Genomic DNA, 63,671 nt, shown 5'->3' with positions numbered 1-63,671 from the left:
CGCTCTTCCTCCCCCTTACACACGGCGCGTGATTTTCAGTTTTCCACTCCGCGCGTGGCTGCTCGAAGACTGTATAGTGAATTTCTATAATCATGTTGCGACCCATAAAAACGGAATCGGTGATAATCGAAACTTTGTTAAAGTTCTTAAATTCTGTGACACGCGGTGGGGGTTCGACTCAATTTTAAATCGAGAAAATCGATACTGTAAAAAAATTTCTTTCGGGCGGTAAAAAAAGGTTAACCGAGAACAACAATCTTGTTTATGAAGTATAGTATATATATAGGTGGTCGTTGTTTCTTTTGTCATCTTTGTTGTCCTGTTGAAACCTCGATTTGTGTGTGCCCTGGCCGCGTTTTCTGTCGATCATACACCTTCCGATACCTGTAAAAAGACGTTCGTCGAATCTCGGTTATAAATTAATGAAGCTGTATTTCAACATGTGCGCGTTTCAACGAATCTCAAGCCGTGTGTTCGCGACTGAGAAAATAAACGTGTGAACTCCCAGAAAAGACAAGGTCTAATAAATTACACTATTAATACGAGAATCCTTATCGTTAAACCGACCAGTCACAAACAGAAAAGTGTTATAAAACAAAACGGATAAATCTATAATACAAAATACTTCAGATATATGAAACAGTTAAGTAATAAATGTAAAACCTGATAACTGGACACCGTATTTAGAAGGAACTAGACGAAAAACAATTACCTGCACTTATACATATTAATGGCTTTAAAACCCTTTTGTGGCCATTTGAAGAAAGGGGGATTTGTGGCAGGGGGCGGTGGGCACTTTTTGGCCATTTGGGGCACCATATTTTTGTCCATTTTGGAACTATTCGGGGTCACTCTGAGACCATTTGTTGGTCTCAAGCTGTTATTGTATCCATAGACCAGTAGGACCAATGTCACAAGTTCGCCAACACTTGTCCATCGATTATACACAAACACAATATGTGGGGGGGGGGTTGGGGGTGAATAGTACAGCGAAGGAAGGCAGTACGAGAGAGAGAGAAAGGACAGTGGGAACGAAAAAAAGAGAGAACAAACGAGAGAAATAGAGAGAGAGAAAGAGCACGAACGAGAGTAAACGGAAGCGAGCCAATATGAGATTACAGGGCAGTTGGGGCTCGTGCCAGATGCGCGTTTACACGAGCCGTGAATACTGTAAATGCACTATCTGGTACGACATCTCTCCTGTCGCCGCCACCACAGTAAAAAAAACCGGTCAACCGAGCCTGCTGCTCTTCGGCGGTGTGCGTGTGTAAAACAAAAGAAAGAAAAAAGAAAGGGAGAGTATATCGATTGCACGCGTGAAAATAAAAACCAGCGAGAACACGCTCCAATTCACCGGTATCATTTTGTCCCTTTCAGCCTAGTTACACTGGAAGGTAGTGTAACCGTCACTTTTCTTAACCCTTCGAGTGAGAAAAGAAGTGCATATACATTGTCTCCAGGCTCCAAATGCCCGGAGTTTAGAGACCATTTTATATTGCATGTGTTGTATATTTATACTTTCAGGAACTACAAAAACGGGCATTTACTCGTTTAATTGGTAAATTCACGAAAAGAACCACACGTATTTGTAAGGAACCGATGGAATTCTGATAGTGTCAAGAATTTGAATATTATTTCTGTTCGATGAAAATTGACATGTTTCGAACGTGGCCGTTTGTGGTTCTTTCGGAGGAGGGAGTACGGTGGGCGTAATGGTTCTTCTGTTCGCGCGTTATTCGAATTTACAAAATACGACATATCAATGTCTGGTAAACTCGAAGGGTTAAAGCAGTTACCGTTTACACAGACTATATGTATAGAAATAATTGTATTGTTAGAAGCATTTTGGGGAATGTTGGGCGGGGGGGGGGAGGTTCGTCGGACAACACAGTACCCGCGATGAACAACGAGGGTGGAGATTGCGTGTGATATGTAAGATTCGCGTCTTTATCCCTCGTCTATGTATCATCCCAGAAGAAAAAATCTTCGCAACACGTCGACGACACGAGAGACGTCTGACTGACACCTCACACGGTGTCATTGAAAAGAGCATCACGGGGGATACATACAATGTCACGTTACGTCACGCTTAAGCCCACGACATCGACGGAATCGGGGGAAAAGAGAATATCGGGATCGTGAGTCTAAGGAGGGCCCCCTCTCCTCATGGATCGCGTTACCTGTTCAGAAGCCCTAGTATTATCGTGTTCTGTTCCGGTATTGCGTAACGCTGTGCGTGACGTTACATACTCTCGAACGCGTTCTGTTGAAACCAGTTGTATTGGATTCTGTTTGTTGACAGTATTTCGCGAAACCAAGTGTAAAACTTCGTGAAACTTTTATAAGTGTACACAGGGTGTTTCGTTACTTGATCAATATAAAAATATGCGTAAAATTTTCATTTTTACATCTTCCGCCCAGTTACAATATGTCTGGTTGTCAAATATACATTGAAAAATATACATCCAAAAATACCTTAAAAAGTATTCGATTCTTTAGGCATCTACTAAAAGTAATATATATCTTTTAAAAATGAAGATATTTTCACTTTTTTTTTTTAAATTATGTTATTCCTATCCAGTCGGTATGTTCCACTATATAAACTTACTTTATAAAGTGTTATTACATATACAGACTGCTCACGATTATCGTCTGGCTTGTTCTACACGATTATTGTCCAGGCATTGTCCCCACCACTGGGGTGGGGCTGTCAAGCGCATACTTTCTACCCAAAGGACGAATTTACGAGACTTTGAAGCATTTCTACCTATAAGATTATTGTCCTGGCGCAGACCCAAGTTCAAGACGATAATCGAGAGGAGTCTGTATGTTTAAATTATATTAGAAATGGAAAGCTGATATCGGTTCAAGGTCTTTTCGGAAAATCCACAAACCGATGTAATCGGCTTTAAGGTACCAAAAGTGTTAATGTCCAGTCGTATGATTTTCGTAGTGGTCAAGATAACTGACATTTTCTATGTACATAAACTGTCTTTTGTCCCCATGTTTTTGACGCGATAGTTATATAATGCTATGAATGCATAAAATCCGAAGTCTACCGCGTTAATATTAATGTTTTCTTGTCGGATACATGATACGAAATGAGTTCCATTGTTGGACACGATATATACATACGCATATATCAGTCGATATGGTATCTTTAATACATTGTTTTGGCCGAACAGGAGAATATAAATAAATAGCGGAACCTTGAGCTTGGTACGTATATGTATGATACTTCAAAAAATTAGGAGTTGCAAGTATATTTACGAGCATCGAAAACATATAAAGGGAAATGTGTACGTGTATTTTGCAACCAGGTACTATTCTACGATTAAAAATGGCCGCCATAACGTGTGTGTATCTGTGGAATACTCATCTTGTGCCAAGATGCATGCGGTCTCGGGGCTGCTTCCCTAACGTTTATGTATAGCCAAGTTAAAATTGGATCGTAGAATCAGATTGCGAAATTACGATCTAAAACTAGAGCGCGTTTGTAAGAACCGCGTGTGTCAGCCGAAGAAATCACGAAACACGGGTTTGAAGCATTTGTGGTGTGTTGGAACCAGAAAACCGCCTCTTAGCCAATTAGATGGTCCAAAAAGCATCTTGGCCGTCTGCGAGCGTGTCTACACATACATTACGCATTTATAAATTTTCCGATTAAATTCGAACATTAAATATTTCATAAAGTAATTGCCATACTTCGGCTGACACAAATATCATTGGCTTCAGTATTCTAAACCTCATTAAAAAATCACCCTTACACCTGGGGACCTCTCCTTGCAATGCCGAGGTGCCTTCGAACACTCATCGAGGATTTACCGTAATAATGCAATATAATCTTTACTAAATGTAGTTTTGTAAATGTGAGAATACCAATTGTGTTTTATAGTTTTGGTCAAATTTCACACAACAGAATGTGATCGCAAATGTTGGAAACAATAAAAAAAAAATGTCTGTGCCTCCATTTATGTATCGAATGAGCTTTTTTTTTCGGACGAAGTATACAACAACCAACGGTTCAAAATGGCCACGCACATTTGTCAACCGCGAGAGGGCGCCCCAATGGTGAACGTGCACGCGTGAAATTTTAACTGGCCCCCCCTCCCCAACTACGGGCCGTTCCGAAAAGAAAATTCGTTAGTTTGACACTGTTCAACGGTGAAATTTTATTTTCGAAATGTGTGTATCTATCGTGTGCGTAATTAATAGACTGCGGAAGTTTATGAAAATTCAGAATTTTGGATACGAATATTTTCAGAAGTTGAAATTGTACAAAATTTCAAATTCTGTATTAGAGACTTCACTACCATTAATAATAACACATGAATAATATTAAACTTTATTAAAATCCTTTTGTTATATTTTCGGAATGTTGCAAATGCAGAAACATGCGCAGTCTGGTAATTAATTTTATTCCTTTAATCAAAAATAAAAGAAATTTTTCAATTTTTATAGCAAAAGAAAGGTATTTTTTTTCACATGACGAGTATACTCGTCAAACACGTGTGTGTGTTCCGTAGCCCCTGGAGTTGCGGGCCCTTCCCTGCCTAGGCACGCTTCAGTCGTCACGGTTATGTAAGAAACCACGCGCTCCGTGTCCCACTTCGATGGAGAAGTAGTATGATTATAACGATCGCGTTTACACCGCGATTTATCCCGTCACATATGCTGCGTCTAGATATGAGATATCCCCGTCGTTGGGATCTATGTACACTACCAGCCAAAAGTTATGGGACCAGGTTTTCTAATTAACACTAGAACTACCAACGATAAACGCATATCTTTTTCGATCGATCGATAAATATGGCAAACTTTTGAAAATTTATAAATTAACTAACTTCTTTAATGTCGTATCGTAAAAAAAGTTACAAAAGATGTGAGAAAATGTATTGTTACAACATTTTAATCAGCGTTGTAAGAGTGTATTGGCAAGTCATTTTGACCTGCTTGGCAGTTCTAGTGTTAAAGAAACATTATAAACTATAACAGTATAACAGCAATAATATTTTCCAACAGAGGAAAATATTATTCTACTAAAGATTTGATGAAAGTATTGTGCCAAAACCGATTGGAAATGATTTGTATATGTACTGATTCCATGCCTTTTATTATATCGTAACAGAATAATGGAATTTTACTTGTTGCATCGATATTATAGCGTTTCTTGTGCGACCCATTTCTATCGTGTACTACACTTCTAGCGACGAATGGTCTTGCATATACAGTAAATCTTCGATGAGTGTTCGATGGCTCCGCATCACTGGCAACGAGAGGTCCCCAATTGTAACGCTAACTTTTTAATGAGGTGCAGCTCAGTGATAGAGCTTGGAATTTTGAAGTAATGACATTTGTTTCAGCCCCATATGGCCATTAGTTTATAAAATATTTAATATTCAGAGCCACGAGAAGCTTTCGAGCACTTATCCACGATTTACTGTAGTCGGTATTTTTTTTTATTATCTTACACTGTATACAAAGAAAATAATCGAAATCTTTTGAGATATATACTTGCTTTTTGTTTCGAAACCCAGCGGAAGCACTTCGTCGCTGGATAAGTAACCTGCGGATGTTGAGGAAGTTCCCGAAGAGAAATTGTTTTTCTCTATTCAGAGGTGGATTACATATTATTAGACTGCGGATGTTTATGCAAATTCAAAATTGGACAGAACTCTGTTTTCTGTACTAGGGGGTTTAATACGTTAACTATATTAAGCATGTATTATTAAATTTTCTGAGAATTTTTACTTTTCAACATTTTACAAGTCGGGGATGGTATAAAAGCATAAAAATCCGCTGTCTATACATTATAAATAATATGAAGATTTTATACTAGTTCTTGCGAAACGATCCATTTCGCTGTACACTTTAAATCACCGTCAAATTTTGCTATAAATGCATAAATATCCGCCGTTCACCAAGGATAAGTTAGCACGTAAGGCCGCGCCTTCTTCCCTAGTCGAGACTCACTCGCGATCACACACACATATACACATTCGTCGCCTTCGTTTGTCCGTCGTCTTTTTTATCGCTGCTCGTGTTGTGTAATTGTAATGACAGAATAAAAATCATGCTTTGCATCCCTCCTCCCATATCACATTTTTCATTTCATTGCCATATCACCGGTTTTTTTTTTTAGGCGTAGAGCATGTCTTCGTAACACCCTGACCTCTCTTGGGGGAGGGGGGATTGTGTTCCCTGAGATCGCGAAAAATATTTAAGACTGTTCCAAAACTTTCATTCGTAAACTTTCGATATTTCATAACACACGGCGATTACAATTTTCATATTGAGTAGCCATGGGAACGGGTAGAGATTTAGTGGACATAGAAACTAAATTCGATGCTACTGAGAAGCACATACAGACTCCTATCGATTATCGTCCCGAACTAGGATCCGAGAAATGCTTCAGATCCTCGTAAATTCGTTTTCTGTCCGAAGTCCGAGCCTCGATAACAAAAGTGGAGGAGCAACAAAATATCCCCCAATGATGGGGATAATGCATGGACAATAATCGAGAGAAGTCTGTATTTCATTCGTAAGACTGCAAAGAAAATGGAGGCTGGTCCACGATAGGTGTCCGCCATATTGTCAAGGGATATATTAACACTTTGTGGCCGCCAGGAGGATTTCCATGTGTTGCAAATATACAAACGTTCAGGTGTTCTAAAAATATTTCGAAACCGGTACTTAATTTTTATTTGCCAAGCTTTACGTATAGGAAAAGCGATTTTTCCCTATCTTTCGCTATTCTAATTCTTATTCAAACCTTTCAGGCCCTGGTGGTCACATTTGAAGTTTCTCACAATCATTATACACAAGATCCATATTTTTCTTATAAAATTGGAATTTTTTATGTTCCGAATGTTTTTAGTAGGTCTCGTGAATTCAAAATTGAATATCAAACTTTTTTTTAAATTAAAAATATTCTTTTAAACAAAATATGAGTTAAACTGTGTAATAATTTTTTAATCATTAAAGTCTAAAAAAATGAAGTTACTAGTTTAAAGCCTCTATTCTAGAGGAAGCAATAGACGAATCATCGTTTATACGAAGGATTTCCGTGTTACAACATATGGTACAGGATAAACCAACTAGCGAATGACCGAATTGTTGAATTTATTGACGTTCGAGATTAATACTCAAATGTATATGTTTATAACAACGAAACAGCTGTTGAAATTGCAGTTACATTTGTTTTTCGTGAAATTTTTATAAAAATAATTACTTATCGTCATTTTGAAAAAAAAATTATTTATACAGTGCAAACCGTGTTAAAGCTGAGTAAACGACAGCTACATCTCTAAAATATTTTTAATAAGAATCGTACTTATATTGTTTGCTTAATGCGCTAAACTCCACTTCCAAAAATTTAATAATTTTTAAATTTATAGTTTATATTTCTTTGCCTAATGGCCTGGTATGCAGTCAATTATTACTTGGTTTACCCTGTATCAGTTGGCCACATTGAAAGCTCTTCAGTGATCCATGTCCAAGAAGATTAATATAGGGGAAGAGGGGGGGAGGGTGTTGGACTTGATTGAAACCTCGAGGGCTAAGAGAGGAGGATACACCAGGGGCCAATAGAGAGAGGGAGCGCAGAGAGGCCCCAGAAATACGCACACAGATCGGTTAAATATAAAATCAGCTCTCACTGGGGAATATGGTCGGAAATTTCGGGAACAAGGTCGAATCCGATAGCGCGGCGTCGCAGCAGAACTTCCTAAACATCGGCGTATAAATATTCGACGAACGTGTTTAAATATTCATCTCGTATCGTTACCGGGCCTAGTATTACTCGCGGCTCGAAGGCTGAATCGAGAGAGTAAACGTTCGAGTTTCCTCGACCCAAGGGTCATCCGCCATATTTAATTCACGGAAATTGTCGATCGTCGTGTCAGACGTGTGTAAGAGAAATTAGATCGAAAAGAATGTCATCTCCCACACTCTGGGGCTACTTTCAATCATCGGATCACACACAAAATTTTCTTTCCATGTATCCAAAATACATATACAGGGTGTTAATTTGAACTCTAGCACCTAAATTATTTCCGCTACTATTTAAAATATGAAAAAATTACCAAATAGAATGTACATGGTTTTAAGGATTTTTTTTTATCACCATCAGATGCATGCCTTAAAACCATGTAATCATATTTAGTCATCGGTTCTGATTTTCAATAGTAGCGGAAATAATTCAGATGCTCGAGTTAAAATTAACACCCTGTATATTGTGCATTATCCTAAAAACCACACGCGATTCCTGGCTGGTGTACGCGCAGTCCTCAGTTTATTTATAACTAAGAAGGCCGACAAGATGCTTGTTATACAAGTTTAAGAAATTACCGAAACGTTTATTTTAACGGTCATAGCAGAGCGAAACGCGACAGTTTCACGACGAAATATGACACCGGAAACGCTCTATACCATGTTCCTCCAACGAAACCTGGAGCAGAATTGTTCTGTGTGTATGTAAAACTGTTCCGTCGAATGAGATAGTACTTCTCTTGAGATTTATGTTGTGTACGTATATAATCGTTTTTCTGGAGTAAAGTGGAAGAGGGAACAATATGTCGATTTTCACGGCGACTTTTCTGTCTTCAAAGGGTAGATATCTAATGATTCGAAGTTACCATTTTCACGTATCATGGTTCTCTGAGAATCAACCAGTATGGCCGACGATTGTGTAAGAAAAAAGATCAGCGTCTGATTTATCGAATTTTGTAGAAATTTTGTTTTCTTTATTTATTTGTCGAATATGTCTTGCGTCATCGCGAAGTTCGAGAGGACCAAATGGATTGAACACCATCCAAACGACCAAGAACCCTCCTCCCCCTATCCTATTTACCACCAGAGGCACAACATGGCGGAAGAAAAAAAAGAAACCTGGAATCCTTGAAAGGAAGACTTTTTGCGATTGGCATGTTGGCAGTGTGGTTAGCTGGTTGTGTGGCTGATTTTAAACACGACCGCTATCGGCACTGCAATTATATGACGATCGCTGATCTACGATCAAGAACACGGACATCGGCAAAAACTCTGAGAAACCTCCAGCAGAGCGCAAACATGGAAGATCCGTCGAAAAAGTTATTGTCCTCCGATCCTTGATTAGTAAATTCTGCGAATTATGTAAACTTAGTGACATACGAACGTTTTGTTACCAGCTCGTCCCACAAAGATTAGCGAATCGTTTGTATCACCTAAATAGGATCCTCTGAGATATTTATATTCGACATTTTGGGGAACCTTTGGCAGGCTGAAATGACCCGATCTGTTACGAAAAGAAAATAACTACGTACAGTTGAAGTAAAAAGATCTTTTTTAGATAATTAAGTTTTTTAGGTTAACACTAAACCTACCGAAACATTCGAAGAGGCAGGAATTTGGAACAGCAAAACTTGTCATTTGACCGGTCGTGGTAGGTTTAGTGTTAAGTTCTTTAGGGGGGCAAAAAGGGTAAGACGATAATGGGGAAAACAATAGCTACTTATAGTTGAACTAAGAATATTGTTTAGATAATTCAGCTTTGTAGGTTAAGTTCTTTGGGGGGCTAAAAGGGGGTCATGATATGTACACCCTAGTTCCATGAAACGGAAGTCGATTTTGCAGCGAAAAAAATAGACAACGTCCTTGTCCCGAGTGTTGTTCAATACGAACTTACACGTTCACCTTCTTTTCCTTTTCTGTTGCAGATCTGCCTACGTATCGTTCGGAGGACTGTTGATGAGGTTACAGGGTGATGCAAACAACCTACACGGTTTCGAGATCGATCAACATATGTATCTGCTTATGAAGAAACTGGCGTTCTAAATGGCGTCACGCCGCACGTTCGCAACATGACTTAGGAAATTCCTATTTTAAACAGCATTTTTTTCGTTGTTATTTTAAGCACAAGTCGTAGATGTTAAAAATTATCGTGGAATATATGATTATGACTGAACGTTCGAGAGAAGCTATTGTAATAATTGACATAAGAAGAGATAATCTACACGTGTGTGCATCCTCTATAAAAAAAAAAACGAGTTTTTAAGTTTGTCTCATTGTTCGCACTATTCATCATGGATTTCCATTCACAGCATTTTATCACTGCCAGTTTCTAAGACACGGTAATTAATAAAGATATTTTTCCACTGAACGCCCTTATGCCTTTGATCCTTCGATTATTTAAGGTTCAGCCGACAATTAAAGACTTTCTTAAAAACGTTGCAGGAATTTCGCGCTTTATGTTCAAGATTAGAACAGTACTGCCATAGTCTGGCACAGAAGAGAAAACAGGAGATATCCTAATCGGAAAACGAAGACATGTAACATATGATACACCCTAATCCTAGACCTGATCAAGACAATATCCAGAAGATCCGTACCTAATTCACACCATATTTCACAAAGGAATACCACAAACAAAGAATTGATAAATAGTAAGATACTCTAACTCCGACCTAAACCAAGATTTTCTTCGATAGTAGTACAGAAGCAAATAGTGAGAGACATATAATCAAATTCAAACCTCATATCTAGAAAATTTCAATGTACGAAGGATTTCTAAGAAAAAAAGAATCATATGATAACAAGTGACCTGATCTAGGTGACCCAGGCCTCCATAATCTCCAGAAATTCAAGAACTCTGCGATGGGAAGAAATGACTGGAAAGATTAGGTATATATACACACTGTGTGGTATAATTAATAAAACCACCCCAAATTTCTTCAATTCTTATGGTATTGCAGTATAAATAAAAACGAACCATTTTTTTTCTAAGGAATATAATTTAATCCTTTTCTAGAGGAACCTTATTTCTCAACACGATTTCAGACATAATTTTTTTTCTGTTCGTTTTTATTTGACCCACAATACATAAGAATTGAACATTTTAAGGTGGATTCATTGTTATGCCGCGCAATGTATAACACAAAAAAAAATTTATAGCACCAACGATAGCACATACACAAAAGAAGAAAAAATATTTCTTACGAGGCTTGTCGAATTCGTCTCGGTATCGGCTAGAAAGGCGTAAAAGTATTATAGATTTATCTAAAAAAAAAAACTGAAGGTGACCTGAAAAACTCTAGGGAAAAAAGGGTTGACAAAAAATTTGGTACAGTCATCTTAACCCCTTATAACATCGAGTCAGACTCGTGGTGACGATATCAAGATGGATTCAACAAACAGAAATATTACTCGTTTTCTTTGAGTCAAAGTGAAATATTAGTTTGCTGATATTAATATTTAACTTCTAGAGTAAATGTACAATTGCTATAAGTGCATGAATTCCTTTTGCTTCTGGGAAATTATTGATAAAGTAATTCTGGAGACGGCATACATCAAGAAAATCATACGGTAACGGGTTAAAGTTCTCCACGAATCATCATTATACTAGGCTAAAAATTTCCGATCGAACAGCTAGGCAGTAAGAATAATCTAAGCTGATCACGTTTTGTGGTCCACCCTGTATATGAGTAGGTCTAAAAATTCGTACTTCTGTATTTATTTATCGACCAGTTAATTCTAGTAATCCTGCTATTATTAGGGTGGGGGGAGTTGGTACAATATGCGAGTACCAATTAGTTTCTAGATATACATCGTGCTGTAGCAATCAGCCAACAGAATTGGACCAAATCCAGACACAAAGAAACAGTTCTTTCTTGTATACCTCATTATGAGGCCGGTGATTAGTACCACATATCGGAATTGGCTGCCGTTTTGTAATTGGATTACATACACGAAGTACCAACAGTTTTGATTCGTGTTGTGTCATTCGAAGTTTCTATCTCCCGCGTGAAATCGGAAAATCCCGGAATAATCACAGTCGACTGCATCGAGGATCGTCAACTAATTTCTAGTAATGAATTAAAATCATTAAATTCTGTGCGGCGGGTATAGTTTTCCGTCAATATAAAGAAATATATTTCTTTTGTTAATAAGTATAATCTTATATTTTTTACATGGTAAAAAACTGTGTTCGAGCTGAAAAATCTGTTATAAACAAAAAGTGCACAAACCGCGTTGTTAAATGTTATTGATAAACTGCAAACGTTTATAGAGATATACTAATTTAGAAGAACAAGAATCGGACTGACATTTTTGGCAAAGAATTTTAAGAGGTTATAAATAATATAAAACTTTTTATTTGTATCTTGCATGTTTGAATACGCTATAAATGTATAAACATTAACAGTTTGATTATTAGACAGCAAAATTAGGAAAAACATTAGTAGTTTATGGTTTATTATATAAAGCGCCGCGAGGGGACGCCATTTTGGAGAACAGTATAACCAAAGACGAGAAATATGGTTCAATTGGGGGGGGGGGATTGCTGTGTTTTGTTAAGTTTGCGAGAGCGAGATACGGAAAAATGCGTGATAGACAACCAGACGGGGAAGAGCCAAGAGCTAATTAATGTAATTAAACGCGGTACTCCTGACCTTGTACGGCTGAACGGTAGCTCGAACAATGTGGCATAAGTGCACTTGGCGTGGGCTTGCGTAGAGCCCCAAACATGGCGGCCCCATTGCATAACAACGTCGCTTTACACAACATGGCTGCCACTTAATAAGGGTCTGATCCTAAATAGATTGGCCCAATGACATATAATTCGCTTTTATCTAGCCGCCCGTGCGAGATTGCGCAACGCATCCAACCGCAAGGAACGTAGAAACGAAGAAAAATCGATAGACGTTGATGATACATCTGTGCTGCCACCTCTTAGAAGGATCGTATAACCAATACTACGAGCCTACAAACACTTCTGATAAATAAAATTCCGATTACAGTACAAAATCAAACTTTGGAAGTAAAAAAAATTAATAGATTTTAATTCGTTACTAGAAAATAGGTTCAAGTAAAGAAATTAAACCGAAATCTATCCAATTTAATTAAACGACGCATAAATCATTAGAAATTATTTTTTAAGAATATGGGAATGAACATTTAAAGAAAGGATGGTTTTTTAGAGCAATTTATTATCTTGTTTCTTGAGTAGTAAAATATAAATTAAGGTAAATACTAGTATGTACAGATATAGGTGACTATCAATGGCAGAGTGCCTTTTTAGCATGTGATATTAACAACGTACTGGTGATGATATATGGCCGAGACGTAAATTCTTACTGTATACGAAGTTTACGACTGTTTCGGTCTGTTTGCTTAAAAGGTATTAAGTTTTGTAGTGATTATGACTCTTAAACACTGATCAAATGCAGTACAAACCGCCAGCCCTTGTTTGTCGGGACTCCAATCCAAAGAGCTGACGGGTTGTGATGAAAGAGTAATATTTTGTAAAAGACTCAAATTACCAACGACTCCTTGATGTATGCCGTCCGTATCTACTAATTTCCTTCTCTCTGGATAATTGCTAAAATGATAAATAATATTCAACAAAGATTCACAATATTATTGACGAAAAAAAAATACATAAATTTATACTCACTATTTCCAGAGACAAAGGCTTCCACCACCGCCACAGGTGGCGAATATTTCCCTATTTTGTGGTAAATGTCTGACCAACCATACTGTTGAATTGTGAGCCTAGAACATTACTCAAATTAGACTGAGTGGAGGATGAATGTACACCGCATTAGAATTTTAGTCTTGTGATTTAAATTGTACCTTCTCAGTAAGATAGGCAAATCCTTTTTTAGGGTGTTGCACTTTTAAATCAAATAAGTAGAACTTGGATTCCAAGGTAGTTACCACCAATTTATTCATTGGGATATCTTTCCTGTCAAATTCAATGCTACAGACTCCATTATTGAGATTACTCTCCCATTGAAGGGACATTGTTCTCAAATTAAACATTTTGACATCTCCGTTATCATAACCAGCAGCCACAACTCTTTCTTCCGAATTGTAAGAGTTTCCAAATGTAACTGTCCAACAATCCCTACGGGTTTCTCCTTCTTTGGGTTCCATAGTAGCTACTGGACGCCCTTTTTGCCTGGGATCCCAAACTTTAACACTTCCATCCTTGGAGCCAGTTACTAGTTCAGGTGCACCACATCCAATACTTTGTCCAGCCACTCCATCAATGCTATTTATGATCTCATTGTGAGCATTAGCTGTGTAAATTGGTATTGAAGGATCTTCCAAGTTGTAGATATTCAGTTTACCCTAATAAAGGGAACTTTAAGTCTTCTGGATGTAGGAACAATAACTCGTTAAATTCTTGTCTGTTTCTTATTTATACCAAAAGAATACCTATGCAAGCATTCTTACAATCAGAATTACCACAGTTTTACCTTTCCATTTTAATTGTATAATACTTCGACCAATACCTGAAAATCCCCTGTTGCCAAGTATCTGTCTTTCCAACTGGAAGCTTTGAAAGTACCACATTTTATCGGCTGTGATCTTTCAATATCTTTAACAAGCTTTAATTCACCACTAGAAACTTCGTAAATTTGTATAATACCGCTACCACGCGGTCGGGAGCCCATAACCACGAATTTTGCACTGCACGGTATCCATTTCGTATCGAATAAGGAATAATTTACTGATTTTTCAATGTGACAAATTATTTGAGGCTTTTCCAATTTCTCCATAATTGTTCTAGTCAATTCTGTGTGTAAAGGACTACGGTACCGTGACTAAGGAACAGGTATCGTGACAGCAAATTGTTTGAAGTATCCATAAACAAACTCACATGCCATCTACTGCGAAATATTTGAAACAACATCGGATGTAATAAGTACGTATGACAGACGTGAATGTTTAAACATTTGTAAAAAATTTATTTTAATGAGCATTAAGTATATAATTTTTATAAATTGCTATTAATTATAACACTGTTCTCAAGGGTCAGCTTCGGTGTCTTCATCCTCTTCTGGTACATCAACGGAATTTGGAGATTCTAACTTCTGTTTAAAGAGCTCTATATGCTTCATTAAACGTTTATCCTCACCTTTCACCTACAGAAAGTATTAACCAATTTATACATATACCTTCTAAAACATTGTCATTTGTCATAGTATATTTACCATTTCTGTAATTTTGTTTACAGCCAATCGTATATTTTCTCTTGACGTATTATCCACTATCTCTACATGCAAATGTTTCAGCGATTTAATCAGAGTCTCCATATTAATGGTGCTGGCCGGATTTAACATTTCCCCTAATATGCGAAAGACGAGACTATTGTGAACGCAATAGCTCTGCGCGCCGGATTTGCAAATTCTGTCACTGGTCAAATTCAGCATGAATTTCGAAACCTCGTAAGGATCAATTTCCTGCAACGGGCTAATTGTCGGTGCGTTGCTTAAAGTGTGCAACGTTGGAAAATAGGCTTCCTCCAGCATCTCTAGCGCATCCGGCACCCGTATTGCGAAATGGTCAAAGAACCCGCTCACACATTGCCGTAGGTAAAAGTCTTGATCGTTTACTGGGTTGTAGCATAAAATTATTAATCTTGATAATAAATTCGAGCTACTGATTCGTCGGTTGATCAACAACTTGCAAAGACCTTCAGCGGCAATCGTTCTTAGTCCTTGATTCTGTTGTTTAGAAAATGTGTGTTATTTAATTACAGCAGGCCTGGCCGAACATTCGCCCGTGGGACCATATAAAACAATAATACCAGGCCCCACCACTTGCTTATATTGTGTCATTTTCGGGCAGGAGGTGCGTGCGCATGCTACGACTGTCCCACTTCCAATATATAGTCACTATGTCAACGTGTGTCGCTAAGATCAGACGAGTACGGACCTCGGGAGCATTCGGGAGTGCCGAAAATGGGAACGGTTACAGCATGCGCGTGTACCTCGTGCCTAAGGATGGCAACACAATGCAAGCTAGTGGTGTGGGGACTGGTGTTATTGTTTATGTGGCCTTTGCCATTATGTATAATGCGATATTAGGGGCAAACAGAAGTTGGTAGACAATTTTTACACGTGCATTCTACTCATTTTAAAGATGATGAAAGTCGTATACTTGATTCACACATATTGCACGTCAATATCCTCTGTACCGTTAATAATATTCAAAAGTGATAGAGACAAAAGTTGCATGGTTTCGTAATCTCTATTTACGCGAAACCTCGTTTTTGACACTGCACTGATGCACAGAGACAAAAAAAGCGTTTAATACAGAACGCTTTTAACATTTGTCAACCATATTCTGGTTACATCCTATACACTTACCGCGTTATCTAATAATCCTGCTATAATTTTGATGAAATTGCAATAGTTGTTCTCCGTCGTTGATCTCAGCGTCGACGTCAGAGAACTTTCTTCATTGACATTGGTGTACAACTTCACAGTGTGTGATCTTTCAGTCGTACCAGCAGACTCGTTTGCATTTTCTAAGATGTCAAAATGTTCGAAACCGTACAATAACAGGAGATCGAAAATTCCTTTCAGTGTTATAAGCCATATCTCTTGATTTTCTTGTTCCAGGGAAAATTGCAGGAACAACATCATTATATGTTTTTTAGCTAGTTCTTTATCCAATATACAGCAAATGCTGACTGCCTTTATTGCCAAAATGTGTACTTTATCGTCTGGATGCTGAAAATAAGAATCATGTTTGACCATTTGCAAAGTAACGATTGCAAATACTTACATCTAAACTATCAAGAGCTATTTGCATCATACTCCTAAGACTCTGTGTCAATGAAGTCACTGATTGCATCATGGTGCACATTATGCTCAGACATTTAATCATTGTTTCCGAATCATTCTTTTCCTTAATCTCTTCTACAGCTGTTGTAAGCGGAAGTTCATCTGACAATTTAGCAATCTCAACACTTAATTCATTTATTTCATTTTTTAAACTGTCAGCCTTCAAATATTGTTTCTCTTGGATGGCTTGGTACTCTTCTTCTTTCAATTCCAACAACTTCACTTTAAGTTTTGCTCTCTGTAAAGCACATCGCTTAAGTACACTTTAAATATTTAGTATTCATTATTTAGATACAAGGAACGTACTCTCAAATTAATGTCATGCTGTTGCTCTTTAGAAATTTGGGTACACTGTGTAGCTTCTTTCAGTGGTAATCTAATGTCACTTATTATATTAACTAAGATGTCCAATCTAGTATTTACATCTAATACAACTTTCTGGAAATGTGTTACTATGCATTCGATGATTTTTTCAGACCAATAGTTACTCATTAATGTGTTGCATATTAATTCGTGTAGTTTCTTTCTTCCAACTTCATCAGATAAATCATATGTAGTTACTATTTCAAATAATTGCAAGAGAATGAATTTTTGCATGTAATTCTCCCATGTTTCTTTCTCTTCTGTGGAAATTGCTACTAAGTAGTCTGAGATGTATGTACAAAATGTGGATAATTCGGGTAGAATTTTTTCCAATTCTTCTACACAAGATTCACGGTACAGATGTTTTATTAAACACTTCCAGTATAATACACTTTCACTCGCCAATTCATCTATTGGAATTAATTTCGTATCTTTATTTACTGGCAACTGTTCTATTAATATGTTCACTGGATTATTTCTAAAGCGATACAAACGAAATATTTAATATATCAGATAAATAATGTTTTTTAGACATTTTTCTGTATCATTAAAACCAACAGAGATAGCCTCTGTGTAGTTAGGTTAAGCACCATGTATAACAAGGTATAGATTAAATACTTACTTGAATAAAGTTTCCAAAGCCATACTACATACGTCTGTACCAATTTCAGCATCAAGAGCTCTCACTAAGCTGATAAAATTCCCATTAAAATGTCTTAACCACGATGGTAACAAGACATTCTGTACAAACTTTCTAACTAATTCAGACCTTTCTTTCAGTCCATCGATCAATAATTGATCTCTCTGTGTGATAGTCAAAGATCTAACTGTAACCTTGCTAATGAATTCATAAGCTGCCTTGCGTACTCTTTCATTCACATCTCTAATACGTCTTAATGCTACTTGCAAAGTTTTTTGATTCTTTCCCATGCTCATAAGGGCTGCTATGCGAACCTCTGCTTTTGGGTCTTTACTAGCATGAAATATGTACATTTCTATGACCGAACACTGATCATTTGTTGGATCTTGGAGTCTGTGCAATGCGAATATAGCTTGTGCTCTTACCTTTGGAGACTTATCTAACAAACGTTCCATCATGGTAACAGTAATTTGATCACAGAGAGCATCGTCCATAAAGGCTTGATCACCCATAGAATTCAATAAGATGTTTAAGAAATGACAAATTCGGTATCTTACAACTGGATCTTTAGCACAATGATGTGTCAGAAGAAAATTAAACATTTTAACAAGAAATGGGCACAGAGGCTCCTCTACCTCTTCGTCATCTGAAACTGTATACAAACTAGCACAAAATTTGGCAATAAATTGCAAGGTATTTAGAACTCGTGGATGGTTTTGAGCAATGGTCAGGGGAATTTTAAAACAGGACTCGAAACAATTCCAGAAATGTTTTAAGTCAGTCTAAAATAAATAGAAATCAATTAGTTTTAATAAAATCATAGTCTAATGATATTAAGATTGTAACCTATTCTGATACACTTCTGTACCTTCTCGTAATATTTCTTTAATTTCTTCAAATTGCTTTGATGACAAGTCTTGTTAAACTGAACAGTGTGAAATATCTCATTTATCATTCTATCCCTTTTCCCACTCATGATTGTAATAAATACAGCAATCGCTGTCTTAATAAAAATACATACTTAATTCTGACGCAAATAAAACGCGCCAACCTCTGGTGCTTGCTAGATGTTGTAACGTTAACGTTTCAAATGTATTACCAACAAAATAGAAAAATATTCACATAAATAAATGTCTCTATGAATTCAGTTATGTACATATAATTTCTTAAATAATGTGATACATTTTGTCGTAAAATTCCTTATAACGAGAGTAATCAATAAACGCGAACAAGATTTATAATATAATATAAGTAAATGTTAAACAATATTGCAGTTTCTATACCAATTTAGAGATCAATTCAAAGACAGAGAAGCGTCCTATCTATTTTTGATATACTTCCTGATTAAATTCTGGAGTCTAGTGACTAGGGATGAATCGGTACATGTAAATACGAGACACCGACGAGCAAACTCGGCTTCCACTAGGGGAAAAAGTAACGTAGGAGTAAAGGCGTAGTTTTGCGCGTTAATTTTGAATATTGAAGTTTGTTAATAATTTAATGATTATTTCAGATGTTCAGTTTTGATGTTTAATTTATCGATCCTAAGTTTTGTAAATAATTTTAGTAATAAATTTATCGTTGAGTTCAGCTGTGTGTACTTTTATTTATAAATCGTTGAAATTCTAATTGTACATCATACATCTCACACACACGGGGTCTCTTCAGCATGCTTCGGGGGCTCCGTGACCCCACATTCTCAGCCCACGTGATCAAAGACGCCTCCACCGGGGCCTCCGTGCAGGGTCTATGGCGCGTCCACCGGGGCTCCGTGACCCCACGCTCTCACCGCGCAGGGTCTATGACGCCTCCACCGGGGGCTCCGCGACCCCACGGTCTCTCCCCACGTGATCAATGGCGCCTCCACCGGGGCCACCGTGAAGGGGCTATGGCGCCTCCACCGGGGGCTCCGCGACCCCACGGTCTCTCCCCACGTGATCAATGGCGCCTCCACCGGGGCCACCGTGAAGGGGCTATGGCGCCTCCACCGGGGGCTCCGCGACCCCACGGTCTCTCCCCACGTGATCAATGGCGCCTCCACCGGGGCCACCGTGAAGGGGCTATAGCGCCTCCACCGGGGGCTCCGTGACCCCCGCTCTCGCCCCACGTGATCAATGGCGCCTCCACCGGGGCCTCCGTGCAGGGTCTATGGCGCGTCCACCGGGGCTCCGTGACCCCACGCTCTCATCGCGCAGGGTCTAGGGCGCCTCCACCGGGGGCTCCGCGACCCCACGCTCTCACCCCACGTTATCGATGGCGCCTCCACCGGGGCCTCCGTGACCCCACGCTCTCACCGTGCAGGGTCTATGGCGCCTCCACCGGGGGCTCCGTGACCTCACGTTCTCACTAGAGATGATGTGTGTGAACTACTACTTGTGAATCAATCGTGATTCAATCACGTTCGTTCTCAATCACGGTAATTTTTCACAGTGATTCGTGATTTCTCGTGATCGTTTCTGATTGGTGGAGAAACCTAACAGTTCTTTACATAATCTGTATATTTTATATTTTATATTAACGACATCAAAACAAAAATTCGAGTTATATCGTATAAAGTGAAAGAATAATTAGAAACAATGAAGAATAATGAATAAATTAATGATTACAAATTATAATCTACGTGTTACCTAGCAAATCATTCTTTTAGAATTTCTTGTTTTTTCTACTGATTTTTATAAACACAGTAATGTAATTCATCGTAAAATCATATTGAATACGTTTTTCTGTTTAAAGATTAATGACTTACGATTGCAGTGAGCAAATTCACTCAAGATAAAAAAATCGCAATCACCGTCGTGAATGAAGTTAAATCACGATCGTGATCGTGATTCGGCGATCACTGTGATAAATCACCGTTAGTGATTTTGCACGCCATCTCTAGTGACTACTGATGACAACCAAAGAAGTTTTCTATTGAAAAAAAATTACCTATGAAAAAAAAGCTTAGAAATAATAATTGCACTGTAATTAAGGCATCGAACATTCATATTAAATAATTTTAGCGCTAAAGTGTATGAATATAGTAATTATATCTCACATAAATAGTAAAATACGCAGTGTAATTTTAAATCTTCTTATCAAAAACTTGAAACAGTTCTCCACACGAGAACAGCAATATTACCGCCGTTATACATGTATAATAATGATTTTGCTTGATATGTAACAGCACAAGCATAAGATTCACCCACAATTACATGAAACGGTCCTCCAAATCTTTTATCTAAACCGTCTTTAATTGCTCGAGCCGCGGATTCGTAATTGTCTGTATATTTTTCTGTAGCAGTTACACACATTTCTATAGCTTCCTGTTTTATTTCTTCTGGCATATCACTGTGCTATGGAAAATTCGTCTATTATTTAATATATCTAATTTTTAAAAAATATTTCATACTCTCGTTAATCTGATCATATATACCTTACACAAAGGGTACGTGTGGAAAATTAACCGTTCTTCGGTCTTCATTACCTCCCCTGCTGACATGTTTGACCATTAATAATGTTTTCTTATATTTGATTTTTACATTGATTTGTTTCCATTAAAAATAGGTAACCCTTATGACAACTCACGTATGGAAACGTAATGTATTTTATTTTTTCAATTTAATGTGTGAAATTATCTAAAATCTTGCAATACAGGCATAATTTCATTTGTTATTTTACAAAATTGGTAAAGGACTAACAATAATACCAATTCTAATTATTTTGATGTTTCTATTTCATGACAACCTTCAAGATATAGACATCCTTGAATAATACGGGATCAATTAACTTGCTTTAATATTATATCGGTTTTAGTATGATTTTACCGACATAATACCGAAAACAAAGTAATACTGTAATCCTTGTATCCAATTAGATGTACTTAACCTTATTTAAAATTGATCAAAATAAAGTGCTATCCTTTCGGAGATTTAAAAGAACCGTGTTTTGGATTGAAAGGGGTTGTTTCGCGAAAGTAACCAATGGCTAACGAGTATTCAATGAACAGGTTCCAGTCATTTCTTAATCGTCAGAAGGATTGTAACTATAGCTTGAATAACCGCTTTATTTTTGGCGCGAAGTCACTTTATACTTATATTAAAAGAAAACAAGTATATTACGTTATATTTATTGAAATATATAGTTCACACGTATCGTAACAAGGTATATCTATATAATAATATTGAGTGTAATGTGTAGAAAACTGATAACATTTTGAAATGCTGAATACGCATTGGCAGGGTATACAATAATGACTTAAATAAAATAATAGAATGATCGTTTTTAATAGTCGTTGATTAGACAACTTGTATTGAATTTGTTTTCCGATTTTAAGCATGTCGTACTTAATGTAACATTATATTTTATAATATAAGGTGTATAACCTATGCAGGTTGGGAATTCCAATTGATCAAGGTCAAATCTATATAATTAAAAGTATAACGTACTAATTTAAGGTATTTATTTTACAATGTAAATGAGCTTATGAAATACTTTCAAGATCAATCGTTTTTATGAAAATAAATTAAATAATAATTAAAATTTTGATTAGAAGTCAATATATACATATCACTGAATTCCAATGAGTTTGTTAACATTTTTTATAGATTATGAATGTGATCTGTGTTAATTATTTTGTCATTAGAGTAAAATGGAAGATCCAGCTACAGCACGCTTAAAAGCTTTAATTGTAAACAGTAATGATGCTTTAGAATTCAAATTGATTCGTACTGTAGGAGATCTGGAAAATGATGAAACTACTTTCAAACCAGAAATGTCTCATCAAGTATTTGGAGACAGGTTTGTTGCAATTTTTATACTTAAAATACTTATTATTTGTATCACATGAAGCCCTCAAAGCATTAGCGGTATAAGCCAGTAAATATGATTTTGAGATATTTAGAGATTTAAGAGACATTTTGTAAACCTTCCACCCCCCCCCCCCCAAATTATTAATTTAATATTAATTATATTAAGTCCATTATATTTATTGACTTACTTTATTACTTATTTTCTTGATTATTTATTTTATTTGTCAGTGAATCTATATTTGGTTACCGGGATCTCAAAGTGAAGCTATACTACTCAGCAGGTTGTTTAGAAACTTATTTGGGCATGACTTATTCAGAGAAAGTAAACAAAATGATTTGCGAAGGAGTTGAAGCTGACGAAGTGTTGCCTAAAATTGTAGAAAAACTTGCGCCACAAGTACACGATAACTTAGATCTATTTATTAAATCTTTGGAAAAAGATGATACATTCAGACCTCAAGGAGAATTATTGCATTCATTTTCAGTTAATGGTAATTATTTTTTGCCATTTAAATTTCAGAATTACATGTAATAAATTGATGAACGTTTATATATATATATATATATATATGTCATAGATGAAGGTTATACAAGAAAATTTGAAGTCTATAAAGCAGATATGACATATAAAGGCTTTAAGGAGTACCACCAACGTCTCCAAACATTTGTCCTTTGGTATATAGATGCTGCTAATTTCATAGATATAGACGACGATCGATGGCATTATTTTAATATGTAAGATAAATAATTACATTTTCTTTGGCATCTAATAATTAGATGTATACTCTTCCAATTGCCTATGTTTCCTTTAAATAGGTTTGAAAAATATTACACAGCAGATGGTAATGTTCGCTATGCAACTACGGGCTTTGCTACCGTGTATCAGTATTATGCATATCCACATCATACTAGACCCCGTATAGCTCAGGTTTTAATACTACCACCGTTTCAAAACATGGGTCTTGGCGCTCATTTATTACATGCTATTTATCGCGAATATATAGGAAGGAATCAAGTGAAGGATATCACAGGTAAATGAATAACATAGTTATTATCTGTTACACTATCAGTACAGTAGATATCCTTTATAAAAAGCACCATTGGAGACAGCTTGGATACATAAAATATTTTCTAGCAACTAATCATTTCGTACAGACCTATCTCATTTGATGATCCCTTGTGAATGATCACATTTCTTTTTACTTAATTGGTACTTAACGTTCAAGAAAGAGTCAAGCAAAGGCGTGGCCTGATCAATCAATTTCGTTTCAGTAGAGCTAGTTCATTTTGGTAAGGCATTGTCATCATTTTTGTAGTTGAGGATCCGTCAGTGACTTTCCAACGATTAAGAGATTATGTGGATGCAATCAACTGCAGCACGTTACCTAGTTTTTCATGTGAATACCTGCACCAAGGTTTCAATAAAGCTATGGCTGTGGATGCGAAGGAAACATTCAAGATAAATAAGGTATTGATTCGTGGTATCCTCTTCTCATATCAACTAGTATGAAGAATATGTGTATCAGTAGCAAATTATATTTATTTTTAGAAACAATCTCGTAGAGTATATGAAATTTTGAGATTACGCGCAACAGATTTAACAAACGAGCACATGTATCGTGAATATAGATTAGATGTAAAAAAGAGGCTGAACATCCCGTATAAACGTGAACAGAACGATCTGAGAAAATTGGAGTGTGCATTAAGACACATTGATCAGAAATCAAACGTAACGTTACCAGCATTGGAGCAACGTTTGCAAACGCTCGAGAAAGAATATAGAAGCTTAGAGGAGGAATATAAAAAAGTTATTAAACGCTTGGAAGATGCAGATGAACTTTGAAATTGAATATTTTTTCATTTCTCATTTTTATTAAGTCATATATATATATGTAAATCAATTATACTATTACAATGTGAATCATTGGCCGGGACATTTCTGATTCGCTCAATAAAGATTCTTTTTATTAAATAATTAATAATGGAGTATATTCAACGAACTAAAATACTCATTTAAGTTAACACGTTTCTATAATGCCACTTAATCGCGCCAAAGTTTATGTATTTATATTCTGTTAAAATGAAAATTAAGAACCGTCGTATTTATTTCTTGAACAAAATAAAGATTTTGTGCATGTTATACATATATACAATGCACAAGTAAATTATCTAATAATTTTGTATAACATAATTGGTTAATTTCTCCCGATTTAATACCAAATATTTTTATTTTACTCGAAGAAATATTTTAATGCGTGTGTAATGAACTTAAGCGATTAAAACTTTTAATACGTTTTGTAATTTTGTAATTTTTTCAAAATAAACATTTTTTAAATATGTATCGGATGTACAGTCTTAGACAAAAGTATATGATATTTTCATCTATCTAGATGTATAAAAAATTGAAAATATTGGTACCATTTTTTCCACGTTTTTTAGTTATTTTATCTGTCAAGGTTGTCTCTTTCCATAAGAGTACGTGTAAAATCAGTGAACATTAAGAATCGTTAGAACTCAGCAACCATTTAGTGGATTCGTGTAAAACTTTTTACAGCACGTCAGGAAAATTAAAGAAACAATTTCATGAATTTTTTCTACATGCATTCTTTCAGCACGTATCTATCGTGTAAAAACAGAATTGGGTGTACTTTATTCATGTTCTCCCGAATGAAGAACGTCCTGTATTTACGTTAGTTAGATGTGTACATCATCTCCAAAAGACACAAAGGCATTTCGACTCAAAATCGTACGAATTCAAGTGTCACTAGATTCACGATTCAGCTGTTCGAGGCGAGTAGCGTATAATAACGAAAGCCTCGAGGAACACTGAACAATGTTTAAATTTTTTTTTTCTGAAACATCGTGTGTGTATATATTCGTCCCGCGAATATCACTGAAATCGGAAAGAAAGCTGCGTGTCGCAGCGGTTCACATACAATCGTGCGTCTTACAATCTTTTCTTTCTATTCCGCAATTGTTTGAAAATGATTTAAAATCTCGTTGCAATTTTCTCCGTTCTTAAAATCGATGATCATGTACATTTTATATATTATATTTATATATTCTTACAATACAGACGATCGTTTCGTAAACGTGCGAATTTTCGTCGAATTTTGTTTCGCAAACAAAAAGCAATGCAGCTGTTGCGACAACCATCGGATTATTGCTTTTTCGGGAACATTTGGTATACATATTAACATTTCATTCTGTCTTTGTGTTTATTTCTTTTACTATACGTTCTTTTTTTTTTTTTTGGTCGCAGAAGACATTGCATTAAACACGAATGAGTGACTCGTCCTAATATAGGACAACAAAAAATAAATGTATCCTTCTTCTCGTGTTTGACATAGATACAGTGTAACGCTGAAATTACAGTGAATAAAAACAGTATTGGAATACGACTTTCTTAAAAATAATTTTATAGATTTGCAGATTGTCGTTGATGTGTACAATTATGTACTCTGATAAGATTTCTGACAACGGATTTTTTTATCGTTTCACATTTACAGCTTGTTTAGTATCCTACATTCGCTATTAAGAGATTCAACCATAAGAATACGTTTTTCATCCACTGGGATCGACATATCATTGAAATTTGATTTATAACCGACGAGGTCGCATTGCTCAAGTACAACTTCCGTTTTCTATCGATTGTTCCAAGATTTTTAACATTCGTGCTCGAATTTTACATCTACGAGCAATATTTGCATATTCCTTTTGTTTTTTCATATAAAAAAACAGGCTAAAGTAATAACGTCACCGCGCGCATAGCAGGAACTATCCGATGCAGGTTTAAGAAGCGTTGAAATCACCGAACAGTGAACTCAATTTCCGCTGCTAAAATAAATTGTATTTCAATGATTGGAGCGCAAAGGGTTGAAACGTGTTACAGACTCCTCTCGATTATCGTCTGACTTGTTCTGCACGATTATTGTCCAGGCGTTATCCCCACCACTGGGGCAGGGGGGCGTGGAACCTGTCGGGCGCATACTTTGTTGCCGTGGCTTGGACTTTGGGGAAAAAACGAGGAAATTTCGGAGAAAAATTGACAAGGGTCTGAAGCATTTCTCCCTATAAGATTATTGTCCCGGCGCGGACCCGAGTTCGGGACGATAATCGAGAAGAGTCGGTACGAGGTATGTACAATAAACTCTTACTATATTACCATGGTCGGGGCTGTATGGGAGTAATATGGCAATAAGTTTAGAGCCCTCTCCATGCTAAGTTCTACCGTCATAGCCTCTAAGTCAGCGCCTGCGCAAAAGCTGGAATTTTTGTGCTCAAAAGTAACGTGTGAGGGGGAAGTACCTCACGCGGCAATATAGTTAGAGTCCACTGTAGTTGAATCAGGTGTATCGTCTTTCTGTTCGCGGAACACTAAACAACGGAGAGGATTGTCGAAGGCAAATGAGAAAAACCGTTGGGTGGATTGTTGTTTAAAAAGAAAAATGAAAGTGACTGTCCTTGATGGAGAAAAAACAAACGATTCCGCGAAATGCATCCGAGAATCACACTACTAAATGAACGAAATGATTAATCTCCTTCCGTTTATTTAATTTCACTGACTAGAGCGTCGATCGAGTTGATACATTATAAAGTTACGTTTACAACTAAAACTAAACGGACATCCGACGAGAAATTTTCCGTTCTTTCTCCGTTTTTACCGTTTCAACGAAACATCACTACCGCATTTTTAAATTCGAATTTATATACCTAAATAGCTTCCTCTTGGAATTATTATTTCAATCATTAGGTCCCCTCGTCTTACAACTGTATACAGCATTTTTTACTCGTGTATTCTAATCTTGTAGATGCTTCACATGCATTTGCCTTTGAGTTTGTTTTTCCCTCTAACTCGTCGCTGCTTCTCGATTCATCGAAACTGGCAATTTACATTTTGTTACTTTCTTGGTTTTGTTGTCGTTATTCTTTTCCAATGACGCTCCACTCAAACAAAAGAAGAATAAAACGAAAACAATTGAAACTTCCCATTTCGTCGTTTCCCCCGATCGTTCGGAATGTTAGGAGGTGTTCCTACTTCGGAGGATTGAACAAATATTTGTCATTGTACCGCGTTTGATATTTAACGTTTCTCAAACATGTATTCTCGAAAATTTTACACCGTTACAGAAGTTATACAGCTTTGAATAAGTACAGCGTATGCGTAGAAACACGTGGAAGGGAAAAGTCCTTCTGGGAACCATGATTTCCAAGATGGCGGACGCAGCGTAGAAACTGTCGAACCGATCCACATCGGTTTTTGACAATGTCGAACCGTCAAAGAAAATTGTGTTACAGAATAATCAACAGTATCTATAAGATATGAGGAACCTGCAGCTTACAGTTATTTAAAAGAAAAAAAGAAAACGTGCAAATAATGACTCGTTTTCGTAAAGTAGGAAAACCCCGTAAAGATGGCTGCCAACGTTGAGCAATTCTAGCGTGTGTATACGTTCCGTCACACGTTGTACCGAAAGCAGCAATAAATAAAAATGTTCGATGAAATTTCGATGGTTCGGAGAAATTAATTAATTAACCGTCTAATTAGAACCGTGTGCCCGGCTGTCTGATCTGAAAATTATTTCTCTCTTACCTCTGTCTACCTCTCTCTCTCTCGCTCATTTTCGAAAGAAAAAGATGTAAATGGAACTAAATAAATGACTGACACTACGTTTTGGTATACACACCACCATTCAAAGTTTGGGATCATTTATTCATCAAAAAGCGAACTACACATTTTTTTTTTAACGAGGAAAATTTGAATGGAAGTTTGAGCATTTGTGTACAGACTGGGCTGAAATTCGGGGCGCAACTGGGAAACAATAATAGCTTCCACTAGCCTTAACATAACCTAAAATAATTTCCACGGAAATGTATAATCAGTTTAAATCACGAACGATAACTTTGGCTGCGGATGGTGGACACTTGTTGATTAACAGTCTATATCAATAGATACATCGGTATAATAATAATAATAACAACAGATTAATCTTGGTTCCGCAAAGCCTCAAAAAATGTATATAATCACTTTCGATTCATTCTACAATGTAGAACCGAACGTTTCACTGAATGTACCCTTCATGTTTAGCCCACCCTGTACATTCAGTTAATATATATATGTATATATATAGACACACACACACACATATATATATATATTAACTCGAGAGAAGTAATAATACTAAAAACATAAAACACTAAGTTATATTATCTTTTATTTTCTTTCTCCAACCATGAATACTATAAGCGATCTCAAACTTGTGAGCGGTAGCGTTTATACAGGGTGTCCCACGTGTTATCACACAATTTCTGACTAACTTTCCAATAATAACAAAAATTCAGACGAATATTCTTAAGTCTGATCTCGATACACGCGCGTTCTCCGAAAATCTTTCAATCCTGTTTTCTCATTCTCCAAAAATTACGAACATTACCCTTTATTTTTCCGTTAATGGATTACGCAATCCGTTTATCACAATTTCATCGGTGCGATATACAACAAGTCCGAGGATTGCACAAAAAACGTGAATTCGTTCAACGATGACTATTTTCACGAGATTGACGGACGATCTCCGAAGATATTTCCGCGCGACAACGCATTCGTGGGACAGCCTGCACACAATAGTGGACAATAATCGAGAACGTCCCGAGGGACAACGACCACTCGAAATCCTTGACAGTGTGATCTTTCTCTCTCTCTCTCTCTCTCTCCTCGAATGAAAATCAAAGGGTGTAATGGTAATATGTATATATGATACAAGATTTCACGCTTTTGTTCAAGCGGTTACAATTAAATATTAAATAATCGTACGACTACACATTCTCTCGTTTCAACACGAAAACGGAAAAAGGAAAGAAAACCTGAACTTAGCGATTACAGTCTCTCTGTGTACAAAAATGAAACCAAAAAAAAAAGAAGAGAAAAAACAAATGAAATCCAGGATTTACAATAGCGTGTTACTAACCTCAATGTATAATAGGAATATAATAAATTTTTATCACATATAAAAAGCAGTTTGTATATGTACATGTCTGAGTAAGATTAGGTACCATTATCGTTATTATCATTATCAATATTATCATTATTATTTTAACCGATAGAAGCTATCATATAATTTGGTACACTGTTTAACGTGGATATTTGATAGATACGAACAATAATCAAATGTGTCGTTAGTTTTTTCCTGCTGTCCCGACGGGTTACTTTTTTCTTTTTTTTTTTTCTTTGTCGTTGGTTTCACATCACGTGCACGAATAATTCCTATGTATACACACCGTGTCCGCCTCCCTTTCTCAATATATTCCCCCCGCAACCGCCGTTGTCCTCATCGTGAGGCTCTCTGGTGCGGGGGGTCAATCTTTCATTTGTCCTCTTTATCCCGTTTTATCTCATCCTCGTTCCTTTCTCGCCTCGGTATTTTTCATTTATATAATTATATATATATATATAACACATTGTTATTCAAATAATAGGTCAGAGCCATGGGGCCAGTGGCATGTTCCCCAGGTGTGTGTTTGTCCCGATCACAACCGCCGTTTCGTGTCTGTCTCTATTTTGTCCAACAGAATCTCTCGAAGCAGAGGCGCGTGCAACGCACACAAGTGCTCCTTTTATCCTCTCTACCTTGAGAGAACAGTGTCACAAACGTCGCGAGAGGAAAAGACCACAGGTGCCCCCCCCCCGCCCCCTTAATGATGGATTCCCATACCATAGAACGATACGAATTACATCACCACGTGTGCACATCGCTCCCATAGCCATCCTCTTTCTCATCTCGCGTCGCTACCATAACATTTTTTCTTCCATTGACTTTGGATCATTATCAACTGTTCTCTCTCACCTCTACGATAATTTCTCCGAGGACATTAGAGATGTTCGATTCCGATTCTCTTGGGTAAACGTCACTGCCCATATACAAACACATACATTAACGGCCAAAAGTTTGGGACTCGAGTTTACGATTGATGGAACTTTATTATTTCTCTTACGATAAAATAAAACTTACGGAATCATTAGATATACAAATCATTTTTCATCAGTTTTAACGCATTACACTTTCGTTAACTCTTTCTAGAATATTTTCCTCGTTCTATTCATTGTCTGAACTGGTGTCCCATACTTTTGGACGTTAGTGTGTGTCTGATGTTTATATATTATATGGCAATGACGTGTTCAAGAGGGATCTACCTTCCGAAGAATCGAAAATCGGATTCGAACAAGACTCGCCGGTGTACACGACCGATCACACATTAAACACAAGAAGATGGACACACATTTCCGGTGCGTTCCAGTCAGGGCTGAGACTACGCGATGGAAATATCCCTTTTCTTCATTTCAACGATGGATAAATCGTGTTTTCGTGTACTATGTGCATCGAATAGTCCTCGAATTTTAACGATGGTTGTCCTCGAGAGGATAGGAACATCGAGGATTCTCTATTGTTCAGCGGGTTTATAGGTTATATACGAAACAGGGAACGATTTCGTTTTTACACGAGTGCGGTTGATGAAGGGAAGTAATTACTCCTAAAATTGATCTATGGGAATTTGACACCCTATTTTAGGTTCCCTACTGTAATTAGGAACACCCAATTTAGGGATGATTGTTAGAACGATCCGAGTACACTTTGATTTTACGTTCGAATAGTTCAGGCGTGTATTGTACAGGCATTCGGAAATTGTACAGTAATTCATTCGGAAATTGCACAACAAGTCATTCGGAATCTTCTATTTGGATAATCGAGCACGTACGGGGTGCACGCGATACGAAACTCTTTGGATCATTTGAAATTTCACAGAATGTACGATCTATATTTAACCAGCTTAGAGGATAAAAGATTGTAATACGGTTTTATAAATTAAGAACGATCTAGTTTCGTGTGTGGTTCATAAACACATGCACAGGTCCACAGAACTAGTCGAATTGTTACAGTTGCTCGAGGAACATTCAAAGCGCTTGAATACACGCAACACATTCTCGAATAGCCCCAGCCCTAGTTGACGATGTCCATCGTGTTGTCACGCCGGGCACTCAAATCAGAAAACGCATGTCATCGTTCGTTTTGTTTTTTGTTGTTGTTGTATCCGCGTGATTTAATGAATTCTACGCCACGTCCATACTTTCGACAAATCTCGTGTTTCAGTTTCAACGGGATTCCATTTTCCCTATTCGTTTTTCTTCGTTCGTTTTGTCCCTCCAGCATTCATCTCTCGTGTTTTTTTTTTTTTAAGTAGTCGAAACATAACAAGACAAGAAATTATAGAAGTAATCGAGAAATTCGAAGCAACAACTTGATCCTTAAACGTCTATCTAAAAATACAAATGGAGTCGCATAAATGTCGAAGGCACACAACCCTTTCAAATTGGATGAACTGAAAGAAAACACAAGGGGGGTGGGGTGGGGTGGGGTGGGGTGGAGGCATCGTCGGTGTGGTGTACGCGTCTTATATTCTTGGGCAGTGGGCTTCTTTTTTCTTTGATGCTCGAGAGAATTAAGTACAAGAAAATTTCCTCTTCTTGCCTCTCCTTTCACGTAAATCCGTCTTGCAGGATCTTCGAAAAGAAAACAGCGAAACATCGATGCGACGTGTGGTTTTCTTTCTTTTTTTTCTTCGTTCGTGGTTCCACTCCTTCCGATCGAAACCACCGCGTTCCTCTCAATCTATCTTTCTCTCCCTCTCTCTCTCTCTTTCTTAAAGCCTTATCCTTCGGTCGTTAGAAAGTTCCATTTTTAATTTCTCCATTTATTAGTAACAAATTTACATAGGCATACGGAAACTTATGTTCTTTCTATACCTTTGCTTCATTATTATCTTTCTTTTTTTTTTCTTTTCTTTTGCTATTCGACAGAGACGGGATTCCATAACACTATTCGCTATACATTTATACTTATGCAATTAATCGAGGCAAGTCGTCCGGACTCCCGAAATCGTGTTCTCCCTTTCCTGTTCTCGTTGTTCCCCCCCTCTCTCGTTTCTAGTCAACGCCCCCCGTATATATCCGGCCGATTTCATCCCATGCAAAGAAGTACGGTGTAAACGTCGTCTGTGCCCGAGAACCACCGATCGTGGACGCACGGGAACGAAGAATTGCGCGGAACGTGTTTTAAGCGTAAGAAAGAAAAAAAAACCATAGACGAGGACACACCACTGGGTTGCCTCTCAACCAATACATAGAAATTCTGTTTCTTTTAATCGTATATTCACCTGGCGTTCTCTCTCTCTGGTTTCTCTATCGTCGTTCTCTCTTTTTTTGCATTTTGTTTTTTTTTTCGTTTTGTTTTTCTTTTCGACGCCGCAAAAACGTGGCTGGCAACCTCCCACGCATCGTGGTGTGTGTCGTCCGTTTCTAACTGAGAATCGTGAACCGCCCCCCACACAACAGGGGTATAAAAGGACTCGACAGAATTGCAAAATGCGTGAATATTCGCGAGAGAGTACCAGTTTTTCCGCGGAGAAAACGAACGGATTCTCCGTTTTTGTTTTTGCTTGTTTTTTTTTTTTTGCGTTTAGTTTAGATCTGTACAGGTGCCTCTATCGTTCGGCGCCAAGCTGCCGGCGCAGTTACATCGACGCGGCTTAATACCGTTTCACCGGGACAGCAACTTGGCCGGAACGTCCGCGGTTAGGGTTCATTATGGATCCCGGCTGGTGTTTTGCGATGACTCACAGTTCTCTGGACTATGCAACTGGTAGGCTAAAAAAGGAGCGTGAACTGGAGACGGTCCGGGCTGCGGTTCTATGGTTCGCATTGCACGCCGAAATGCCCTTTGTGAATGGCTGAAAAGAAAAGGAACAGAATTCACGAATCGCCGCTTTGAGAAACAAGATACATCCATCATTATGAAGAGTGTCCGAATTAACGTGATCACACGAGAACCGTATCCAAGTGTATCTTTACAGAGGTGTCTTCACAAGTGTGACTTACTTGACCCTATTCACCCGTAGTTGACCCTATTCACTACGGTAGCTATTTTGGTAAGAATCGTTCGAAATTTGTCACCTAACCTCACTAGCTCAACAGTCACGAAGAATTACTGTGACAAAAAAAACGGTTAAAAATTGGAGAATAAGCTTCTCATGAGCTTTTCTTTCTACACTCGTGTCCCCCATATTGAACTCTATACGGTACGAATAGACTGCGGATTTTTATGGGACATCACATTTTAGAAGGTTGCTCACGACGACAAAAACAAAGGTAGAAATTTCGTTTTTCTACTTAGGTATCTTATTGAATTTAAAAGAAAATAGAAAACGTTCGAATAACGAATAAAACATAAAAAAAGTATTTCGTCATTTTTAATTGTTTAAACGTGGAAATTTCAAGTTTTATAATAAAATAGTACTTCTTTATGAATGAAACGACATTTGTCAAACAATTATTTAAACTCATCAACTGTTTAAAACTTATAAGTGTATTATTCGAATAAAATTCTGCCCAACTCTGACCTATAGGCTATAAATGCATAAAATCCGCAGTCTATACATCCTAGACACCCCGCGTATGAATTCAGTTATGCATCACCCGAGATACATTACAGATGACCATTAATTTCAGACACTTTACACAGTAATAAATAAGAATAATACAAGTATTTACAAAGACGCAATTGGTAGATTGCGCTCTGGCCGTAGTGCATCCCTATTCTGTGCCTGATACTTGTCGGCTTCTTCTGCGCAATCCTCGCTCGCGTCCTCCACCTCTTGTTCGACGTCGGGACAAAGTTCGCAGGCTCTCTCCAGAGTTTTTCGCGCACTGTTGCTACGCTCCAGAACGTAACCGTTCGTAGAATCGTTGGATTGTGCGGGCGGAGACCAGTTACTGAACGCATGAGTGTACGGGGCCGCAGATGCGTACGGTCTCTGAAAATCGAGTTAAAAGCTGTTTATGGATGCACAGCGCACTCGCCGAACTATAGCAATAAGATTCATTTTTTTAAATTATATTTTTCTTTAATGGCCTTGAATAATTATAGTCACTGAATTCCTAAGGAAAGGGACTATCATTGTAGGTGTTTAAAAAAGGGTGATTTCATTAAAAAACAACGAAGGTGACCTTGATATCTCTTTAAAAAATGACAAAAACAAAAACCATTCAACTTTGTCCTTTAAGACATTTGACGTATCCTTAAAAACAACGAAGATATTTGAGGTGCAAACGTTAAGTGACTCACCCTGTATACTGTGGTGTCTCGTGAGAGAAAAGTTTTTCGTTTATTCGCCGACACATACCTTTTCGAGTTCTTCGTGCAGCCAGTCAATAGCATGTATCCACTTCCTCTTTAGCTCGGGACTGTGATGTAACAGCTGATGCGCTGGTCTACACTTACTGAAAAGGTGCACCATACATTTAATGCACTGATAGGCTCTCTTTTGGTAATGGTGTTTGCTTCTCAGTATTATCTCGAATAAACCTTCCCTTTCATCTGGTACACCTACGAAATATTTTTATATTTTCAAAGACCAGTACAATCGCGAAACACTTTTGTTGGGCATATGTGTGTTGGAATTCGTGCCTTTGAGCGCATTGTGAACGCGATGCGTCTGCCATGAATCCTCCATAAGAAGCATGGCCAGCAACAGATCCGTGTGATGTTTCAGCTCGTGTGTAAACGAAAATCCGATTTGCCACAATAGTTCGCTGAGCACTGTCCGCGACAAGTGTGGATTTTCCCAACAACAATATTGAAGTAATTTCACCGTATCCTCGGTGACGTTTACGTCGGCGTCTTCGATCAGCTTCTTCATGTAACTGTTAACGTACGTTACCAATTCAATTAATTGTTACCACTCAAGTAGTAGTTGCGGATGCTCCGCCGACAATCGACTTCAAAATGTGCTCTTTAATGCTTCTTACCTGTTCTTGACAAAAAGTATATCTGCTGCCTGCGGTTGAATAATCATCACGTATTCATTCTGACACGCTGGATCACCGTGCGGATTCGGTAGAGGCGCCTCGCCAGACTGTGCGTGACTCGAGAGTGCTTTTGAGGATACGTCACAGCAACGTATCAGCATACTGACTACTTGGTGCAATTTCGTTAGTTCTGGGTATTGATATTTGATTGTGGGGCCGGGACCTTCGTCGTTTGCGACCAACATAAACGTAACTGGGACATTCAACTGTAATAAAAGTACAAAACATTAGAACAGTCCACATGATCATGTAAATAAACAAACGAGGTAGGGTGTCAGTAGCCACAGAAGAAATTTATGCACGTAAGTTTATATGCTCAAGGTGGCCCAAAAGTCACTAGACCATTTAAAAATATAACTTTTTAGAAAGAGCCACTGTCAAAAACAAAAATGGCAATTTAATTTTTTTTCCTTCGGGAAGGAGGGGAGGAGGCAAATCCAATTTTTTTCCTCTAAGGTAGGGCAAAAGCCACTTTTTTCCATTAAGTGCCTCCCCTCCGGCAATGCCCATGTCTATATATACTTCCATCTATTTTCTAATTTAATTAGCTCGGAAATTTATGGTGCTACCCTTGTATCTTAAAAAAGTTCATAACAGATTTTGCTTACCTTAAGCAACTGAGCCTTTTCAGCTAGACCAAGTGACGCGTATGTATAGAACAGAGAAAAGTAATGTGGCAGATGACGCCCGTGATCAGAAATTTCTCGATGAAGTAAAGAAAGAACAGCGTGTAATAAGTGATCACTGAGCGTCGCCGTTGGGTCCAAAAGTATGGCTGAAAATAGTCAATCAAAGATTTTGTGAGACTGGAGATTGAAAAATAATATATTACCGTACATACATACGAACATCTGTAAAAACGATTTGAATAATACTGAAGAACTTACTTGGTGCGTTTAAGCTAGGTGGCACGCATGGGCCATCCTGAAGGGAAACGTGTGCAAGAAATACCAAAATTTTGAGAAAAGCTGTTCGAACCTCTGAACTGGGACAGCTCAAAAGGTACTCGCAAAATCTAAAGACAATGAATGATTCTCGTTAAATATAGACATTTCCTACGGTCATGCATAATATACTGAAAGAAAATCGTGGTACCTATGCGGGTGATTGAATAGTACATTGTGAGCGAACCAGGATCGTACGGATTTACTACTGCGCAGATGATGGCACACGATGTCGTACCAATCCGTAGCATTGCCGCGCAACGTCTTTTTGGTATGGAAACCTGTATAAAACAGGAATCTCGATGCTAATTGAACAGACAACATCGCAAGTTCTTCCTGTTCAGGACTCTACGGATAACAAATGAAAAATATAATGACCATAACCTAATCATGAAGTTGCGTTGAAAAGAAATTGCTCGATTCACTTACAAGTTTTTCGTTCATATGTTGTCTATTGATATTATGAGGATTACAGGACACAAGTTTCTTAATAAATTGAAAATACTCTGCGCTAAACTGATTCCGATTATGCATAAACTTTATATTTTGCTTCCTGACGCTATATTCAATGGCCGGGGGCATTTTCATAACTCCTAGTTTCGTATCTACAAGTAAAAAGTATTTTTTTTTAGCATTGTAAAACCTTTCGACAAACAGAAGGTCCGAATAATTACTCACACAATGATAGTTCGTTAACACTTTTCATTAAAGAATTTTCCTCTACGTCTAGTCTGGTGTAAAATAACATATAGGCGTTCCACCATCGTTTCTGTTTCCTGTAACTCATACGTTTGAGCATATGGTCAAACACCTCTCCCAAGTAGTCACCGCCGAAGCACTGAGATTTCATTTCTTCCTCTTCCTCCATTTTACATTCCGTGACGTCACCGTCGTCGAATTTATACCACTTCGCGACACCATCGTTTTGTCTATCATTAAACCATCAAAATAAATTCTATATATAACTGCTCTCAAATATATAAGCTTCTTTATATATCGATTTATCGAGACATTGCAAGATCTTAATACCTGTGTAAAATATAAGAATAGTAATGGCCACCGCTAGCCTGACCGCTGTGCACTACAATGCCGGTCAGTTGGTATTTAGTACAAGTTGCTTTCATCGACTCCTCATAATCACAGTCTATTACTTCTCCCTCCACTTTAGCCAGTCCGGAAACAGTGTAAGGTTCCATGTCCAAGTCTCTTGGAAATTCGAAGTAATCGTTGAACTTGATGGCGCAATCCCTTTCGAAGTCATATTCAAATCTTTTCAACTGAATCGCTAACACTGGTGGTAACTTCTTCACGCATAACCTTTTCACGGTAACAACCTAAAAAAAAAAATATATATATATATGTAAAGGAGTAAAATATCACTCACTTTGTAACTCTGTCTCGTTTGTCACTTGATGTCGCTAAATTTTCACAATAATTTATCGACGCCAGGTAGTTAATTTTGAAATTTTCAAAAGCCCCTTATACCTTTTTATTACACTTGTCACAGTGATAAGCGTCTGCGCCTTCCAGTAATTCTCCTTTCACGTACTGTTCGAGGGAGTCCAATAAGTTACTGTGATTTCTGATATCCACGCTTATCAAACTGAACGGCTCCTCCTTGGAATATCTGAAGATAATGTAATGCGGTATTACAGTTTACCGAAAAGAGCCGAATTTAAGAATTAAGAAGGTACCTATGAGGGCAACCTTTGCAGATTTTCTGGTCACTATATGAACCACCAAGAATCCTGCTCATTATTTGTCCGTGTCCTAAAGCTTTGAGTGCCTCGTCTAAGCTTTCCACTAGGCTCATGAAAAACTCTACTGCGTCTTGTTGTTCCCTAAGATTTACAGGTTCACCTTGAAGCCTGAAAATAATACACAGATGGCACCAGTGAACATAAATTAGTAATTATTCGTATACTCTGCAGTCTGTTTATAACTACGTAATATTGTTAGTACTAATTTTATTCGCAATGACACAGCAAAAGATACTGGAATCAGAGTTGGGCAATAATTGGACTGCTTTGTGATTAACTCTCTAATCGATTATTGATATCAATCAGTAATTATAAATAATTTTTGTAGTCTGTAATCATAAATCAGTAATTTGTAATCTATTCGATGAATGCTTAATTTATATTTTATTAGAATTAGTGATGTACATGTGTACATGCATACAGCTCCCATAGAGAAATTAGTTTCTTATGCAACAATGATAAACGTACCAAAGGCATATAAACTATAAAATGTTTGAAATGAAAGTTATATTAAAAACAAACTATACTTCTATATCAAGATCATAGTTTTTAATCAGTTTCCACTACATAATAAATATTTATTTTCAAAAAAATAATTACGGTATTGTTATTAGTATTGTACTGATTCAATCACGATCAAAAGTGTAACCATTCCATGATTAATGGTTGCTGAGTCAATCATGTTCTTCGATCACAATAGTTTCGATTACTTCTGTTATTCATTAATCAGTGATTAGTGATTACTCAGAATTAATGTATTCTGTATTTGTTTCAGGTGACAGATTACTCATTAATCAGTAATCACTGATACTCTGACAGACCTGATCTCACGTAGTTCCCAGCTAAAACTCTGTATTTTCCATTAAAAAAAAATCCAGCTGAACGTTCAATATATAATCTCAAACTCGAGTTGTAGTATGTAATTACTTACTTGAAGTGCTTCCAGAGGCCTCTAGGTATGTAATATTGCAGTTTGCTGTAAGCCAGATGGCCGAAGATCGCTTGTACTTGTTTCAAGATCCCGATATTATATTCCTTCCGGGATTCGTCAGCTCCGCATTTCTCCTCGTTCGTATCGTTGTCGTTCGTCTCGATTGTTTGCTCTCCCTCGATTCGTTCCTCGCCGGAGAAGTCCTCGTTCAAGTCCGTCGCCGCGCCCTCCGCGGCGAGCAGACCGACCCTTATACTTTCGACCATGTACAATTGTTGTAATACTGAGTTCATGTAGCAAGTCGCGCCCGCGTTCTTCAAGCCCACGAACCCCTTCAACGGCCTGAGTCCGACCGGCGGCAGGTAATCCCATTCTGATAGCGGTTCGTCTCTCTCCGAGTAGAACATGTCAGTGAGCATTGTGACTAGAAGTTTCATGTTGGGTACACAGCCTATACAAAGACCTACAAGTAAATCAAACGCCGCGCTGGTCGACTGCGGGGTCGTGCATACTGGGCTCGCTTGCGAGGCACTTAATTCGCCCGTGCTACGAAGTTGAAGCATCAGACGTGACGCGGGAAATACAAAATCCTCGACCAGTTCTTTGACCAGATTCGCTCCGTGCTCCTCGTCGGAGCCGAGCTCGAACTTCTTACTGGCCGGCAGAAACGCCAACAATTCTTTCGTTAGACTGAGATGACCCTCGAGAACAGCCTCCTCCACTTGGCTCTCTCCGATCTCTTTCACACAGTCCCGTACCTGTTTCAACCAAGCTATCTCAAGGTTTAGCAATCCCTCGGCTGTTACAAGCGGGCATTCCGACATATGCGCGAAATTCAACAATCTGCACAACAATTGGAAGTACTCGTGGCTTTGTTTCGCGTGCTCCATAACGGTGGTGTCTAAAACACTGAAGAGCAGCGTGATGGCGAACACCGAATACTGATGATCGAGGCTGTACCATGTCGATATTAGAAAAAACTGTTCGGCGGATGTCATTCGGATCATTCTCGAAGGGCTCAGCAGTACAAGGTCGATCAGAAACGTGTGCCACATTTTGTCCCTGGGCAATGACGCCAATGCGCTCTGGTTTAGTACCAACGCGATCGTTAGTACTTCCAATGCCTCTTTGCAGACCAACACGTCGTTGTTGTCGGGATTATTCAACGGCTCCTTATCGTTCGTTTCGTGTAGCTTGTGAAGCATCTCGACAGAAGCGTTTATGTTATTCAGGCTGCCCGTGGAGGCCGCCCATGCTAGCCTAATTATGGCACGAATGGTCGCTACATCCATTATCGGTAGCTCCCACGACAAGGTTTGCATATAGAGCTGCATACACGTGTCGGATTCGGTTCGTCCGCACAGCACAAAACGCGCTAAATGTTGCGCCAATTTCGCCGCTATGCTACGCAACATGCACTCCGTGTTCTGATTCGGTACGCTCTGCAACGCTTGCTTCAACACCGCCATCGGGGTCCAATTACTTTGAACGTGATTCTCTTGGTTTTCCGATATCCCCGCTTGCACTTCGTCCAGCACACAGGCCATGACGTTGCCCACCACGGTCAGCAACAGTTTACATAACTTTAACACGGTCAGATAGGCTGCCCGTTTGGTAGTCTCGTCGGCGTTTGGTAAGAACTTGTTTTTCGTTAACATCTCCAGAATCACTTCGGCTTCACCGCTCTTGATGAAATTGCACTGAAACTCAAACGCTCTCTCGGACATTGGATCCAGAGCCGGCATTAACAGACTATATAAAACCTGAAACACAGAGACGAGTCACTAATTGTTCGTAAAGTTATACATCGTACAGGATGTAAAGGTGAATGTGAAGGTTAACACAGCGCCGGATCAAGGAAGGGCTGTAGTACAAAAAACCAAATTTTTAAATACTTTAAATACCAAAAATTTGATAGCCCTGAGCCATAAAAAATCTTAACCGGGTCTGGGTTAACACTTCCGCCACACAGTGAAAGTGAATCTTTGTTTAACACGTTCAACTTTACATCCTGCGTAGAACACAGAGATATTTCGATTTACCTCTAAATTGTATAAAACTTGGCTAGGACTTGCAGTAAAAAATAAAGAATCTACTGTAGTGTTTTGTTCATTACAAAGAGCAGTATCTACATTATCGTCCTTTTTACAGTCACCGAATAGCCACTGCAACCGTGACACAGTAAGGGTATCCGGTGGCACCAATTGCAAAAGGTTTCGTGCGCCATCGCGTAACTGCGCGTGTTGAAGTGTACATCCCAGATCGGCCAATTGAAAGAAAAACGTAGCATACTGCGATCTTTGCGATATGACCTGTAATAAATATAAAACGTGAGGCACTCAAATAATTCCATTAAACGTACTTGGAAATGTACACCGACGTGCAAACTCGGCTTCCGCTAGAGGAAAAAGTGAGGTAGGCAAAGGGTCTCTTACCAATTAGTTTTGGGAGTTACTAAAATTTATGCCAAATTAACATTCGGTTCAACATTTATTTCAGTACTTGAAATAAATTTACCATGTAGTAGAAAGCCCTTCGCCTATCTCACTTTTTCCCCTAGCGGAAGCCGAGTTTGCTCGCTATAGTACTCTGCATAGAGATTTTAATTTTAAATCGAAAAACGAAGATAACATACCACACCCGGTAAGCTATTTTCTGCCTCTACGTTTGACCCATCGTACGGTTGATGGGAAGAACTAGTAGAACTATCGGAACTACTATCCGGTGAGCTTGGCATGTTGCTGTTTACTTGACTTAATTTTGCAGATAACAACTGAAAGAAAAATATTCATTTCATTGTTTCATTAATCCGCCGGTGGTAGCTCAGTAGAAAAGACGTATTATTATCAGTCCAAACCATTTTATCTCTCAACGGAGTTTGAGAAAGTAGCTTCCTGTCATCTGCTGGATCCAAGGACTCTCCATTAAGAAATAAGTCGAGCTTCACGTTCGAGCCGTTCGCTTTAATCCTGCGCAATATTTGTCGTCTCAGTGATCCCAATGTGTCGTTACTATGCGTGAATATATCTATGTCATCTACATTAAGACCAGGATTTGCAAAACGAATGATAAGAGACAGATGCTTCCCACGAACTGCTCTGTAATACCATAAACGGTAGAACGTTGTAATTATGTTAAGCAGCGGAATTTCTCGACGAATATCGATAAACAAAAGAAAATTATACCTATGCAATGGTAATATTCTCCGCTCCAAGGGAAACGCCGAATCACACTCGTTTATATACTCTTGCAACACCTTCATCACACGACACATTTTCATAGCCTCCATTTTAATCTTATTCGACATTTGTTCTTCCCGTTCCTCTTTTCCCTCGAGGTAGACTTTACTCAAAACCGAGACGGTGTCGTAATGTGCTTTCAATCTGTCCATGCATTCCCCTATGTACGTTACATGAAACGCCAGAACCGACGAGTGAAGTCGTGGTCCTAAATTAGTGTTGACTTCCTTTAAAAGTTCTATGGCTCGATTCGCAATCTCTTCGGGACTATTAGTCACTACCTAAATGAATAAATAGTAAAACGGATACACTAACAAACTCGCGTTGTTACGTTACAATTCGAGAAAAATGTAAAGGAAATTACAATATTACTCACTCTCCATAAATAATCTGTACCGATTAGGTCAACGTCATCCATAAAAAACGTTCTTCTCTTCAATTTCAATTTCCCTTCTTTCGAATTAACGGCTTTGAAGAATCGCTCGTAACACTTGATACCACTTTCCGTGAGCAACGTTGGATCCAGTTGTAATATATTGTTTTGGAAGAAATCTTTGTTTATTGCCGGATCGAGGTCTGGTTCGTCGCCCATTAATTTCGAGAACCATTTGAAGCAAGCTTCTCGGTCTGATACAAACACGCCCTGTTCTGCCAAGCATTGCCAGATCTGTACAGCTTGATCCTCGCATAACCATAATTGACCGTCCTAGTAGAGAAAAATTTGAACGTTAATAGATCGTAATCGGCATTGCTGACGTTTACATTAGCGTTACTACCCAAGTGACTGATAACATACTTTCAATAAGAAACGTAGGAAATTAAGCCTTTCCTGCACTTGCATAATGTGATTGTATCGACCGTCGGACATGTAAGTGTTCGGATCAATGTCCGGATTCTCTTTGACTAATTGCCGCGTTTTGCTCATATAGTTCGTTAAACTGTTTGCCACGAGTATTACTATCGTATGTTCTGTTTGAAGTCGTTGTATGACATCTTGCCTTAAGTAATACAAAGAAAACGTAACGAGTTATGTACGGGCGTAGAAAACGGTGGCGCACGAGGATTTATCATTGTTTAAACGAACACACCTATAATGATGACCCCGTTGACCGTGACCTATGCTAGGATTTGGTTCGTAAAGGCAACATATTTCTCGGAATTGTTTTAAAGCCGGTAACACCCACTTATCGCCGTTCTTCAATTCTTCCACGCACTTGTCCAGCCAAATTGTCTTTTGAGCGTCCCTCTCTTGTGAGCACGAGTAATCGAGAATCTTCACGTGAGCAGTTAACGCTTGATCCATGATCTCTGTAGGCACCTCGTCGGAATGAGCCAAATTCCAAAACAGAGTTAAAACCTAGTTTCAGAGAAACAAAATACGTGCACGTTAAATATAAATGGAAAACAGAAGTTATACTTCACCAGAAACACATGGTATACAGTTGAAGAAAAATGATAAAACCTTATGCGCCATTACTCCGTCCTTATCATCTTCTGCTAATCTCCTGATTAATTCTAATAACTTTTCTCTTTGTTTCTTATTCGCAGTCTTCCAGCTCATCTATATTAAAAATACGTTTAAGTATTAATACAGACCAATGACTATTACACGTTAATAACACAACTGTAACAGCATAACAATAAACACCTGAAAACATTCGAACAAATGATCGAGTTGTTCAGGGCTAAAATCCCAAGCGAGTTTGGCTAGTAAATCGTGAACATTTTTCTCGATTGCCTCGTGTTTCTCTGCCTGAGCCGCCCAAACAGCGTCCAAATCATCTAAAGTCAAGGCTCGTTCTTTTATAATAAAGCGTAAAATCTTTTCCAACTTTTCAACGTACTGAGGTTGATGTAACGAATCTCTTAACACGATTTCTAACACACCGTTCTCTTTTATCCATTTCTAAATAAAGAAAAACAAAAGGAACGCAAATCAGTCTCTGAACTATGTACTCACGAATCACAATAGTATCACGTGAAAATTTCAATTGAACATACAGCCATACGTTCCGCAGTAAGCCACTCGTCCTCTTCGACAATCGCGTTACGATGCTGATAGAAACTAACAGTGGTAATTACTTTGTTCACTTCATTTAAAGCATTCATCTTTCCGTTGAACGAAGAAATTTGTAAGAGTCTCAATATCATCTTCAGTCTCAGAATTTCCAAGTTTTTAATCATCTCGTCCTGCAACGGCACCCGCGACACTAGACACTTGGCGGATTTGATTATGGATGATATCGCATCATTTTTTGATTCGTTCTTCGCTTCTTTCTTTAATTCTTCGTCAGTCAAATTATTCAATATTACAGGCACCATTTCCTATACATACAAGAGATTGTACAAGAAATCGAAAACCGAAATAAATAATTAAACTGTAATATTACTTACCACGATAGGCATTAAATATTTAACTATTGTGTCAACAGTAAGTAGTTCATAACATAAACCGAAGGGTCGGATTAATGCATGAATAACTGGTATTGTTAAATTTCGGCCGCTCTGAAATCTAGAGAGCAATATCTCGAATCCGTTAAGATTTCCAAACCTGTAACAAAAATGAGGGTATTTAGTACACGAAATGTAAACTGCAAAATTGTGTACAAGTGTTAATAATAGTAGTGATTCACCTATTTATGAGATCCACCAACCAACCACGAGTACTTCTTGAATCAACGGGTGGCCGTGCATAAAGTTCTTCATCAGGAATATCGCTACCAGGAGGAACAGTTTGTGAAACCCTGGCAGCATTAAATGTGTGAAATCTAAAAAAAGAATATCAAAAATGAATATAAAATGGTCCACGTAAAGAAAACTTAAAATGTTCTTAAAATGAGTAATTGACTTACTTATTACTAGGATTAAAAACCATTGCCAGCAACTCGAGAAGAGGAAACCAGTCCTCATCCAGTTTCAGGACACATAGTTCCACCAACCGTTCGCAGTTCGCGTTAATACAACATTGAATATTTAACTTCCAACCACCTACTGCATCATCAGTCAATATTTTGGTAAAAGAAATTGTGAGTCCTTCTCGAAAAAAGCGCTGACACGCTTCGCTTTGTACATCAATTCCTAGAGTAAATTACATACTCCGATATTAGTATCTGTTAGTTAAATAAAACGCTGTAAGTTTCATTATTATATATAACAACCTTTTTTACAAAGATCAATACTGGCTTGTAACAGGCACTCTAACTCTTGTTCTGGCAGAACTGGTACAATCCAACGTGGACTAGATATTTTTTCATGAAGAATATTGAGTTTCGCGATGGGAAAGTCAGGCTCCCCCTGAAGTTGATTACTATCCTCTACTGAAGTTAAGGTATCATTGGTGCATTCTGTTTGTACCACATTCTCCGTGAGTTGAAGTCCTGACATTGTGTCAGCTAATTGTTGAGGACCCGGTGGACTGTGCATCTGTTGTAGAATTTCATATTATTCAACAATTACGTCGAGTACAAAGGGATTGAATTTTCAAAGTTCTTGCAAAGTATAGCACTATTGTGAAATTATAAGAATGATATTAATCAAACATACCTGTGTACTTTGCTGGCTGTCAGGAGGGTCTATGCCTACTCCTTGGCCTCTTGCAGCAATTGTCATTTTGTGTGCTGTTTGCTATACTCCAATTGTCTCAATACCTCTTGGTCCAATAATCGCACCACCAATAACAATCATCCAACTCATTCACTGACATTAAATATAATTATACCCTAAAGGCCTTGTTTGAATAAACTATACCTACATTATCTGAAACACAAATAACAATAATCCATGATACATTCGTCAAATGAGTTTCTTAACATTCTTAAATACATTCAAAATGTTTCATGTCACTAAATGCTGTACTAATGATTGAAGAACTACAGCAAATTTAATGTAAAAGACTACAATAAATTTAATATTGCTCCTGGTGGAAAAGACATATTATAATCATTAAGTCGCTTTAGAGCTAAAGTACACATGTGCTGCGAAAAGTTTTAAATCTATATTGGGATCATCAAACCATTTTGACTCTCTTGGAGTTTAACAGTTCTTTCCTTTCGACCTCGCATTAATGGCTATTTAAATGCAGACAAGCAACACCACTACAATATCATTGTAAAAGCTAACTGAAAATCGTTGTTTACCCGTTTACAAAACGAATTGTCATTGGTTACTACTATTCTCAAGGCTCTAAACCGTAATAATGACCACAGATTCTGTGTCCTGATAGTATCAATAGGACCACCATTCCAAAGGTTCTGTTTTAAGACCACACTACATCGTTTCCACCAGGAATTTCGTTCTCACTGCATCGTGCCACTGTAATTCGAGCCTGTCCCGAGGCACGTACCGGTGTACAGGTAGCTAATACGCGAATCGGGGAAACGGCAACAGAAAAAAAAACCGAGTATTTAAACGGTGGGACTGCGTTCAAGCGCATAGATAACGAGGGACTTGTCGCGAATTCGATAAGTCGCATGACAGCATGATCTTGCTAAGGTTTCAACCGATGAATTCCGATCGTTCGCCTCAGCCCGACCGGAATTGACGAACGTATTTTAAACAATTAATGATGTCACTCGTCCGTACAAGACCAATGTCCACGGGCGAATAATTCGCATCTAACGGTTTGTATACTTTTTTTGGAATTTTGCAATCCACCAAAGGTACGATGTCATGTCGCGAATTATTCTTCTATCTCCCTCTCTCTCTCTTTCTTCCCATCTCCCTCTCCCTCCGACTCACTGGCTCTCTTTCTCTTTCAGCCGGTCCGGTTTCTGTCGACGGTACGGCATCGGTCCGGCGAACGATATCGCGAAAGATCACCGGCGAATCAGCTCGAAATTACGGAAAATACGTCTACGGCATGCTTACAAAGGACCCCAACGTTGAGGCGACGATGGAATGAAAAATATATCTCGGGTTATTCGTACGCGAAGCCACCTCTCCGACGATCGTACGATTATCGTATTGTTTACGAGAAATAGATGAAATGAATCCTATACGACCGGTACTTATGGGATTTCAACGATCCTCCGTGTTCAGGGAGCAACTATTTTCGCCCCGTTCACTCAACCGGGCCACCTCCGGACAAAATGGCGACCATCCTAACGATTAGCACTGCCGTATTAAGAAAAAACCATTTTAAATTCCCTTCGTGAACATATCCGCGCAAGGATATAAACGTACCGCGGGCACAGATTTCTCTAACTATCGGCGATTAAACGCGTGAAACTTTTAACGACGGGGAAACGCACCTTTACATAGTAAACGGTGGTAGAAATATTTGTTGCACTTTTTGACGTGACGTTATGGAACTCACTGGCGAATCTGTAAACACGGCTATCTTACGGCGCTACTGTCGTCCTCGAGTTAAAACGACCACCGTATCCCACTGATACTACTACGTTCACGGTGCTTGTCTCGTGCCCCTTTCCTCGATCATTCAATCTCGATCGCCCCTTTTACTTTTACCCCCGTTACTTGTCACTTTCCTATTTTTCTCATTTCTGAATCTCGCATTATAGACTTGTTTGATTTTTATGTCGATTCTTCTCGTTACCGTTTGTTTCTAGGTGATATGCGATTTTAATATTACGCATGAAATTTTTTTCAACCCTTTAAGCATCTTCCGCCATTGTTACTGCCCTTTTTCTAAGTAACACTACAGAAATAATCGTTTTGAACTTCTTACGGAGAAACGAAATTGGAAGATGTTGCAAGTTGTAAATTCAAATGTGGGGTACATTATGCATTAATATCCTTACACTACTAGTGTAAATTATATACCCCATAATAGGATTTTTTAGTATGAACACTAGTGATAAATTAGATACTTACCTTGAAACAGCATAAAATTTCGGATGGTAGACTAGTTACCTTTTTTTGATGACTCCTAAATTGCTTCAGAAGCTTGATAGTTCAGTAGTTATCAAGAGAAACTATATATCATTGACACTGTGTTTCTTTTTTAGTAATTTATTTTCATAAATTTCATATAACTGTACACAACATTGGCAATTGTGATTTTTCTTTTCTGATGTAATTGATTTTGGTAAAGACATTACTCGTACAAACGTCACTGAATGTACATGTCGGAATAATACATAATTCTAAAGTTGCAAAGCTCTAAACTGAACATAACTAGTATTATAGATTTTTCTCGATTGAATAAAACTAATTGCATAAATTATTAATTAAATGCGTCAAAAGAAATAAGAGCAAAATAAAGAATATATTTCTCTCTTGATTTGTACAATTTTCGTCCACTCAAAGAAACAAAGATTCTGTTGATAATAATATATATAAAACGAAACAATATCCAGTAATATTAACAGTGATTACATTTAATAAAGAACGAAAATTGCAGTTACAGTTGCAATTGAACTGAAAAACGAGTAATGGGTAACTTCGAACTTTGTTTAAAATAGTGATGCTTAAAAAATCAAGTAATTCGAAAAGCTAATTTCCTTTATTGTTTAAAAATGTTTTATCATTCGTAAAACAACGCTTAACCATTGTTTCTCTTTTCTTCTTTTTTTTGGCAATTCTTTCCACTTAATTATTAAACTGTACCCAGGTAATCCTATTCCGATTGACCAGTCTTGTAATCATCAATAGCAAGGAAAATATAAAAATTTGAACCGTTAAAAAACAAAGCAAGGCACAAAAACAAAAATATCGTGTACAACGACGAAATATATTCCCAAAGGTACCAGCAGTGTGCTAATGACTTTCATAATAATTAAGTCACAAAAAATGATATGTCCATTTCTGATCCCCGCTAAATATTCGTGAATTGTTAGATGAAAAAAAAAACAATGAACAGTAATTTCTAAACATACTAATTGAAATTATAGCACCTGCAACCAGGAACAAATTTTTCTGCGCGTTTAAATTTTACAATTACATTAGTTTTTTCATCTCGCGACCCCCATGTGATTATATACTCTATATAATCCCTTACATATCCAATATAATACCAACGAGATACTTTTTGTATTAAATCATGTTCATTCTTATTGTGTATACGCGATCTTTATCTGAGATTATGGAAGAAGCTTGATAATCGTCGGCCGACATTATCATCGTTCTTCAACATTAAAAATGTCACTTAAAATGAAAAGTCTCTTGAGAAAGAGGAAATGATTTCTCCTTCGTTATTAAGGAAAAGGCGTGATGATGGACCATTTGCATTCTTCCTGCCATCGCTTACAAATAAAATTTATGTGATCGTGTCTTAAATTCTGACAACCTCGATAATGTGGAAACGTGTCCCTTAATCCACTGTCGAAATTTATCTTGTTCCCACTATCTCTTCGCAGAATGAAAACTTTTATATTCAGCCAAACGTATCTTTCGTACGTACGATATTGTAAACGATGGACCGAGATCATTTTTCCATTTTTCAGGACAAATATTCGGACTTTTCTTTTTTTTTTCTTTTTTTTTGTTAACCGTACATATCCGCGATGTAAAATGTTCATCATAAGGCTAGCTCTTCGAATTCCTTCAACAAGTCAGCTTCTTTCTTTATCTTCTCCAATTGATTGATTTCTAACTTCTTCCCAGCCTCTAATTGTTCTTTTAATTTTGTAATTTGATCTAATTTCTACAGTGAACAGAAGATATAGAAGTTAAAATCACCGAATGTTACTTCCATTACTTACACGACTAGTTAAATGAAAATTCTTACCGCTTTAATTCTTTTGAATTTTTTACTTCTTTCCACCTCATCGATTTCAGGAACATTTCCAGAAGTTAAGCTTTGATTTTTTGTGCTCGTAGTAACTTGTCCATTTGTACTTGTGTCGATAGATGCAGAAGCTTCCGAGTCCTTCTTGTCTTTCTTTGTCTTTTGCTTCGTTTTGTTTGCTAAAAGAAATGTGATATCTGTGTCGATTCTGCAGACGACAATCATACTTTACAAGTAATCACATAAATTTTCCTTACCAGCTTTTTTCGTCTTCCCAAAAGGATAGGTAGGTACTGCGAAAGGTAAACTTTCTCCTCTGGCGGAAGGTGGTCGATATGCTTGTTTTGAAGCTTTAAGCAAATCACACGCAAAACTTTATATCCTACTTACTAAATACGTACTGTAAAACAATTGATACAATAGTCTGATCACATTGTCGAGTGTTATAAAGTATCTTTACCTTGTGGCTGGCTAGGAGCAATACCCTCAACAGCTTTATAACTGATTGTTTTCTCTGGAAATGTGCTTGATGGGAAAGTCTGCCAAAGTACTTCCCAAAGTTCCTCTTGTTCATTCCATGGTCGCTCGTATAATAATGTTCCACTGTAATGCCAGATTTTGAATCTGTAAATAAATACTGATTTTTAATTAATGTGCTTATAAAGATTATGATACAGTTATCACTTACCCGTTACCCATTCGAAGTCTCGGTGCTGTGGTTGCAGTCATAAAATGTTCTCCATCTGGAGACCACTGAAGAAGCGTGGTATCGGGAGCTTCTGCTTTAGCAATTAATTTTTTCGTATCGATATCCCATAACTCGACGTGACCACGGAGGTTACCAAATCCAGTCAATAGAAGAAGTGCACAATGGTTAAGGAAACGAATCGCTCAGTAAGTATAAAAACATTTTATATCGAATAAATAATAAAAAATATTGTAATGCGAAAAAGGATATTATTTCCCTGTGGATTATAGTAAATGCTGTTCCGATGCAAGGCACCGAACTCAAATATTTTCTCACACTTAAGATTAAATAATGTGGCTTCGGCTGGCATGAAACCATAAACTACACAGAATTCATTGTTTTTTGGAGACCATTGTACTTCGTGTATAGGACCTTCTTTACCTAATTAAAAAATTATAATAAATAATAATAATAATTATAAATATGGAAAACTTATAAGTTTATGAACTGCAATGACAAACAAATTACTAACTAAGCATAAGCATAGCAGTTTCCCCTTTTGTATTAAGATAATGTAACGTCTGTTTTCCATAGTACGAAGCGCCTGTCTTATCAACCTCTGTACTTGTCAGCAATAAAGCATGCGCTCCGGTGTTATTCCAGTAAACATTCACTCTGTCCGCCTAAAAAGGAGAATTATACAATTTCTAAGGAGAAATAAATGTTGTGAGCATTTTACGAAAGCAATACAATACCTGGAAGAAGCTTTTATTTGCCACAGCACGTGTAGGTTCAAAATCAGGGTATTGAAATAATCTGCCGAATGAAGGCTGACCAGGCTTTCCTATGATACAAATAATAGGAAATACAAAAGCAATTCCATACTTGTAGTGAAATTAAAAACATAATATGTACATTTGGTATTCAATGTGGAGAGTACTTAGTTTTACATCGTTTCATATAACGATAGAGCACAAATGTTATTCATCGCGTTAATTTGAAGCCTATGATATCAAGTTTATAATTACCTCTTGAACATTTCTTTATTCCCTATGATTTTATTTCTGTACTTACATATGAAAGTGTACACAGAATAGTCAGCAAAATTTCTCATTATTTGTCGATCCCGATTATTGTACCTAAGTACTCGTGTATATCACAAAATACCATTACGTATTAATACTCAGTCGTACTTCCTTACAATATTAAAATGTTCTACAGATATAATTGTCTTATATAATCTTCATTCCACCTGTGCGTTACACGCCTGATGCATATTTGCTTCATAATGAGAGAAACTGAAATAAAAAAGTACTTCATAAAATATGCCAATTTTTATCTCAGCTACACTTGAACTACTACTAAAGCACTTCGTAATTTATATACTTCAATCAACAAAGTACGGTATTTAGTTATCAATTGCATAGTCTCGTATTTATTTCGATGTTCATTTTGCAATAACTGGTGTAACATTTGTTAAATAGCATTGTGAAAAAAAAAAATGATGTACTCTCCACATATAAGTACCCTGACAAATTATGACTGTATTCAAAATTGTAAGATTAAATGAATACAAACAAAATGTAATTACCAGGCATATAACAGAGAATATAATACGTGGAACAAATGGGAGATATACTAAAACTAGCAACTTTGGCTATGTTTATTCTGTGAGCAACTTTTTGAAAATTGGCATCCTCGTACAGAACGACGTCTGCACCAATTATCATCCCACAGATTTTCTCGTCGCTTGACCATTGGGGCTGCCTGAATAAATGTGATATAAATATAGCTACATACTGTAAAAAATTTACCAAATAAGTATACATCCTGAACTAATCTTACGGAAATATATTGATGATCAACAAATATAATATGGTTCTCTTAAAATTATTACGTATCATTGAAACATACTACTTCGAAAATGTATAGATTATTTGTATATAAATACAATTTTCCTCAACTTATCATATATACAAAGAGTGAACAAAAAATTAATGTCACATAACAACAAGATATTTTCACAGAAGTTTAGAATATATAATTTTACCATTAATATGTAAATGTTTTTTTAGTGAACAAGTTTTAGAACAATTGTGTACATAATATATTACCAATCTGTTTGTTTCTTCTGTATAAAACCCTTCACTAATTCTCCATTCTCTGACTTCCATATATGAAGATTTGGTGATGCTTGTGGATTTGATTGTACCACTGGAATAAAAGTACTGATATATTATAAATACTGTTATTATAATGAAAATTACTTATTTATAACAAACGAATTAGCCATGAACAACTTCTTGTTATGCTATTATGATCTTATAAAATATAACAACATATATGAAATGAATCTACTACATCAAATAATATTAGACAGCAGAAATAATTAATAGAATAATAATAAATGTAATACCCATGAAAGGTTCCCATGTCATAAAATATGTGCCTTTAGTGGAAAACTGTATTGAAAAGATTTTGGGTCTTTTGATCTCCGATATAATTTTCCATGTATTACAATCCACAATTTTGGTAGTCACCCCATTGGCCCATGCAAAGTAACGTCCTTCTGGACTAAAAATCATTGCTTTACATGTTTTACTGTCATCCTTAGGAAATGATTTAACTGGTTCGTACGATGGCGGGCCTTGTCCTAAACTGACCCCGATGGAACCTCTCACTATAAAGAAAATTGCATCTTTAATTTCTAATAACAAATATTACAATAAACAATATTATCTTAACTATAGTAATATATAACAAATACAAAATTCAGAATTTTATAGGTACAAACATTTTGTATTTACATTAAAGCGTTATAGAACGAAATATTAGAAAAATACTCTGATCAGACACAAATTTAAAATAACCACAAAACATTCACGAAAATCAATTAAAAATCATCGAAGTTGTACGCATAAAATTTCTCTTAATAATAATGCACACACGTATTTATTATATTATACGTAATATGTTTATTCATCCCTATAATATATTTATGTATTTTTCAGTAACAAAATGCCACATGACATATTTTTGTGCAGTCAATTGCCGCATGTGACGAACTTTACGAGCGCATTATAAACAGACAGGTGTTTAATATTGGCGGACATTATTCGGGGAGAAAATACCATGTGAAATTCAATCTTTAATTAAGAAAAATATGTAAGAGAATAGTACAAAAATGCTTACCAGCGACACAAGGAACGGTTAACGCCATTTTACCTCCGTTACCATGTGGTACCGTAATATCAAGTATCGACCACTCTTGCCAGATTGAGGAATTTGTCCCTTGAAAAGGATTTCTTGCACATGCGTCGCCAACATCGTATGCAAGAAGCACGTGCGCTCAGGGCCGTACATACTTGTATTTATAAACTGTATTGACATTTATCTCATCAATTTGGAGTTACACATTGATATTCATTTAACGAGCTGTTTATAATTACCCGATGATGTAATTACAGCTGTTCAAATAACCGATTAATAAAGATTGTGTACCGTGTTATTTGTTATCATAATGTTCACACATTTTGCATATTATCTTTATACTATGTATAAATACACATTTCGTAGTTCATACATCGCTTAAAGTAGAGCATGGAAAAGATATATATTTCTTTAGAGAAACATCTTGTAAAAGGACTTGAAGTCCTTAGTAGACTTTCGAATTTAAATACCAATAAAATGATTTCATAATTTACGCGCTGCGATCTACAACACGGAACTTCGTGCAATACCTAGATGGGAAAGCTACTTTTCGTGGCGTTTTCTAAAACGCTAACTAGGATGCACAATTATTTTATTTAACGGCCTACAACTTTTTTATAACAATTTTTTACTGTGTTAATAACGTGAGAAATTGACTATTCACGTTGAGAATATGTAAAACTTTAATTGTAATTAGTTGTCAGCTTTAGAACTAGTAGAAATATCAATCTACATAGTTACTTATACTGGTAACTTTGATATCGATTACTTTGTTCGATCACGTACGATTATAGCATAGATAATCGATCTTTCAACATTTTCCAAGTGAACATTTTCTTTCACTGATTTTAAATACAAAACTTAGTTTTAAAATGTACAACCTACTATTCAAAATTTTCAAATAGTTTACCGACAAGTATACATTTAACAAGTTATTTGTTATCAATGCAAAATCTCATATACCAAAGGGATATATTTAAGCGATTCACGAGATAAGATATATGTCTACAGCAATTTTTTAATTAAAGATCTAAAAACGTTTGCTATAAATATACCATCGATTTCAGCTGTTTCTAAAAGTTCGAAAACACAGTACTATTGTTGTTATATATATACTATTTGGAGATTTATCGTGAGTATACTAAAGTTCTATGTAAAAGAATTAGAATAATGAAAAATATAATATTAACTTACCGTATTAAATTGAATCCAAAAATAGATTAAGAGGTTCATTTCATAATATATCAGTAATATTATTCAACACGATTTGATGATGATAATGTTCAGTAATATTAAAATCCAGAAGGGTTTGCTGAACACCCTGTATACAGCAGAAATTATATGTCAGCATCGTCTTGCGTGGGGTATGGCAAGTTCATGTTTTAGGTGAGCATTAAAGAGACCCCGAGTTGTTTTGTTATAATATTGTTACTTTTTACTCGCTTACAGATATAGGTATATAAAAAGTGTGAGCAGTATAGCTAATTTACATAAATTGTACATGTCATATTATCCTGCTTTTGTTTCAGATTTGAAAGAGGTTATGTTTTTGTAAATAAAATTTCTAAAATAAATGGGACGACTTTATCGATTACATTTCAAAAAAGATTTTATTGTTAAAATCGTCTCATTCCAAAAATGTTTCTATTTACAGTTTTTCACAATACCTTTTCGAAATAAATTAATAATTATATTTTGTTTACTAGCAATGTGGACGAGTATGGCTTCGAAAGATCTCACGACTTTGACTATGAAACTTATGAAGATTTTATGTCCGAATACCTCAAAGTACTTGCTAAGAGAGCAAAGAAATGGGCTAAAATTATTGGTGAAGGAAAGTCATTGCAACGCAATATTACAATAAAGAGATATGTCCGTAAAGGTATACCAAGTGAACATAGAGGTTTGGTAAGTAACAGTAATATCTAAAAGAGTTTTATTTTATCAAACTAATTGAATGGATTAAAATGCTTAAAGGTATGGCTTGCTGTGAGTGGAGGAGAAGATATGAGAAATGCATCCCCAGATCTGTATGAAAAATTACTACAGTCTCCGCATAATAAGGAAGTTGCAGATATTATCAAAACTGACCTACCTAGAACATTTCCTGACAATATATTCTTTAATAACACAGAAAATCAACAGCATCAGTTGTATAATATTCTGTTAGCTTTTGCGCATCAAAATAAAACAGTAGGGTACTGTCAAGTAAGTGCAATTACACTATTAGCATCTCTGTAAATTTCATTTATGCAAGATTCAAATGAAGCTTTTATTAAATCATTTTCAACTTCTCTTAGGGTTTAAACTACATAGCAGGATTATTGTTATTAGTAACAAAAAATGAAGAGACAGCTTTTTGGTTGTTAAAAGTTCTAATAGAGAAAATTTTACCTGATTATTATACACCGACTATGGATGGTCTGCTTACAGATATAGATGTTCTTGCAGAATTTGTCAAGTATGTATTTTCTTCAGTTTTCACTGATAGTTTATAAGTTACATGCGTATGTATTGTTAATATTTTTTTAGGATAAAAATGCCAGATATTTATCAGCACGTCACAGATATAGGTTTACCTTGGGCAGTTATTACAACAAAATGGTTTGTTTGTTTATTTGCAGAGGTCTTACCGATCGAGGTAAAAATTAATCATACATATTTTTGATGTTAAGATTAAGATATAGTAACGTTTTATTCATTTCAAAGATTTTATATGTAGTATGTGTAGAGTTGAAAAAAAATTTGATTGTTACTGTAACGTTTCGTATTAATAATTGAATTCCTGTTTGGATTGCCATAAACTATAGAAGTACTGAATAAAATATTTACAACTTGGCAGACTACGCTGCGCATTTGGGACTGTCTTTTTTATGAAGGCAGTAAAATTATATTTCGTGTTGCATTGACTCTGATAAAAAGAAACAAGAGTAGCTTGCTCGCATGTCAAGATTTTACTATCTTAGCAGAATGTTTTAAAGAGATAACAAAGGACAGTATTGTTTTAAAGTGTCACGATTTCATGCAGGTAAATATTCCCTTGAGATTAAATACAATTCTGATGTATTAGGAATCATTAAGGAGGAGTAGTAGTAATGAAATCTTTCTTATCCTAGAGTATATTTACAATACCTGGATCACTGCCTGGTAGTACAGTTATGAAGCTACGAACAAAAATCTCGCGACAACGCATAGAACAAAAAGAAAACAAATTAGGACGATAGTGATAACAATAAGATTCTATCTGTCGAAATGACCTAGTCAATGTATCCTTCTACTGTAACTGCAAACCGATCAAGCTGTGTAAGATTGTATCATAATAATTAGGTTCTACAGTGTTCCTGTAAATATAAATTTAGCACGAAAGCATAAGACAATACACCGACGATGATGTTTGTATTTTTCATTTATATGATTCTTTATATATTCATTATTTGTAAAAACAAAGAAAGAATATGAAACTAATCACTAGTTCCATAATATATATTCCATAAGATTGTAATATACGTGTCTTAATTATATTAATATTATATGTATTGTATTAAGTATCTTAAGTACTGTAATTATTAGCTCAATTAGTCAGTATTGAAATCACAACCACCAACAATGTATTTATAAATAATTTTATTCTAAGTTAAATAAAATACAAAATTGATTTGCGTTGCCTAGATATGTACAGAAACATTTGTTTACTAGAATTAAATTTACAAATATAGATACAATACAAATCGTTATAACTAATTATTTGTTTAACTATGACTTCCTGGCTCATTTTTCTAGTAAATCCTTTGCTTCATTAATCTTTGCTGCTATGTAAGGAGATCCACCCCTATCAGGATGATTCACTGCCATGACTTTTTTAAAATGCTCTTTTACTTTTGCTTTGTTTGCAGTCGGGGAAACACCTAATATTAAACTAGCTTCACGTCGAGTCATTTTAGATTCAAAACCACCTTTATAGTATTTGTTGTTTGCCAATGTCTGCAAATGTATATTAAGTTACAATAATTGTAATAATTAATTTTTTTTAATTTGAAATGATTTACCTGTGAATCTAACTTTGGCATATTTTTAATAGCCTCTGCCATCTTTTGAGATAAAGTTGGCATCTTTCTCATGATATAGCGCCCAGTAAAACCCATTGCAGCAAGGCCTAAACCTGCTGCAATAAGTGAACTAGCCTAGGAAAAAATACAAATCAAAGGCTAAACTATGTACTCTAGACGTTACTGATTTTTAAACTCATAAACGTATATAATTAAACAATAGACTGAATTGTATCTATTAAAACAGTAACTCTGTTCTTATAACCTCAACTCCACTACAATTAGTGAATACATCAATAATGAACATATATTCACTTTCTGTTATTGTTAAATAATAATACTTTAAAAGTAGTAACAGGGTACTCATTATTAACAAAACGATGATAACATATACGTGTGCATAAGTTCACAGATCCTCGACGTTGCATACACATTTATAAATTATGAAATATTTTACACTGTACGTAAAGCACTCAACGTCAATGATTTATTCTTACGCATATTGACGAAACAATGATTAATAATTTTACAAGTGAAAATAGTATTTTCAATTAACTCTTACCATTTCAATGAAATTGCCAAAAACGCAAAAACTAACCGCAGATACCTATTTAACAACAGTTAAAATAACTTTGTTAGGTCATCGAATAAATTACTAGAGAGATTGTTCAACGTTTGTTATAAATAGACACCTATAATATTAACTTTTAAGTATTGGAAGTTCTGGAATTAGTTCCACTTTTCGCCACCAACTGGTGGGGGCGCCACAAATGTGCAGATTATCCGCCATCTTTGATTTTGCAAAAAGCGCGGGAAAAATGGGGATTTATGGGACATTTAGTGTCGCCCCCACCACTTTGGTGGCAAAAATTGGAACTAATTCCAGAACTTCGATAGTCGATTGGAACATGCTTCTTGCAGCTGAATGACGTTACTGCGCAATTAAATATATAGTATGAAATCACAAATGTACATATCGTACATATATATATATATATATATATACTCATATAAAGTATAAATGACCAATAGTACCATCTATGATAAAAAGGTTCAAACTACTAGTTCATTAGTACAATTTTCATGATTTCAGATGGTGGTACCGTACACTCGAACCTTCGTCGCCTTTACTCGCTGTAACCCGTGACAGTTAATATTTTCAGGCTGATGATTTGTCTAGTTCGGTGGATTTTTGTTCCGTGAGGTTGGTTACACTGATCTCCCTTGAGATGGCCGTTCTCAATTCATGGTAGAATCAGGTGGAATGGGAGACGTGTCCACACTCCACAGTATATAAAAGAGCGATGCTACCGCGGATCGGCTTCTGAACTGGGGCTGATTTATTCGTTGGATTATTCCTATTGTTTCTCTAATTAGACAATACGAATTATCCTCGCAATGGCCCTCAGTCAGACAAGCGTGGTGAGTAACAAATATGAACAAAAAAGACCACCGATCAAAGGAACAGTTAATTATGATCATTTTGATGACGGGAATGACGATTTTTATATCGTTTGACTTTTCTTCTTATCACCTATATCATTTTGATCCTCGTCTTTGTCCTTTTGATTCAGCAAAAACTGTAGTTTCGTACGAAATCTGTTATAAATTTATGTGTTATTGATCAGGGATGAATAATCATATTTTCATAATTTTTTGATTCTGTCGTTAGATGTATGATACCGTGTTGACGTACAAATGAATCCTCATTTTTCATATTTCTTTTCTCATTAATTTTTAGGAAAAAAGGTTCTTGATTATTTGACTCCCTGAGCTTAGGTTAGGGTTCACTGTAATGCTTTTAAATTTGACTAATTCCAAAGAGTCATTCACAATGTTACAAATTAAAGAACGCTGCGCGAAATATGAACTATTATAAATAGAAGATAGAAATTTTCATACTTTATTAACTACCATGAAAAATAATCTGATGTTGAAATAATTATGGTTGTTTCAGCTTTGCAAATAATATAGTTTTCAAATATTTTTGTTTGACAAATACTAGTATTTTGTTCCACAAACATTATGTTAATTGTTCTTATTTTCAATATGTAATTATTAAACTGCAAATGGTATGGGGCATTGGGGAAAGGATATTTAAGGCAGACTATGGAATCAGAATGTTTACATTCAATGTTCATAATAGGTATGTTGATATATGGAGTTGAGTTGTGGGGGTTTTTTTTATTAGAGGGATGATCATATAAAAAGGAATGGGTTGATTCAAGCTGGAGTGGATCTATTCAGAAGGTAATGAAAGAAAGTGGAAGAAAAACTTAGAAGAAGAGACATAGAGATCCAGCAATACGAACAAGATAGGAAAATAAAACAATGAAAGTACAACGAAAGTTACAAATTTATAAAAACAATAGGGGTGTCTGGAATATTTAGTTAATAGCCCAAGTATGATGTGGAAGTTCAGAAAAGTTGAATATATATTGGAAGATAGAGGAAGGAAGAAATTGTGATTTATGCAGGAACAAATTTGGAATGCTAGAATATTTGGCAATGGATTGTGGGAAAATAGAGAGGGGAATTAGGATAGAAAACATGGTGAGTGGAAGAAAGGACGAGAGTATGTAGGAATGGCTTAGCGATTTGGAATGAAAAAGGAGGGAGGAGAAGGAAAGATGTACAATAAGGTGGTCAGAAATAAGTTAGGATTTAAGATAGAAAGGAAATGAAAGGAGAGAGTGAACAAGAAGAATGCATGGATTAAGTTAGGATAAGTTGTAATCCAAGTCCAAATTTCTTGGCTGTGAGGCTGAAACAAAGAATCTATTAAACTACAGATGTCTGTGCAAAATTACATTCGTCTAGATCAATTTATAAAAACAGAACTAAACAGGGACATATATTCTTTACTAAGAATTTTACTAGATCTAAAATAAAAGGAACATTGTACTGTCAAAAGTCATCGACTTTCTTATTTTATTGAGTTTTATACCTTTTCGTCTAATATACACACATAAAATCACAGTTTAGTAACCACTTATTAAAACATGTACTTTAAAATGATATACAAGCATACTTAATGAGCAAGTAACAAATAATTTGTACATAATGTTCTTGTATATCAAATTACAAAATATATATTGACGTTGCAGCTAAAATTATACAATACTGTGATAGAGGATGTTATATCAGGAGTAAGAGAATCATTTATAGACGAAGGTGTAGATGAACAAGTACTGCAAGAGCTCAAACAAATATGGGAAACAAAACTAATGTCTAGCAAAGCTGTCGAACTTAATCCAGATCCACCGGAACCTCAGGTTCCTCAAATAAATACACACAAAGCTGTGCCTGTTAATAAAGGTACAATAATAATATTCAATAGTGTCTCAGAAACATTTACTAGAATTAAGTTATACATTCACAGCAGTGCCTCGTGTACACACGACGTACTAATTTTCATGAGCTTGCTATCACACACGTATCTACATTTTTCTAAAAATATTCCGTGCACACATAGTAAGTGTAAACAGCGCAGTCTTTGTTTTCAGGAGTAAATGTAGGAAATCATTTTGTACAACAAACAGGAGGAAATACGGTTCCACAACAAGCGTCTCAACAACAGCAACAGCAGCAACAGACACAACAGCAGCCTCAACAACAAACCCAAACCCATTCAACGACGGCTGGTATGCAACAACATGCCAATACGCCAGTGCAACAATTAGTAACGTCTACATCCGCGGTAATGGATCGGCAAGTGCCTATTCAAATCACATTACCGCCACAGACGGGCGTGCCAGACGCCCCACAAAGAGTTCTGACTATACAGGTTCCTGCGTCAGCGATTCAAGGTATACTGAAACGATTTTCTGTACAGTAATAAAACTAATCAGCCCTCAAACTGCGATGCTTCAGCTGAGTCGTGGTCTGTGAATTCGGGTCATTTCGACCCATAGTAATAATCCCATCTGTAGGATAAGGTTTTATATTCAATTGTGAATGTATTATTTCAACCAAATGTATTTTTCGGATGATATTTATGGAATATACCGTTATTGTTTAAATTACTGTACTAAAATCCGATTTCTTGACAGTCGACTGTTACAACAGGCGGGTGAAAATGATCCAGTATTCGTCGAGCGAGGGTTAAGCTTTGAATAAGTAGTTAACGAAGTTGCATTTGTTGTTAGGTAATCAATTGCATACAATCCTGACGGGTCCAGTTATCTCAGCTGCAATGGGATTGCCTGCCAATTTGGCGTCTACATTGCTCCAGCAGCATGTTAATTCTACCCTTCAAGGCCAAGCAACATTGACACCCCTCCAAGTTAGTCAGCCACTTCAGGTTGTTACACAGAGTACAAATAATGTCTCTCAACGGCCTGTACAAAATCAGGTGATTAATAGAAATGTTAATTTAGAGTTAAACAAATGTACATACCCCCGTTTGTCCTTTGTTATACACCGTGAAAATGATGCGATTATAAAGATAAGACAGAGCCGCAAATATAAGGAAGGAAGATTTGTACATTTGAAAATATTCCAACTTCGCAAAACGAAAATTAATTTCTTATTTTTTCTATCGCGTGTACAGAATAATATAGCACAATTAGACGGTCCACTTGGAGATTCATCGGATGATGATGAAGAAGAGGAAGAAGAGGATAACGAAGATGAAGAGGAAGATCTTGATGATAAAGAGGAAGAGGAAAACGATGAAGCTGCTGCAAGAGAAGAGGTATTTAAAGTCTAGTAATATATATGTATTACTGTAGTATAAATTGAGATAATAATACAAAATGTTAAAGGATATTCATACAATTCGAGAACTATTATCTACATTTATTAATGTGCATAATGGCATAATGCATTCTTTTCCTCAGGAGCCATTAAATTCGGAAGACGATGTAACAGATGATGATCCGCAAGATCTTTTTGATACGGATAATGTAGTCGTTTGTCAATACGACAAGGTATTTATACAAACAAATACAAACTTCATCTATTTCCGGAACGATATTATAAATACATTATAAACATTATATCTTAACTAATTCGACAACTTTTTTAAAAATGTCCTATAAATTTAGTCAAATCGTTGGTACTGACATTATGATCTAAATGTAAACTTTTAGATAACTAGGAGTAGGAACAAATGGAAATTCTACCTCAAAGACGGCATAATGAACCTCAGCGGTAAGGATTACGTTTTTCAGAAAATGAACGGGGACGCGGAATGGTAGAGATACTATATAAAACTATGGAAATCGACCTTGATAATGTGTTCACGTGAAATTGGTATACAAATTTTTCACTAGATTTTTGTTTTGACAAACATTTCTCTCGTTTTAGACGTGACTTTTAAGGATTGAACAGATATCACTATTGTTTGAAAGTTTATTCTAATAGGCTCGAATAGAATTCTAATTTCTTTTGAAAAAAAAATGCATTGAAACCTCTATTATTCGTATTAATATAAGACATGTTCTCTGTTTATTTATAAAGATAAGATTTTATGCTTTTGTTAAATGTATATGTCGCTAGATAAAATATATTATATATCTATACATGTTATATTTAATTAGTCATAACATCGTAAGGAATTATCAAATTTAAATTGAAAATAAATGCAACATATAAATTTAATATATCATAAGACAATATAACTAGAAAATGGAAATTACCATTTGTTTAGCATTTCTGAGCAACATACGTTTACAAAGACTCGAAATTCGAAGTTGCAAAGGAAAATCATTCAGAGACTAATTAAATCGAAAAGGAAAACATTCGAGTAATCTGGGTTTCACTGCATAATTAAGAGCTCAATATTAAGGGAATATCCTAAATTATATTTTGAAGAGTCCCCATTGATGGGAGTTTTTTCAC

The 63,671-nt window shown here is 36.5% G+C and overlaps 10 protein-coding genes across 14 annotated transcripts in view; 4 read left to right on the top strand and 6 right to left on the bottom strand.

Annotated features, from left to right (window-relative positions):
* LOC107194960 (DNA-directed RNA polymerases I, II, and III subunit RPABC3) overlaps positions 1-9,970 on the top strand; it is a 72,490-nt gene extending 62,520 nt beyond the window's left edge. The window contains exon 4 of the mRNA XM_015584677.1: positions 9,696-9,970. Within this exon, the coding sequence (XP_015440163.1) occupies positions 9,696-9,813 (118 nt within the window). The 3' untranslated portion in view covers positions 9,814-9,970. The remainder of the gene's footprint in view (positions 1-9,695) is intronic.
* A 3,063-nt stretch (positions 9,971-13,033) lies between these two features.
* Positions 13,034-14,596, bottom strand: LOC107194832 (WD repeat-containing protein 92). Its single transcript, XM_015584536.1, is given in 3 exon segments — positions 13,034-13,354; positions 13,430-14,109; positions 14,274-14,596. Coding segments are annotated over 3 exon segments (1,155 nt in total). The 5' UTR covers positions 14,541-14,596; the 3' UTR covers positions 13,034-13,146.
* A 193-nt stretch (positions 14,597-14,789) lies between these two features.
* LOC107194593 (condensin complex subunit 3) lies at positions 14,790-18,653 on the bottom strand. Its single transcript, XM_015584236.1, has 7 exons — positions 18,485-18,653; positions 17,599-18,398; positions 16,920-17,454; positions 16,555-16,851; positions 16,134-16,499; positions 14,976-15,488; positions 14,790-14,906 (listed from the first exon to the last, which is right to left on the bottom strand). The coding sequence occupies exons 1-7, from the start codon at positions 18,590-18,592 to the stop codon at positions 14,790-14,792; spliced, it is 2,736 nt and encodes a 911-aa protein (XP_015439722.1). The 5' UTR covers positions 18,593-18,653.
* A 2,040-nt stretch (positions 18,654-20,693) lies between these two features.
* On the bottom strand, positions 20,694-21,097 carry LOC107194592 (dynein light chain 4, axonemal-like). Its single transcript, XM_015584235.1, has 2 exons — positions 21,032-21,097; positions 20,694-20,951 (listed from the first exon to the last, which is right to left on the bottom strand). The coding sequence occupies exons 1-2, from the start codon at positions 21,095-21,097 to the stop codon at positions 20,694-20,696; spliced, it is 324 nt and encodes a 107-aa protein (XP_015439721.1).
* Positions 21,098-21,747: 650 nt separating this feature from the next.
* Positions 21,748-24,335, top strand: LOC107194839 (histone acetyltransferase type B catalytic subunit). 2 transcript variants are annotated; one of them, XM_015584543.1, is made up of 7 exons: positions 21,748-21,759; positions 22,241-22,395; positions 22,635-22,897; positions 22,985-23,141; positions 23,223-23,437; positions 23,723-23,874; positions 23,956-24,335. In XM_015584543.1, exons 2-7 carry the CDS (start codon positions 22,247-22,249, stop codon positions 24,247-24,249), a joined length of 1,230 nt encoding a protein of 409 aa, XP_015440029.1. In that variant the 5' UTR covers positions 21,748-21,759; positions 22,241-22,246; the 3' UTR covers positions 24,250-24,335. The 2 variants fall into 2 exon arrangements, with proteins under 2 accessions (XP_015440029.1, XP_015440030.1); XM_015584544.1 differs by lacking the exon at positions 21,748-21,759 and adding an exon at positions 22,049-22,052.
* A 7,990-nt stretch (positions 24,336-32,325) lies between these two features.
* Positions 32,326-47,521, bottom strand: LOC107194979 (probable ubiquitin carboxyl-terminal hydrolase FAF-X). Its single transcript, XM_015584708.1, has 30 exons — positions 47,446-47,521; positions 45,740-45,952; positions 45,355-45,619; positions 45,049-45,274; positions 44,830-44,964; positions 44,591-44,747; positions 44,198-44,521; positions 43,845-44,102; positions 43,659-43,757; positions 43,285-43,553; positions 42,993-43,194; positions 42,573-42,902; positions 42,143-42,477; positions 41,815-42,055; positions 41,593-41,730; positions 41,000-41,269; positions 38,958-40,720; positions 37,961-38,134; positions 37,752-37,893; positions 37,296-37,600; positions 36,945-37,195; positions 36,696-36,871; positions 36,418-36,614; positions 36,210-36,337; positions 35,931-36,097; positions 35,263-35,528; positions 34,922-35,157; positions 34,638-34,840; positions 34,006-34,268; positions 32,326-33,185 (listed from the first exon to the last, which is right to left on the bottom strand). The coding sequence occupies exons 2-30, from the start codon at positions 45,803-45,805 to the stop codon at positions 33,041-33,043; spliced, it is 7,731 nt and encodes a 2,576-aa protein (XP_015440194.1). The 5' UTR covers positions 45,806-45,952; positions 47,446-47,521; the 3' UTR covers positions 32,326-33,040.
* Positions 47,522-48,687: 1,166 nt separating this feature from the next.
* Positions 48,688-53,833, bottom strand: LOC107194712 (eukaryotic translation initiation factor 2A). Of its 2 annotated transcripts, none has more exons than XM_015584380.1 (12): positions 53,764-53,833; positions 52,988-53,251; positions 52,686-52,785; positions 52,163-52,338; positions 51,327-51,415; positions 51,104-51,254; positions 50,842-51,012; positions 50,572-50,746; positions 50,344-50,486; positions 50,141-50,233; positions 49,884-50,062; positions 48,688-49,799 (listed from the first exon to the last, which is right to left on the bottom strand). In XM_015584380.1, the coding sequence occupies exons 1-12, from the start codon at positions 53,789-53,791 to the stop codon at positions 49,674-49,676; spliced, it is 1,695 nt and encodes a 564-aa protein (XP_015439866.1). In that variant the 5' UTR covers positions 53,792-53,833; the 3' UTR covers positions 48,688-49,673. The 2 variants fall into 2 exon arrangements, with proteins under 2 accessions (XP_015439866.1, XP_015439865.1); XM_015584379.1 differs by having other exon boundaries at positions 48,689-49,799; positions 50,344-50,507.
* Positions 53,834-55,054: 1,221 nt separating this feature from the next.
* LOC107194713 (growth hormone-regulated TBC protein 1-like) lies at positions 55,055-57,135 on the top strand. Its single transcript, XM_015584381.1, has 7 exons — positions 55,055-55,167; positions 55,488-55,689; positions 55,759-55,989; positions 56,082-56,242; positions 56,314-56,422; positions 56,624-56,809; positions 56,898-57,135. Exons 1-7 carry the CDS (start codon positions 55,055-55,057, stop codon positions 57,003-57,005), a joined length of 1,110 nt encoding a protein of 369 aa, XP_015439867.1. The 3' UTR covers positions 57,006-57,135.
* A 275-nt stretch (positions 57,136-57,410) lies between these two features.
* Positions 57,411-58,464, bottom strand: LOC107194879 (mitochondrial import inner membrane translocase subunit TIM14). Its single transcript, XM_015584588.1, has 3 exons — positions 58,390-58,464; positions 57,828-57,962; positions 57,411-57,762 (listed from the first exon to the last, which is right to left on the bottom strand). Exons 1-3 carry the CDS (start codon positions 58,390-58,392, stop codon positions 57,550-57,552), a joined length of 351 nt encoding a protein of 116 aa, XP_015440074.1. The 5' UTR covers positions 58,393-58,464; the 3' UTR covers positions 57,411-57,549.
* A 601-nt stretch (positions 58,465-59,065) lies between these two features.
* On the top strand, positions 59,066-63,028 carry LOC107194788 (transcription initiation factor IIA subunit 1). Of its 3 annotated transcripts, none has more exons than XM_015584487.1 (7): positions 59,066-59,249; positions 60,935-61,145; positions 61,334-61,636; positions 61,976-62,181; positions 62,380-62,523; positions 62,669-62,758; positions 62,921-63,028. In XM_015584487.1, exons 1-7 carry the CDS (start codon positions 59,226-59,228, stop codon positions 63,026-63,028), a joined length of 1,086 nt encoding a protein of 361 aa, XP_015439973.1. In that variant the 5' UTR covers positions 59,066-59,225. The 3 variants fall into 3 exon arrangements, with proteins under 3 accessions (XP_015439973.1, XP_015439974.1, XP_015439972.1); XM_015584488.1 differs by lacking the exon at positions 59,066-59,249 and adding an exon at positions 59,958-59,973; XM_015584486.1 differs by lacking the exon at positions 59,066-59,249 and adding an exon at positions 60,175-60,380.
* Positions 63,029-63,671: the final 643 nt, after the last annotated feature.

This window comes from Dufourea novaeangliae, unplaced genomic scaffold, assembly GCF_001272555.1.
Source record: "Dufourea novaeangliae isolate 0120121106 unplaced genomic scaffold, ASM127255v1 scaffold8, whole genome shotgun sequence".
Taxonomy (NCBI): domain Eukaryota; kingdom Metazoa; phylum Arthropoda; class Insecta; order Hymenoptera; family Halictidae; genus Dufourea; species Dufourea novaeangliae.
This window is presented reverse-complemented; position numbering and strand designations above follow the sequence as displayed.

Excerpts from the sequence above, each read along its gene's own strand:
- LOC107194713 (XM_015584381.1), top strand. The coding sequence starts at position 55,055 with ATGATAATGTTCAGTAATATTAAAATCCAGAAGGGTTTGCTGAACACC. Across the intron at positions 55,168-55,487 it reads ATGGCAAGTTCATGTTTTAG|CAATGTGGACGAGTATGGCT; the intron begins GTGAGCATTAAA and ends TTTGTTTACTAG. Across the intron at positions 55,990-56,081 it reads AAACAGTAGGGTACTGTCAA|GGTTTAAACTACATAGCAGG; the intron begins GTAAGTGCAATT and ends AACTTCTCTTAG.
- LOC107194879 (XM_015584588.1), bottom strand. Across the intron at positions 57,763-57,827 it reads TGCCAAAGTTAGATTCACAG|ACATTGGCAAACAACAAATA; the intron begins GTAAATCATTTC and ends ATACATTTGCAG.
- LOC107194712 (XM_015584379.1), bottom strand. The coding sequence starts at position 53,791 with ATGGCGTTAACCGTTCCTTGTGTCGCTG. Across the intron at positions 51,416-52,162 it reads TATTCTCTGTTATATGCCTG|GAAAGCCTGGTCAGCCTTCA; the intron begins GTAATTACATTT and ends TTTGTATCATAG. Across the intron at positions 51,013-51,103 it reads AACTGCTATGCTTATGCTTA|GTAAAGAAGGTCCTATACAC; the intron begins GTTAGTAATTTG and ends TTTTTTAATTAG.
- LOC107194592 (XM_015584235.1), bottom strand. The coding sequence starts at position 21,097 with ATGTCAGCAGGGGAGGTAATGAAGACCGAAGAACGGTTAATTTTCCAC. Across the intron at positions 20,952-21,031 it reads ACACGTACCCTTTGTGTAAG|CACAGTGATATGCCAGAAGA; the intron begins GTATATATGATC and ends AATTTTCCATAG.
- LOC107194979 (XM_015584708.1), bottom strand. The coding sequence starts at position 45,805 with ATGACAATTGCTGCAAGAGGCCAAGGAGTAGGCATAGACCCTCCTGAC. Across the intron at positions 44,522-44,590 it reads AATATTTAATGCCTATCGTG|GAAATGGTGCCTGTAATATT; the intron begins GTAAGTAATATT and ends TTGTATGTATAG. Across the intron at positions 37,196-37,295 it reads TATTCTTATATTTTACACAG|ACAAAACGATGGTGTCGCGA; the intron begins GTATTAAGATCT and ends GTTTAATGATAG.
- LOC107194839 (XM_015584543.1), top strand. The coding sequence starts at position 22,247 with ATGGAAGATCCAGCTACAGCACGCTTAAAAGCTTTAATTGTAAACAGT. Across the intron at positions 23,142-23,222 it reads CGATGGCATTATTTTAATAT|GTTTGAAAAATATTACACAG; the intron begins GTAAGATAAATA and ends TCCTTTAAATAG. Across the intron at positions 23,875-23,955 it reads AAACATTCAAGATAAATAAG|AAACAATCTCGTAGAGTATA; the intron begins GTATTGATTCGT and ends ATTTATTTTTAG.
- LOC107194788 (XM_015584486.1), top strand. The coding sequence starts at position 60,318 with ATGCTAGAATATTTGGCAATGGATTGTGGGAAAATAGAGAGGGGAATT. Across the intron at positions 60,381-60,934 it reads GAATTAGGATAGAAAACATG|CTAAAATTATACAATACTGT; the intron begins GTGAGTGGAAGA and ends TTGACGTTGCAG. Across the intron at positions 61,637-61,975 it reads TCCTGCGTCAGCGATTCAAG|GTAATCAATTGCATACAATC; the intron begins GTATACTGAAAC and ends ATTTGTTGTTAG.
- LOC107194593 (XM_015584236.1), bottom strand. The coding sequence starts at position 18,592 with ATGAGTGGGAAAAGGGATAGAATGATAAATGAGATATTTCACACTGTT. Across the intron at positions 18,399-18,484 it reads TAAAGAAATATTACGAGAAG|ACTGACTTAAAACATTTCTG; the intron begins GTACAGAAGTGT and ends TATTTATTTTAG. Across the intron at positions 14,907-14,975 it reads TAAACAAAATTACAGAAATG|GTGAAAGGTGAGGATAAACG; the intron begins GTAAATATACTA and ends TACTTTCTGTAG.